The 72,089-nt window shown below is 39.0% G+C and overlaps 1 protein-coding gene and 1 long non-coding RNA gene across 4 annotated transcripts; one reads left to right on the forward strand and one right to left on the reverse strand.

Annotated features, from left to right (window-relative positions):
- Positions 1-3,037: 3,037 nt before the first annotated feature.
- Positions 3,038-21,418, reverse strand: LOC120609038 (uncharacterized). The gene is made up of 4 exons (XR_005654630.1): positions 21,369-21,418; positions 13,078-13,211; positions 12,122-12,192; positions 3,038-5,857 (listed from the first exon to the last, which is right to left on the reverse strand). It is a non-coding gene; the product is annotated as an uncharacterized LOC120609038 (long non-coding RNA).
- Positions 21,378-51,410, forward strand: FAM204A (family with sequence similarity 204 member A). Of its 3 annotated transcripts, none has more exons than XM_039871077.1 (8): positions 21,378-21,532; positions 27,341-27,603; positions 28,108-28,192; positions 28,328-28,358; positions 28,540-28,639; positions 38,750-38,839; positions 50,170-50,276; positions 50,566-51,410. In XM_039871077.1, exons 2-8 carry the CDS (start codon positions 27,370-27,372, stop codon positions 50,615-50,617), a joined length of 699 nt encoding a protein of 232 aa, XP_039727011.1. In that variant the 5' UTR covers positions 21,378-21,532; positions 27,341-27,369; the 3' UTR covers positions 50,618-51,410. The 3 variants fall into 3 exon arrangements, with proteins under 3 accessions (XP_039727011.1, XP_039727010.1, XP_039727012.1); XM_039871076.1 differs by having other exon boundaries at positions 21,385-21,532; positions 27,362-27,603; XM_039871078.1 differs by lacking the exon at positions 21,378-21,532 and adding an exon at positions 21,555-22,060 and having other exon boundaries at positions 27,362-27,603.
- Positions 51,411-72,089: the final 20,679 nt, after the last annotated feature.

Raw genomic sequence — 72,089 nt, forward strand, 5'->3', positions numbered from 1 at the left:
GCAGAAGAAGCATGTATACAAAATCCTAGAAGCTCCTAAAAAGGAGTGAAAATCTCTTTCTAGGGGAGGTAGGAAAGCTGCCTCACAGAAAGCAGCACTGAGACTCCCGGATGAAGAGGAGGAGTTACCAACCATAAGAGAACGGCATTCGAAGCAGAGGGAAGAGCAAATAAAAAGGCACGAAGGTGTGAAAAGGCAAAGATGTAGTCCAGGGAAGAGTGGCATGATGGGTAGTTGCCTGGGGCATAGATGCGTAGCGGACAAGCAGAGAATAGAATAAGGGTGAAAAGGGCAGCTGTACAAGATGGCAGGAGGGTCAGTGTAGAACAATAAAGTTCGGGGGGAACAATAAAAGTGCTCGACAATACAAAAACCTCCAGAAAAACAGTACTGGACTTGGCAGTCATTTTAGCCTTGTACTTACACCAGACTCTAAATTTTCTAATAGGTAGTTTATGCAAGAGAACACCAGGCTAATGATAGAAATCAAAAAGCAAAACACCAGGCTAATGATAGAAATCAAAAAGCAAAACTTTTCCTCTTGAAAAATATGCTTTAGTTTGTTTGCTGAAACACACTTATTTTTTCTTGAACTCATGGTTATTTTAATATTTGAAAATATTTACCGAAAAAAAAAAATCTAGAAAGGATTTAGGCCTTGATTATTAAGAATTGCCAGATTTCCACAATCCTGTTGGAAAATTAAAAGACTTCATGTATACAAATTTAATGAAACCACAATCCACATTTACAACCAAACACTTATAAATGAGACCAAATTTCACCTCCTGTGTTTCTTCTGGCTATAATCTTCCCAACTCTACTAAGAAGCTGCTGGGAAGTATGCCTATCATGAAAATTGCTCAATTTTCAAAATGATCTATGAATCATAATGGGAGTCTTGGTAGTTAAGTGTCTACAATAACATAAAAATACCTCCCAGCCCTTAAACAGGTGGTAGAAAGAAGTAAAAAATGACTCTTACAATGGTCTTTTTTCATCCATTTAAATCCCAGTATACCAGACAGAATCAGAAAAAAACAACAACAACAAACAAACAGAGCATGGCTATAATAAGATATATAAACTTATAATATAATAATATAATAAAATATAGGCCTAGTGCAGTTGAATCAGACTGCCTGGGTTAAAATCCTAGATCCGTCACTTACCAGCTGTGCAGTCTTGGGGAAGTTATTTAACCTCTCTGTATGTCACCTGCTGTACAAATGCATGCACCAATAGAACCTGCTAAATGGGGTTATTATGAGTGTTCTGAGTATCTCCTCTTTGCTCCTCCAGATGCTCCTCCAACCTTTCTTCTCTAGGCTTCTGCACCCTGGGACTTTGGCCCACAAGAGTGGCAACAATGAGCTCTCTGTCTTCTGGCTTTCTGTCCTGTTTGGCTAATGGGAGGCACCATAGAGAGAGCCGGAGGCAGGAGAGCCAGGTTGGGGTGTGTATTCCCCTTGCTCCCTCCCTGCCAGGTTGCCATGGCTGTCTCTCTGGGTACTTCCAATGACTCTCTCCCTTCGCCCCTGCAGGCGGTCCTATGGGTGGTAAAGGCTCCCTGCTGCCGTTAAGCAGGGTGTCGCCCCATCTCCGATTGCGTTTTCTAAATCCCACTTGCATCTTTGTAAATATTCCTTTTATTCTATTCGCTTCAATTTATCCAATTCGAGTGTGCCATCTGTTTCCTGCCAGAAGCCTAACTAATAGAATGATTCCTCTTTGTAAAACACTTAGAATAATAGCGGGCACATGGAAGCACTATATAAGTATTTGATAAATAAATAAAATAAATGAGATTTAGAAACTTTTTTCTGTAGTCGATTTAAACATATCTTTCTGTGTCCTCCCATGCAAAGCAAAAACCCTCAGAAACATTTTCCCAAATAAAACTGTGCTCTTTGGCAGACTTTATGTTTATGAAATAACCATCATTTTATTTCTAATCATGTTAGTAGTGCTTTGGTTTAAAAAATTCAAAGTAATATGTTATTAAAGTTGTTTTTCATTCAATACAAGCCTACTCCTATCCTAATCTTTATTCTTATGAGGAATTTATAACTAAATTCATTATTATCACATAGTTTTTCCCTTTTTTGTACCTCTTTGTTGTCCCTTCTCTATATACCTTTTATCACATGTACAATATTGCCTCCTTTGATGCTTTAAACAATTTGGAACGTAAACACATATTTTTAAATTCAACTGGTCAAATATAACAGTATTTCGCAGCTTCTAAAATTATAAATATCTGATGAAAACAATAGGCTCATTACCTCTTTGCATAAAGGACAAGATTTTGCACACAGAATTCCACCTTTCCCATCCTTCATTTGTAAATTTAAGGTTCTAAGACCCCCGCCACCCCTATTTTATTCTAAAATATTTATTTATTTTGTGTACTACTATTTTTTTAAAATCACTTAAGCCAGCAGAGCCTTTTAGTTCGAGCTCTTATTTAATTATTTCTGTATTGACAGGGCTTACCTCAGGTTCATCTTTGTGGTAGCATCTCCATTCAGTATTTTTAAATTCTAAGTCTTTTCTTAATATTCTGGAGTATGGCCTCAAGCAAGATGCAAAAAGAAAGAGTCCGACACTTTGTAGATCTGAGAGTACCCTTTCTTTTGCATTTATATATGGGTGACAACTTGACTAACTGTTCTAAGGTCCCAAAGTCTTTTCCCAAGGGTACTATAGATGTTGCTCCAGCAACTTGGGATAATTATAATAGTACAGAAATATAAAGATAGTCTGGTTTTTACCATTAAACAAAGTTGCTGGCTAGAAGACCATCATACAAAAATCAATAGTGCTTTTCTACTTCAGTAGCAACCATTTGAAAAAACAATTTTATTTTATTGTTCCAATTTTAGAATATGTGCTGCCAAAGTGAGCACTATAGTTTTATTTTACAAAGATACTATTCACAAGGCAACTTACATGTATAAGATATCTAGGAATAAATTTACCAAAAATTATGAAACTTTATAGAAATATATTACAGAAGAATGAAATCAACGGACAGGTCTACTACTCTCATGAATTGAAAGACTCAGTATTATAAAGATGTCAGTTCTTTTCTTCAAAATCTATATATTCAATGCAACTGGGGCAGTTGGTTATCCATGTGGAAAACAAGTGGATTTCTATCTCACACCATACAAAATAAAGTCAATGTGGATATAAGACTAAAATGTGAAAGCAAATTATTAATACTTTTAGAAGAAAGTAAAAGTACATATTTATTATCTAATAGTAGAGAAGCATTTTTCACCGTGATATCATCACGTGGCAGCATTTCTTAAATAAGATACAAAAAACACCAACCACATAGAAAAATGATCAATTTGACTACATAAAATGAAAGACTTCTGCTTATCAAAAGACCATTTGAAAGTGAAAAGACAAGACACAAGACTGGAAGAGGTCTGTGCAAAACATCTGACTGACAAAGATGAGTGTACTACTTAATATGAGAAAGACAAATAATCCAATAGGAAAATGAGCAAAAGACAGGTACGGACATTTCATAGAAAGGGAAGTATGAATGTCTAACAGTGAATAAAAAGATATTCAATCTCATTAGATTCAAGGAAGACTAAAATAAAATCACAGTAGGTACCGCTTTGTACCAAATGGATAGGTCGAAAAATTAAAAATTCCAAGACTATGAGGTATCAGTAAGGATGTTAAACAGTATAAACTCATATAATGATGGGTGAGAGTGTAAGCTGATAAAATTGCGTTAGACAGTCATTTGATGTTATCTAATCAGGCTGCATGTACCTTCCTACGATTCAGTTCTCCGGCAGTGGTTTTCAAATTGGACTCTGTATCAGAATCTCCTGGAAAGATTGCTGGCCCCATCTCCAGAGTTTCTAATTCAGTAGGTCTGTGGTGGGGTCCAAAGATTTGCACTGCTAACAAGATCCCAGATCAAACCGATGCCGTTGGTGTAGGACCACACTTTGAGGACCACTGTTCTGGAGAAACTCTTAAACACGTAAATATGATTTTTTGTACAAGAATGTTCATAGCAGCATTTGTGGGTAACAGCGAAAACAAAAAAACTGTAACAACCCAAATATTCTTGGAAGAGAGAATGAAAAAGTAAATGGAAATATGTTCATAAAATATTGTAGGGTGGTGAAAGTGAATGAACAGCAGCTATGTGCACCTCAACGAATATCAAAAAACAATATTGAGTAAAGACTATAAGTTGCAGGAGACAGCATTAAGTATAATGCAATTTATTTAGAGTTAAAAAGCATGCAAAATTAAACTGTATGCTTAACAATAAGTGTACTTATATTAAAAAGTCGAGGTAATGATAAAACTCAATATAGTGGTCTGTTGGGAGTGTATATAGAGAAATATATTCAGAGATGGTTAAATGGTAGAGTTTAAGAGTATTTGGTAAGGCTTATTCCTTAAATTAGGAGGAAAGTACGCAAATGTTTGCTATATTAATTTCAAGTTTTTCTTGATATATAAACTATTTCAAAATAAATTACAAATAACAATTACATAGTTTTAAAAGAAACTAAACTTTATATTTCTCTCAGTTATCTTTCATAGTTACAAAAGCTGATTTAAAATCCTTGTCTGTTAATTCAAGCCACTGAATTATCTCAGCGTCAGTCTCCATTGATTGCCTTTTGACTCACATTTTCTTTTGGTGACATCCAAGAAATTGTCAGTGATATATTGTAGAGCCTCTGGATTCTGTTGTGTTCCTCTGAAGAATACTGATTTTTTAAAAGCAGGCAGCTAACTTAATTGACCTCAGACTCTGAACTGTCTCCCTCGTAGTGAGCAGAACAGAAATTTTGGTCTAGTTCCTTTAGCCTGTGCTGGGCTGCTTGCTCACATGGCTGGGGTGCCAGCAATGACATGGGCAGAGTTTATATGCATTAACGCATTGCCCATGCCCTCTTTAACTCTCTCTTTCCAAGATTCCTCTTTTATTTTCTAATTACTGTAAGCACTTTGAACTCTGTCTCCCGGCGCTTCATGCCAGGAAGACTACAGGTTTTTTATACAGGTTTTAGTCACTCCTATTTGGCATGACTTGGGTCCTGCTTTACAGCAAAGAGCACTAATCATAGGAAACTTGCCCATTGTCATTCCCTTCTTCCAAATGGAGACTCCACTCCCGCATTTGCCTGTTCAGTTGTTCTTTAGTATCTTTGGACAGCTGCTTTTTATATTATGTTCAGAATTTATAGCTGTTACACGTAGGAGGATTACCTGAAGCCCATTCCATTTCTTTTTCGAGTTTGTTTGTATCTCATGTTTTTTTTTTTCTTCTTCTTCTTTATTATTTATCACTTTTCTCCTCCCAGGCCCCTGGGCAGCTATTCTGGTTCCCAGAATCTCCCTGAAACAGTTCCAACAGACCTTATCTTTCTAATCACAAAGGCCCAAATAAAGTCCAAGGGGCCAGATGGGATGAGGATGTTAATGACCTTGTCTTAGACCACACTTCAGCATGTTCTTCAAAGCAGCATAGTCTGATAGACCTGCAGCTATTTATTCAAGTCGGCAAATATTTACTGAGTGTCTACAAGGCGCAAGGCTTTGTTTTAGGCCTTTTGGATACATCGATAAACAAAGAAGTCAAATACCCCTGCCTTTGGGGAAGTAACATTATGAAGAAGGACAAAGGCAATGAACGATAGTCATAATAAATAAGCATTACAGTATGTTAGAAGGTGGTAATTGGCCACCTTCATTCTCATTCAGCAGTTTGGCTCTTTGGAATCACAATCATTCCAACATCTTCATTTAACTTCACCGACTTGTCTGAGTTGTGTTCCCAGAACTAAGAAATAGGCAGCGAGTCCTGAAGGGAAAAAACAAAACACTTGGTTGCAGTTGCTGCAGTGACTGAATGTCACCACTGGGTGGGAAAAAAAGGGAGGGAGCTAAACATTGCAAAGGGATAGACAGCAAAGGAAAAACTATTGTTCGATTAATGCAAAATTCAGCCTAATCTCAATTCTCCATGCGACCTCTCTTCCATTTTTAGTGCAAAGATCGCACAATCAGGTAATTTCATCAGAGTGGTTTTGTCCCCAGAAACTGAGAAAGTACCTTTGTGGGGAGGGGAACTGACCAAAATTTCATTGCTCACTACAGGAATTTTTGTGTGTGTGTTCATATATATGTATGTGTGTTTACATATATGCATTCTATTTTTGTTAAGACCTTTTTCATTTTTTCATAGATATATTATGTAATATATATGTGTATGTGTGTGTTCTACTTGCATTAGTATCTATTATATCTTTTTCATATTTATTATGTGTGTATCAGTATGTGTGTACATTATACATATATGTATGTGTGTATGCATGTGTGTGTGTGTGTGTGTGTGTATTACATTATATTGGGGGCCTTCAACAGCCACTTTCAAACCCCTTTTAAGGTATGGTGTTCCCTGCACAGTAATTTTACCTATATGTTCACCATCATCATCATCATCACTGCTCGCATTTAATAAGCTTACCAAGTTACAGTTACTGTGCTTGGTATTCTGGGGTATTTAATGCTCACAATAACCCTGCGAAGTAGATACTGCCATTACCCCGATTTTATAGGTAAGGAAACTGAGATGTATAGAGGTTAACTTGCCCAAGTTGGAACAAGGATTTAAACTCAGTTTTGACTGAGAAAGCCATTATTTTGAACCAGGATCAGCAAACTGTTTTTCTGTAAAGGGCCAGACAGTAAATATTTCCGGCTTTGTGGGCCATGAAGTCTCTGTTACATCTGCTCAACAGTGCTGTTGTAGTGTGAAATCAGCCAGAGACAACATGTAAATGATGGGTATGGCTCTCTTCCAATAAAACTTTATAAAAATAGGTGGTGGGCAGGATTTTGCACATGGGCCGCAGTTTACTTATCCCTACTCTTATCCACCAGGCTCCATGGCCTTTGTGATAACAGATTCAGATCAAAACTGAAAACTCTTATTCTTTTCCACTTCAAAACAGTGTTTATCTTTTGGTCCTTGGCTACTCTATGCCTCATTCCGTTAGTTCCTTATGAGAACAGGAAAACTTGACTTACGCTGCAGCTCTGAAATCTGTAATACTGGGTTTATAAGAACTGATCTCAGACACAAGGCGCTGCAGGCAGTCGTATAAAAAGAGAGTGTGTCACTGTCCACATGAGTGGCTGGATCTGTCTAAAGGAGACATGCAGATGAAAATTGTGAATGAGGCTTCTCCTATTTCTTTTACTTCCAAAACAGTACTCTAAATGATGTATCAATCAGAGCCAATGGGTGTATAAGTCGGAAATTCTGCTGTTTGGGGAAAGAGCATGCTTGGTGAATGTTAGCATGCATCAGGTGCAGTGCTAGGCATCTGATGTGTCTTATTTCACTCACAATACTCCTGTGTGGGTAAGTGTGGTATTTGTGGGGTGGAGGAGGAGAACTGATAGGGTTCAATATCTGGAGGGTTGCAGGCCCGAGCCTCTTTTGGGAATTTGGCAGGTCCAGAAATGAGATATCATTAGTATGTCCTATGATGACAAACTCAACTACTAAATTGATAGGCCATATGCTCTGATGCATAGGCTGGAGTATCAACTTATTCATTTATATGGAAGTACTCACACCTAATGGAGGAGAGAAGTTGGTTCAACAAGCATTTCTGGGACATCCAACGTGTGCTAAAGCCTAGGAACAAAGATCGGGAAGAGGACATGGCCTTTGCATGAAGGAACTTTCATGGTTACTGGTTACTGCCTGCCTCTGAGGGATATGAGGAGTGCAATGTGGAGATGGATCAGGGGCCAGCTAAAAGTAGGTTGTACCTCAATACGGACCTACCTATTGGGGAGCACTCATCCAGAGTCTACCTATGGGATAGAAAAGACACTAAATTCAACCATTAGCCTTGCTTCAGCTCTTTCTGAAACCTTGGACAATAATAACGATGGCTCATATATACTGAGCACTTACAATGTACCTAGAACTGTGTGCTAAGTACCTTACAGATACGGCCTCATGAATTAAATCTGAATTCCCAAGTGTGACAGTGTAGACCTCTGGTGATTCATCCTCTATATAAGATTCTAGTATTTTCTCTTCTACATATATCCTAATCTGCAGCCATATTGCATAGTACATTACATATTACATTACTTTTATTTCTAGCTTTAGCTTACTCAATCTCTTCCACCTGGAATGCCTTCTCCAACTCAGTCTATCATATTGCTGGCCATCCTTCTAAGCCCAGCTCACACGCTAATGCTTCCTTGAATATTTTTCTTGGCGGGGATCTCTCTAATGAATGCCTATAAAACTTTGCACCTCATTCGAAAGCACTTAAGTGCTTTAAAAGAAATCCATCTTAATGCTCTTAGTTCTGATTACAAAAATAAAACATTGTCATAGTAAATAACTCAAACAATAATGGCAATATTTTTGCAAACACATCACACTGCTCTCAAGATTTTAAGTTCCTTAGGGACAGGGACTGTGTTTTATTCATCTTTATATCCCTCAGGAATCTCCCCACTTTAGTTCCAGAATGTCTACCCCAGGCTTGGTTCACAGTGAGAACTGAGTATTTATTTGAACAAATAAATTATGCTTAGGACTTTTATAGCTAAATCTAGAGCTGATTTTCAAAACTAATGTGATATTTATGGTCATTGATGTTATTAACATGTCTTTATTCCTAATATAACACTTCTTTAACAATTTACTAATAAAATTGTTTTGTTGCTAGATTTATGAAATGCCCATACTTTCTTGGCATGTGGGACAAACCCATCTCTGATCAGGTGTTATTGCTAGAAATTCTAGTGATTCTATCTTAAGACCCTTTAGAGATGAATCATTTAATTCATGCTGAGAATATTTTAGTTCTTCAAGTTGTTCGCTTTTCAAAGTTCCTCCAGTATCTGCAAAAATTTGTTAGTTAAAATATTCCTGGGTTATAGGTCTTAACTTCATTGAAAATTGACTGCACATTTTTATCATTAAATCATGAGCATCACAGATGACTTTCACATTTCTGCTGAAGGCATGTTTCTTATTAGGCTAAAGCTTTTCAGGCTGTACAATTAATGGCTCATAGCACACTAGGGAACATTTATTAATTTTCATTTTACTTCTTTTTTGAAGGTTATGGGGGTTAAAGGTTCTAAGTTGGAGTTACTGAAATTTTAAAAGGTGTAAATAGGTAAATATTATGGTTCCTGGAAAAGTGAGACATTTTTCCCTTTAAGCATGTGATTAATATTACTAATAAAAATGTCATCAGCCTTCCCTGCCATGGTTATGCAGTTAGAAAGACACTCTGTGTGTGTGTGTGTGTGTGTGTGGTTTGCTTTCCATATCTAATGGGACATTTTGAGAGAATGCTTGATATAAGAAAATTACTTTTAAAAATAGATTCTTGATGCTTTGTTGGTCTTATACAAGTATTCTAAACAAAAAATAGTATCTCCTTACACATTTACTAAAGATTTTTCCTGACTACATTTGGTGGCTTATGTCAGTGTTTGAAATGCAGGGATTTGTTTTCTCTTGTCAGATCATGAGACATAAACACCATTCTTGTTGAAGGCTGAATTTTCAAAAAATAGGCCTCCTTCCTTTTTGTGGATAGATTACCTATTTTTACATTTTAATCTAGTTTTATTCATAAGCTAGTTTCCTAAGTAGTTATTTCCTTATGCTACTATTCATAATTCATTATGTTGGTCCTTTACAGTAAAATATTTAATTTTAGCATATATCAAGTAGTACTTTTTAAACAGTTCATTGAGATATAATTCACATACTACACAGTTCACCCATTTGAAGTGCACAATTCAATGGTTTTTAGTTTATTCACAGAACTGTGCAATCATCACCACAATCTAATTTTAAAACAATTTTGTCACCCCCCAAAGAAACCCCGTGCCCATTAGCAGTCACTTCCTATCCTCTCTGCCTATCCAACCCTAGGCAACCACTAATCTATTTTGTCTCCCTGACATAGTATTTTTAAAAAGATATTTTATTTAAATATGTTAGTGATTAACGACATTATTAAAGCTAATACATTTAATACAATACTCAGGTGATGGCATTTTTCTTTATCTTACTTTTATCTTTAAAAACAAAGCGTCTGTTTTGCCAGAGTTTCAAATCCGTTGGTAGATTTCAGTGATATTACGTTTGCCTGTGCTGACCTACTACTTGGTTATTACTATAAGAGTTCTATGTCTACATCTATACAAAAGCAGAAATATTGAGTTAGAAGAATGATGACTACTTAAACGGTTAGAATGAAGCACTCTCAGAGCAGACTATCTCAAGCAACTGTACTGTTTCTCCTTTTCGTTCTCCAGTTACTCCTGCCTTACCAATACATAAAGACACACACATACACACACGCGAACATGTGCATACATGCGAACATGTGCGTGCACGCACACACACAGTAGCCATGGTCACATATGGTGGAAGATGCGAGTAAGCAGACTTTACACAGGGACAACCAGAAGCAGCAGTACATATCCAGTAGTGATATATTCTTATGCACATTATAAAAATAACATGTTGTGTTTTTTGATTGCATATATGTATAGTTTATTCTAAATCATAGTGGGAGTCACAGAACATTCTCTAGTGGTTGGAAATGCTGAAGCAGAAAAGAGAAATGTATAAAATAGTATTCTAGGTCACTGCTTATTTATACTGATTTTATTCACAGATTATCAGAAAACCTGAAGGTCATTCATCTATTTACTCATTCATGCAACACCTATTTATTGATTAGAGACAATGTAAATGGCACAGGTCCCAAGTAAAGATGAACACCTAAAATTCAGCTTCCCTGAGAACTGTTGTCCAACCTCAGCACATGAAAGGATGGGCCATCTTCTCAGAGAAAGAGAGCTCAATGAATCATACATCTTTTCCTTTTTTGTGTGAAAAATTGCAGCCTATATTTTGCAGGAAAATTCAACATAATTGGTATATACCCATCTTTCTAGGTGAATTAGGCCTTAACTGACAGATAACCCATTTTGTTCTAAAATTCAACAAACTCTTGGAAAATCTTATTCCATACAATCTTTTGAATATGTCATTTGCCATTTATATTTGATGGCCTTAAGCAAAAAAAAAAAGTTATAAAAAGGTATTAATGCAAGTAGATAATAAAGCTGCATTCTATAAATCTATAGCAGCTTACAGTAATCATTAAAGCATGCAAAAGTCTTTCATCTATTCAAAAATATGCAGTGCACAGAATGTCTGCTAAGGTGCATGACAAGTCAGAGTTAAATATATATTAATAAATGAATTAGCTTCATAAATAATAGCCATAATGACATTTTAGGAGACAATAAGTCTGAGGATTGTCAGAAAACGGTTGATGTATGAGCTTCACGTCTCAGTGATTCTTCAAAATGAATAGGCTTTGTGAGATAGTTCAGACCCGCGACCAGCCTATTTCCTTGAATAATTTACTTGTTGTCAATTTGTACAGCCACATTACACATGCAAATTGTGCTGCCTGTGCAAACACCACTTGGAGATGATAAAAACAAATTTACGAAGGCTATAGAAGAAGGATTTATTTCACTTTCTCACCCAGGTCAAGCAATACATGTATCTGACGATTGTGTGTACCCAATTTTGTTGTAATTATATCAGCAAATTATTCCTTATAATCTTATTATTTTTAGCAGTCTCCTTGTGCTTGGGATAATTAGCTTTCTTCACTCAGTGTAAAAACAATTCAACTTGCCAGCCAGGCAGGGCATAGCTCCATTATCTGTTTTGGGTTTAAATTTATTCCCTATATTCTTGGACACTTTGTGTAAATTAAAAATTTCATAGTCCCTAATACTGTACACGCTGTTCATTCAGTGATGAATTAAGGCCCCTAAACCTCTCCGTTTGCTATTAGATATCTCACCCACTTTATATGTTAATCTGTGCTAATGAATTCCACAACCCCTAGCCACAGCGAGATGACTAAAATTATTACCACTTACAGAGATATGCCTTTTTCATTTAAAGTTCAATTCAAATTGCTCCCATAAACAGTCTGCCACACAAAGATACCTCCTATAAAGGAGAGTTACTTACCTATAAGGAGAGTTCTCTGAAAGTAGTATTATCTTGGGATGCACATTCCTAGGTCACATGCCCTCAGGTCTCTGGCATGGGGGGAGAGAATTCATAGCCCATAGGTAAGACTTCCTTTTCTTGGGGCACTTCATTAGCTCTGTGGCCTATATTCCTAAGGGTTATTTTTGCCACACCCCTTCACACAACCAATCCCTTCTCAGCAGAACAGGCCCCCATGTGAGATAGTAGGGCCGTATGACTACCAAGTGAGAGTTGAGGGACTGGTCACCGTAAAGGATTGCTGATGATCAAGTAGCACATTTTCTATCTTAAAAGAAGCTACCTATAAAGTAATATGTCCGATAACTGAGAAAAAAAATTAGGTTTTTTTTCCCACATTTAATATGAAATTTAAAATCGGTATTTACTTTTTATTTACCTAACATTTTTATTGTGGAAATAATACATTCTTATTGTGGAAAAATTAGAAAATAGAAACAAAAAGAATAAAAATCATACATATTCTTACCAATTACTTCCACCACCCAGTGATAGTCACTGCTAGCATCTAGTATCAATTTTTACAAACTAATTTTCTGCTTACATACTCTCTTAAGATGTCAACAAAATCACTAGTCTTATCATGTCCCTCTTTAACACATTCCAACCAGCGTTTTTAGGACAGGGTGCCTGCCCTATCTGCCCCTAACACTCCAACTTAACCAATTTTAAGAATGTTATTTGCTGTTTTCCTCTAGAGTTGAGTGATCCCCAGAGTTTCAGGTGCTGGGCCCTTTGCTCCTTCCTCTTCTCTTTCCTCAAGAGCACATTCAAGCAAGTTCTCACCCCACTTTAGCTCTAATGTTCTCTGTAATTCCCACCTTCCAAAATAACCTGTCATAAATAGCACAGCAAGGCACAAGGGTGTCAGGCACAGCCTGAAGGCTGGGTCCTTGTGCCAGACTTCTCCGTACCTTCTATACACGAGCGTCTCATTGGTATGGGTGCCATTTCACATCCATTACTGCCTCTGCACTTGACCTTCACAACCACCATGAAAGCAGAGCGGGTAATGAAAACATACAGGGTCCAAGGTTAAGTAACCCGCCTGGAAGAAAAAAAATTTGTACCTAAGTCTTTGTAACTCTTAGAACCAAGTGCTCTTCATTTTAATTCTTGCCCTTAATTGTCACTTATGACTTTGGAACTTAGGGCACTTCGTGTGTTTTCAGTATTTCTCCTTAAAAAGAGATCATTTTCAAAGACAAATCTTTGGAAATTTTTTTGGTTAGAAATTCAGAGCTTCATACATTATTTTATTTTGAGGTTCTTTAATTATTTATTACTTGAGAAGGCTATTTACATAAAGCAAATATTTTGCTTCAGGAGAGTTTATAATAGTCTACCTTTTATAGTATCTTCTGCTTAAAAGTCAAAACAACTTCTTGCAAATGAGATTTTTCAGTTTACAGTTAAGAAAATACCCACAGATTAACTTAATTCAATATGACATTTGGATGTAGCATTATTAGGACCCAACCTAAGCCCTTCCCCACTGTGTAATGCCATTGGTGACCCTGCTGCTTTTTTTGCTGCAGGGTCACTGATGGCATTACATACTCAAGTAGTTAGGATGGCATATGACATGTGACATATCGTCTTGGAGAAACATCAACCTAGAGGAACAATTTAATCTATCATTTTAAAATCTGAGATCATCACCTGTAATTAACCTGAGTTAATATTTGGCAGAGCCAGATGTACAGCTCTTAACATCTACTCTCACAGAAAGTCTGATATGTTCTTTGGTGAATAAAAACCAAATGTACTTTAATTCAGCTTCTGCTTTGGAACACAGTGTGTTCACCTAATTATCTCATTTTCAATTTATGATTTTCAAATGAGAATTTGGTCTAGCAAGACAAAACCTAGAAAAGCATGAAGTAGGTGAGGCTGGTTTTCTGTGCCTAAACCATTCTCCCTTCCTCCTCCCAACCTGGCCCTGTCTCTTGTTCCTGGGTGCCCTGTAGCCTCTTACTTCTCCTTCTCCTTGCTAAAGTCCCGGGTCCTGAAGCCAGTTGCTTATTTAGCCACAATGAAGTGTAGTTAGCTAATAGAGCTTCTTGTGTTTTCCTCCCAGGATTATCTTCATTTTCGACTGGGATAAAATTAGGTGAAAAAATACTTTGACACCAGGTAAACATTCCCAGGGAGCATCCAATTATGTGACTTAGTCCCAAATTTTAAGTAGTTAGGGATATTTTAGTTGTAGAATTGTTGAATGCCATGTGAAAAATCTAGGTTCCACTCCTGGTCCATGAGACAACTCATTCTAGTTTTTTTTTTTTTTTTTTTTGATAGTTCACTCATATACAAAACAAGGGTTAAAATTCTACGTATAAACTACGTCCTAATCTCTTGATGACCCTTGAACCATGCAAGTGAAGAACAGACTCCAAGCAGCCTAGCTAATACTAAAATAGCTGAACTTGGATTTGAGCTGCCACTTATCACAAGCCCAGTAACTTGGGCCCAGGCAATTAACTCCTGCTTTTTCTTTTTTAAAAAAGTGAATGTTCTTTGAAAGAATATAATAGAATCTAGAGTTTCTACAACATATCATTCATAATTTCTGGGATGAAAGCCAAAGTTTCTTGTCACATGAAAAGATACAGGAAAACATAAACTATTTGCAAGAGAAAAAAAAAAATCAATGGAGATTAACCCTGAAATGACCTTGATGTTGGAATCGAAAGATAAGGATTTTAAAATAGTTATTCTTAAATACTAAAAGAAAAATATAATGAATAACAACATAGGAAATCTCAGACAAGACATATAAACTATAAAAAGAACTCAATAGATGTTATAGAAATATAAAATACATAGAATAAAAATTTACCGCATGGCTTAACAACAGCATGGATATGAAAAAAAGAGAATCAGAGAACTTGAAGATACACCATTATAAACAATGTAGTCTGAAGAACAGAGGAAAAAATCGTAATAAATAATCAGAGCCCCAGGGTCCAGTAGACCAATATCAAAATGTCTACTATCTGAGGAATGGAATGAGAAAATGGGCCCCCTCAAAATTAGAAAAAATATGACTGAAAATTCTCCAAATTTGGTTGAAGACTCGAATTTTCTAGTTCAAGAAGTTCAGCAAGCTCCAAGAAAAATATATAAAATATAAGCTACATATCTAGAAACATTAGTCAAACTGCCAAAAATCAAAGATAAAGAGACAGTCTTGCTAGTAGCCAGAGAAAAATGAGACATTTCATATGGGGAACAATATTTGAGGAATTTCTAACATCTCATCAGAAACAACAGAGGCTAAAAGACAGTGGAATAGCAGCTTTAAAATAATAAAAGAAGAAAAACCATCAACCTAGAATTCTATATCCAGCAAAAATATCCTTTAAAAAAATGAAAATGAGTTCCACTGCCATCTAGGATGTAGAAAGCTGAAAATATCAGTGTTCATACTCTAAAAATAAGACAGTGCTATACGAAGGACATAATTATGACTTTCTTTGAATCTATCAGAACGCTAAATTCACGGGGATAACAAGCAGCTAAAAATCCAAAGAATGACAGACCCCATCAGGGAGAGATAACATGAGAGCCCTGGCTCGCCTGAGAAAAGCACAGAAAGGAGGAAGATATGGAAAATAACTAGAAAGATAGTAGATTTAAGTCTGACCATGTGACTGATTACATTAAATGTAAATACTCCTGATACAATAATTAAAAGACAGAGATTGACAAGATAAAAAAGCAAGACCCAAGTATGTATTGTTATGTTAAGAATAAAAAATGGGGGAAAATGTCATGCAAATACTAATTTAAAAAAACTAAAGTGGCTGTATTAATATTAAGCAAAGGAGACTTCATAACAAAGCATCAAGGATAATGATGGTTATTACATAATAATAGGGTCAGCTCACAAAAAAACTCATAAAATTCAAATACATGTGCACCTAAAACCAGCTTCAAATACCATAAGCAAACTGATATAAATGAAAGGAGAGGTAGACATATCCACAATAAAAATTGGAGATTTCAACATTCCTCTTCAGTAATCAATTGAACAAGTAGACAGAAAATCAGGAGAGAAATAGAAAACCTAAACAACACTATCCACCACTTGATCTAATTGATGTTTACGGAACAATCCATACAACAGCGGCAAAATCCACATTCTTTTCGAGTGCATGATCGAAATTTAAAAATTGTATTTCTATTGAATAGCATTAAACAGTTGGAAGTTGAAATTAAAAACAGTACCCTGTGCAATATAGCACAAAACCCATGAAATACTTAGGAAAAAATTTAAAATATGTGCATGACCTATGCTGAAAACCCTAAAATATTCGTGAGAGAAATTAAAGACCTAAAGAAATTAGGAGATCAACTGTTCATGGATTAAAAGACTCAATAATGTAAGATGTTGGTTCTCTCCAGACTGATGTATAGATTCAATATATTGCCAATTAAAATCTCAGCAGTATTTTTTTTTTGTAGAAATTGACAAAGTGATTTTAATTTGTATGAAAAAGCAAGCAAACTAGAACAGTCAAAACAATTTTGGTGGGAAAAAAGAAGGTGGCTGAAAGCCTCATACTATCTGATTTCAAAACTTACTACAAAGCCACTGTAATTAAGACAGTGTGTTATGTGAGAAAGGATATACACATAGACCAAAGGAACAGAACTAAGGGTTGAGAACATAGACTTAACATATTTGGTTAATCAGATTTTCAACAAAGGTGCAAATGCAATTTAAGGAATGAAAGAGTTTCAACAAATTGCCCAAAAATAAACCTTGACTTATACTTTGCATGATACATACTTAACTCAGAAAGAATCAGAGATCTAAAATCTGTGGCTTTGAAGGAGCTCACAATGTATTGGTCAGCATAGACTGATCCATGACAATTAATTGTACTTCAGTAGCTATGTGTCAACTATTATGAAGGTATGCAGAAGAAAGGCATGAACTGTATGAATCAGGAAGGGTTTAACTCAGGAGGTAATATTTGATCTAGGTTTTAAAGGATGAAAAGAAGTTCAAAGGTTTAAAAGAAAAAGGTATTCCAGGCAAAGGAAAGAAAGAGCATGTGCTAAATTCTGTCTAGCTTGCTCTTCCATGCTTAGGATCCATAGTTTGTATTTACATCATGGACCTCAAAATTTTAGTACTTATGGTATAAATGCATAAATGTATCATAACCATATTACATGTCTTAGATTACACACTTCTTGAAGAGCCAGTTCATACATGTCATGTGCATTCTCCTTTAACCTTAACAAAGTGCTGAGAATTGGGCACATGGTAAGGACCGCAAAAATGTTGACATATTAATCTGATAATCTATCAGTGTTTATGTACTCCTTAGTTTATACTGTCTATGTGCTCTGATAGAACTTTATTTATGGACACTAAAGTTTAGATTTCATATAATTTTCACATGTAATAAATTATTGTTCTTTAGATTTTTTAAAGAGACTTTTTCTTTAGAGCAGTTTTAGATTCGCAGCAAAATAGATGGTTTTTCTATACACTCACTGCTCCCGCATATGCATAGCCCCCCCCTTATCAATATCTCCCACCAAGGTAGTCTGGAACTCACATTGACACATCACAGTCACCTGAAGTCCATAGTTTACCTTAGGGGGTGTATATTCTACGAGCTTAGACAAATGTGCAATGGCATGACTCTTATCATTGTGGTTACCATGCAGAGTATTTCCACTGCCCCCAAAATCCTCTGTGTTCTACCTGTTCAATCCCTCCCCCCACACACACATACACTCTCCTTAGTTTTAATGTGTCAAGGAAGGAAATTAATATTTATTGACAAGTAGTCAATAAATGCCAGGGTCTGTGTTAAAAACTTTACATGTATTCCTTTAAAGAGATTAATCAGGCTTTGGGCTGTTTGGAAGATGAAGGTATTAGGAAAAGGGAGACTGACATAGACTTCAAGTATCAAAGCAGGAATGATTTAAGAGGTTTCCTCTGATGGGATTTGATCACTCACTAGGTCCTGAGGGGACTGGAGAGGGAAGATACATTTTGCTCCTGAAGCCTCTCTTTCTCTGAGCTCCCACTGGGCAGTAATAATGTCTATACTTTATTGACTGTACTGTGCTGGGAACTTTATCTTAAAAGGGACAGTGAGTGACAGTGGAAAGAGCATGAGCTTTAGGGTCCAGGGAAACTTCTCCACCCAGATCTGCTTGTTACTAGCTGTGTGAAGTTAGACAAGTTTCTTAAACTCCTGAAGCCTTAATTTCCTTATCTGTAAAATGGGTACAATAATAACTATTTCATAAGATTATATGATATTAGATGCAAAATACCTAGCATATAGGAAAGTTCAGTAAGCTTTCCTCTCATGTTCTCTTTCTCTTCCAATGTACAGCCTATTGGACCAGAAGATTTTGAAAGCACTAGACATGGCCAATTAAAAAAATTGTGTTTCTTTGGCAACATCCTGTATTACAGAAATGTTGTTTCCTCATATGTTCACTCTTGCCGATGTCATTGCGTTAGTTGTTCAGCATACGCCTGGAAGACTACAATCGTTTATAGATGCATTGGTTTGCAAATTTAAAAACAAATCCTGATAGAGAAATTGTCACACAATTCCTAAAATTCAAAACTCTTTTGTTTCTATTCTTTCGTGTAAGTCACTAGACTACTTTTTCTTCAATGCAGAAAATAAGAGATTTTGTACAGATGGAAATTAATTATTCTATTTCTCAGTTTCAGCAAGAAACAGATTTATTATATGTTCAACAAGGTCATATTCACTTTTTCCAACTGAAAATATTTAAAGGAATTCACATTTGGGGAAATTTTCATCAATCAGAGATTTAGCAGCCACCAAAAAGAACTCCACAATTAATCTTTTATAACATGAGTGTGACTGGTAATCTGTACACTGAGAAAAAAATTACAAAATATAAGGGAAAGCTATTCATAAACTATAATATTTCTTGGCAAAGAAAAACTGCTTTCTGATTTTTGTGATATGTTTGATAATTTAAATGAAACTTACATGTTTGAAATTAGTGCCAGATGCAACACAATTCAAGCTCAATTCAATAGTTGCATCACATTCACTATGATTTAGTAAAAGGTATTCAATAATTCTGTTTCATAAAAATCTCACAAATACAAGTATTTCATTCACAAAATGCATGTTTTGGCAGATTTCCAGGGCAGGAATTTGCTAAAGGGAAGGTAAATTTATTGATTAAAATAAATCAAATGACTGACATTTCCCCTAGAAAACTGGCAAAACAATAATATTCAGAGAGTGAAAGTCTCACAACCAGAGTCAAGGAAAAGTCTGAGCTATTTACATTTATTATAGGAATCCAATAATGTCATAGAGTAAATAATCAGATATTGGAGAATTCTCAACATTGAGAAAATTTTAAAATACATATTTTGGAGTAAGGACTTACCAAAAACTTTGATGTGAAACCTGGTGTTTGTAAATCTTTGGAGTACTTATATAGTTTTTTTCGAACATTTGTGTGTACTAAAAAATGAGTGTTCTTTGATGGAATACACATAGAAACAGTCTAGAGAGTTCTTAAATGGGTCAACATTACTTCCCTCCTGCTCTATGTTTCAGTTCTTCCCCGCTCTGCACTCTTTCCCCATTCTGGTCATACTCCCACCATAAGCATTTTCATGGACTGATGTTTGTGTATCCCTAAAATTCATGTTGAAACCCTATTCCCCAGTGTGGCTGTATTTGGAGATGGAGACTCTAGGAATCAATTAAGGTTACATGAGCTCATAAGGGTGGGGCCCTGATAGCATTAATCTCCTCCTAAGAAAGTGCACTCTCTTGCTCTCTCGCTCCCTCTCCCCTCCTTTCTCCCTCTCTCCTTTTTTCTCCCCTTCTGTCTCCCTCTTTCTCCTTTATAAACATCCATGTAACAAAGAAGAGATCATGTGAGTACACAGAAAGATGGTTGCTGCCTTACAAGCCAAGAGAAGAGGCCTCAGAAAGAAACCTATTTTGCTGGTATCTTGATCTTGGACTTCCCACTCTAGAACCGTGAGCAATTTCTGTTGCTTAAGGAGCCCAGTCTGTGGTATTCTCCCAAGGCAGCCCAAGCTGACTAATACAGCAATTAAGAGGCCCAATTCCACAGCTACAACAGCACTTTCATACACACGCTTTAACTGCTTAACTTTTTAAGGATTTGGATTCAGAGAAAACTTCATTGAAAAACTGGGCATATTTGGCCAGGAGAGTTTCATACTGATCTTTGAGTCGCTCAGCTCTGCTTCTATTCTAGAATCAGAGAATGTGAGCATGTTAAAAGGGCTAGTCACCCCAACTTGTCAATTTAGGTTTTACTATGATTCTGGGATTACAGAAAACTATTCCATAAACTTGGCACACCTTCTGGAAGACATTGGGAGTGAGGCAGTGGATAGTTAAGTATCAAGGTTAAAGATGTGTCTATACTAAATCGTGTATGGTATTGAGTGCCATGAAAAAGTTTTATACATTTTTATAATGTTTCAAAGAAAGGCATTATCGATAATGTTAATAACAACAAATAGCTAAGACTGAAAATTACTGTGCGCCAGGTAATAGGTTAAAGGCTTTATGTGTATTTTCTTATATAATCGTTATGACACTAGAAAATAGGAAATACTCATTATTATTATTACAGAATGCTATTTTAGAAAATGGAAGCCTTTCTAAAATAGCTCCACTCTCATCATGATCACGTTATTCTCTTATTCATAGCACTTTTTTTTCTTTGTTGTTTTTTCCTTGCTTATTTTCTATGCTTTCCCCAAGCCCCTCCTCAGGGCCTAAAATACTGGCTGCCACGGAAAAGGAGTTCAATAAACAGGCTTTTGGCCAAGGCCACACAGCTGGCCAGTGAAGCGGCTTGGACGATAACCAGATGGGAAGCTCCACGAGAACAGGAGTCGGACCGTTTTCTGCTAAACAGAACCGGGCCGGATGCCTGCTTAATAAATATGTGCAGAAAGAAAAAAAGGAAGGGAGGGAGGAAAAGATGAACGAATGGAAACGTTTCCAGAAGGGCCTAGAGAGCTTCTGTAGCGATTCTGCCTCCCCGTAGAACGAACTCAGGTCAAGGTCTAGGTCAGCACCGGCGTATGGCAGGGAATGGAGAAACAACAAAGCCTTAAGAAACGACCAGAAGAAAGGCGAAAACGGTGAGAGAAAACAAGTAGGAAGAAACGAACCACTTTTCTTCAGCCAATTTAAAAGCAGAGCTGAGCGCGGCCGGTTGTCATGACGACTCAGCGGCCAGAACGGACCCACCCCATTGGCTGAGATGCGAGAGCCAATGAGAAGGCGCGATGTTGGTAGGTCTTAAGATGGCTGCCGGGCGACCCGTTTCTAACCGGTGAGTAGGGCTGATTGCGGGGCAGGCTCCCCTCAGGCTGGGGCTCCGACGTGAGGGGTCAGGGAAGGCCGGTGCGGGGAGCCGGGGAGCCATTGTGGGCGGCCTCACAGACTTTGAACCGAGCCGCCCCGCCGCGGGCCAACAAAGGCCCCGGCCCCCGGGAGTGTCGGCCGGGCCGGCCTCGGGTTTGTTCCGAAGGGGCGTCGCCGCGTCTGCCCCAGCTTGTGGGTGGGCGAGAGGTTCTCCTGCCCACCCTGGCCAAAGTGCGGGGCTTGCAGAGGCTTTCGATCAGGGAAACTTTACAATTTGTTTACAATTGCCGTGTCCCGGGAAAGAGCTGCAGTTCATGGGAATGTCAGCAGGTTAGACATCCTGCACCGGAACCTTCGGCGCTTAATTCTTTGCCCGGGACGGGATGCCTCCCGTTTGGGAATCGGAGTGTGACACTGCTGCCAGAGAGTCCGGGTTGTGTAACGAAGCAGGAAAGCTGTACCTTTCTAGAGACACATTTTTGCAGTCTTGAACGTCGTAAGTATTCTCACAGCGGCTTCCGGTTTAAAATGATCCTGGACATGTTATTGGTTAACTGTAAATCTTTCTTGGACCTGAGACAGTGTTTTCCAGGCCTTGACTAACTAAACAGATACTCTGTTTAATTAAAACATACACACATGCAAAATCCTGCTAAATACGTAAATAGTCTATCTGGATAATCGGATTGGTTGGTCTGTGATTCAGTTGTACTTTCTCTGCCTTTTTGAGAAGAGGGAACACGTCTATTTCATGAAAGTAAGTAGAATATTTACAATAATGTTGATTCATGTTAAAAGTGTTTTAGTTAAAACTAATTCCAAGTCACAGAAACTGATTATCGTAAATTATTTAACACGATCTTCAGATTGATGAATATTATACAAGTAGGATTAAATTCATATCAGAAAGGGTTCAAAGTTCTGTGATTATTTCTAATTGAATCCCAAATATGGGAAATAAGATAGCTTCAGTTGGTGAAAATGGAATCGAAATTCTGGAATATTAGAGACAAGACACTTGTATTCATTAAACTGCTCAGATTATATTTTTTAGGTTTTAATTATGAGCAGCTGCCTGGTTGTCCAGAAAATGTGACAATGTTACCTAAATGTAACTTTCATATATACCATTCAGTATAGCATCTTAGATCACTTTCTGCACTTAAAAATTTTAGTGAGAAAAGTTTTTTCTTAAATTTTAACAAGTCTAGGATTATAGGTCAGTCATTCTTCAGACTTACTTTCAAATCTTTGTATCCAAGAATATATTGCTACTTAAAACTCTGTCCTCAGAGTTTATGATTTGAAGCCATAGCATTCCATTTTTGTAAAATAAGTGGATCACAGTGCATTAAGCAAGTCAGTTACCTTATTTGTCAAAGGTTGGTTGTGAGATTAATGGTAAGTCAGTGGCTGTCACATTGTTTGTTTACCATGTATAGCGAATGACCTGCTTTGTTTCCTTTTTCTGGTTCTGTTTCTTCTGTCACAACTGGGGTTTCCTTTCCTTTCTCCAGAGCATCTTTCAGGTGTCCTGTGCGAAGTGCAGAGTCTAACTGAAAACTAGCAATCTTGGCTGTTAACAGCTAGGTTGGGGAGAGAACCTTATCTACCAGGGTATTGGGGTTTAATTGCATCTGACTGGGAGAGAATGGAGTGTTAAGCAAAGAATGAGGTGACTGTGGGTTTGGGCACATACAATATAAAGATCCATAAGGAGACATTTTAGAGCTGCAAGACATCTCTGAGATCATCTGGTCAGACCTTCATTTTATAGCTTAAGAATGGAGGCCCAGAAAAAAATGCAGTGGCTTGTCCACAATTATGTTGCTCAGGGCTAGAAACCTGTCCTCTGACCTTCAAAACCATGTTTTTTTCCTGCTATACCAGCCGTTCCCAATCCTTTCACAACCTAAAACCTTTTTTTATTATAATTTGATATCTCCATGGGTGCCATATTTTGAAATATTGTGTCTACTAAAGTATATTCATTAGTTCTTTTAAAAATAAAAATCAGGTCTATAGCTACCAGTCAGAGCCTCTGATCAACGAATATGTGGTGAATAATGCTTCATTGAATTTAAGTCTCCTCACCTAAAGGTGAACAATATTGAGGGGAAAAAATATGTTGGGCTTTTCGAATATGGAAATAAGCTTAGAGAACTCCATTTACTATCTTCGTAAAACTTTGTAAACACCTTCAATTAGGAATTGCTGAACTGTGTCATTCGTCATGCATTGCAATCTGACCAAGTGTGCTAAATAAATAGTGACTGTGGTTGGTTTTCAAGGGCAAAAGAAAATCCAGCCATTCAAACTAGAATGATACGTAAATGTTTTCAGTTCATAGTAAATTGTGTCAGCCCAGGACTAAAGATGTGTTCTGTGTAGTATACACAGAATTTTTTAAAAGAATAATTGTGGAATGGGAAAAAAAAATCTTAACTTTAGAAGTAGAGAGTTATGAAATGAAGAAGGTGATATTCAAAACCGTAGAGAAGAAAGGGATGCTGAATCATTATCTCCTTTGGGGCTAAAATGATTAAATTAAAATTGAGTTACAGGCTAAAAATGAAGGTTATGTATTAATACATGGGCTGTTGTGTAGAACTGGCTAGAAACTACACTAAAAAAAACAGGTTTCTAGTTCTCTGGTATATCACATCTCTTGAGAATGGCTGAGTAATTTTCACATATAAAGCATAATATGGAGTGATCTGCTTTAAAACAAAGGAATATACTCTGAAAGGTGTGGGGTGAGAGAGACTTCAAAGAAATAGAAAATCATCCTCCAGAGTAGCCCAACATTGTTCCATTTGGTACCATAGTACAATTGGAAATGTGTGACTGTGGATAGGAAGACAGTGTCTTCAAACATGAGCCCAAATCATGTCACAAAGCAGCCACTCCATAGTAGCTGATTTACAGTCAAGCTGCTGCTGCTCATGTGGACAGCTTCACTTGGCCACCTCCTCAGTTACTTATCTGTGTTTATCAGTGGCCACTGAGTTACACTTGTATTTTTTTTTTTACAGTTACAGGAGAATGGCACATTACTTTAAAGATGTTCTGGAATTGAGTTCTGAAACATACTTTTTTTGAATTTTGCCTTATTTTATGAATTTGGACATGGAGTCCACTTTTAAAAAGTTATTTTAATTTTTCTTTTTTCTGTGGCCACACACAAGAAATTGTACCAGCCAATGCCACACTGAAGACAATTCTTATTAATTAATTAATTAATTGATTGATTGATTTACTTATATTAGTTTCAGGTATACAGTACATTGGGTAGACATTTATAGTTTATGAAATTGAAACCAGATCTTAATGCCACATCAGCAAAAGCTAAAAGCAGATTATTTTGAGAAAGTCCAATAAGTGTTCAAAGATAGATCACTGCTTGAGGGCTGATGAACGGCATGCCCTCTCCAGGGCAACTGAGGGACACATTTGGGTGCCCACAGCACAGACACTCCCGCTTTCCCCCGTAGAGGTGCTGAAATGGTGGTCCAGTGGAAGCACTGTACCTGAGAGGAATGTGCCTTCCTGAGCAGCCACAATTGAAGTATGGGCCGAGTGGTACTTGGCTGCTGATGGACAGAAGCTTGTCATGTGTATAGAAGGTCGGGTCCATGAGGTTAGGTATTTTTGCCTGATTTGTATACTGCTGATCTAATCTCTTAAAATGTGCCTGGCACAGTGGGCATGCAGAAAATGCTGTGGACAGAGAAAAGAAACTGTCCAGTTATGCTAAGAAACTAAATCTGATATTTGTCACCATCCTTAAGTCCTGAAATAGATAATGAGCCTAAAGGTATGTTATACACCAGAGTCAAAGTCATGTTGGAGCTTAAGTTTGCTCCCCTCCCCTTGCTCCTGAGGATAGTAGAAGTATTTTTATTAATAGTATCTCATCTGTTTTTCAATATTGGCATATTTAACATGATGTCCTTTTTGCCAACAAAGTATCTCAAGATGACCTGCATTCCGACTTTTAAAATCCTCAGACCAGGTTTAGGAATGGATGCAGGTTTTATGGGGCTTGGAGTTTTTATAATTTTTGATCTCTTTAAAAAAAAAAAAAAAAACAAATTCTAAATAGAAAATTAGGTATTGTGTTTTGGAAGGACCTGTTCAAATGAGGAGCCTTGAAGCTTAAGCTCCATTATCTTCCTGGTAATTTGCTTCGGGGTTTGTTGCTCTATTCAGAAAACCAGACACCAGCATTTTTTATAGAAACTTTATGTGAGACTGTGGAAATTCACTGAACAATTTGCATCAATTGTTAAGTGAATACATTTCAAACATTAGAAACTACCTTACGAATGCTGCCAGCCATAGTAGAGATTATAAAAATATACATGGCCACAAAAATAATAACAGTGAAAAGAACTTAGCAATTATTGAGCCCCTAAAACCTCCCAAACTCTGTGTTGAGTGTTTTCATGCCTTATTTAATCAGAATAACCCCCATATGATTATAATTATCCCCATATTACAGATGGAAAACTGAGGGTCAGAGAGGTTAAAAATGATTCCCACATACCACTAGTATATGGTAGAGTCAGGATTACGTTGGAGCAGTTAGATGTCAGAATCCTTCCTCCTGAAATGCTAAGAGAATATTTTGGTTTCAGAGAGCTAACAACTGGTACAAAGCAGCAGGAATCGGTACAAAGATCTGATCCTTTGGACCTGAGAGAAGGTCCTTAAATTTACCAGGAATCCATTATTGAGAGTTATGGGAAAGCCCATGATACCTTTGTCTCAGAGACAATGGGGTGGTTTTCTTACTGGGCTAGTCAAAACAGGGGCAGAGAACTCAGCAAAAATTTCCATCTTTCCATTGTATTCCTTCACATGGATAATAAATCATGAGCAGTGCAGCCAGCTTCTCTGTTTTAGGCATCTTTTGAACATACTGGTTTGGGCTCAATATTTATGCTAAAATAGATTGTGCCATGGAGATTAATAATGAAAATGTACTCAGTTATCATAGTTTTAGCAAATGACAACTCTAATTTTTAAAAATAATTTTTGTTAAACTTAAGAGTAGTTAATGGTTCTCTCTACCAGTGGGCAGTATAGCTGATACTAAATGTTATTCCGAATTTTAACATTAGTTTCCCAAATATAGTATTGTTATTCAAAAGAGCTATATATTTTTGTTAAAATGTTAGGATTATATTCCATTTAGTATTATTTTAGCAAACAGTATAAAATTTTAAACTAGGACATCTTTTTCTTCTTTTTATTGAGGGGAGAGGGGCATCCTTTTTACCACTATACTTTCCTCAAACTGTACAGCTTTAAAATTTTCTTTTCAATAATTGTTTTCCTGCTCCTTAGATAGTAAGTCCCTTGAAAGTTTTATACATTCAAGCACAGTTGAAACATCCTATTTTGTTTTCTTCTCTAATTATTATAGCTTGAAATATAGTATTGTAATTCTTAAATTGCCTGCATTGTATACTGTTAGCCTCTTAACATTCTTGAACAATGAATGCATTTACTGGATTTTCTTCTTCTTAGGCAAAATTATGCATATAATAGAGAATCAAGGTCCTATTTAAGTCATTCATCTGTAGGTCTGTCTGGTAACAAACTTGCTTAAACTACTTTACACTTTTTTAATTTATAAAGGCAAAGAGTTTAATTATTTTAACATAGATTTTTTAAGTTTAGTTGGACTGTTCCCAAACCATTGGTATAATTATTAGACTCCTGGGGTATCTTTTAATGGTTTTAAAATTCTTTGCATGTCTATTTTAAGTGTAAATTCATCCTTCTTTAGAAGAAAAGATGTGGAGTGGGCTGCTACCTCCTGGCCTAAATGAAAGTGATGTTGAGTTGAATTCTGAAGATGAAGACATATTGGAGAACAATGGACTTGACTTAAAGGAAGATAAAGAAGATGGGACCATTACAAAAACAGAGCTCTCAGATTTCCCTAAAGATGGACCAAAAACTGAAGCAGAGTCAAATTTAAATGCGTATGAAGAGTGTCCTTCTGGAATTCCCTTACATATGTGGAATGTAGGTTTTCTCCAATGTGTTCTTTTTAAAGCCTGTTGTTTGTACATGCTCCTGTGCCTCTGTGCCGTGTAAGAATGTATATGTTCTTGGAAGGTGATAGGTAGGAAAAATTGGCTCAGAATTCTTTTATTAATCTGTAGGTCTGTGGTCAATCTATTGGCCACTCAGAGACTTGCTTGCTTTCTTTCTTTCTTTTTTTTTTTTAATAAAAGAGGAAAACATTTAGTAAGATTAACTACGTTGCTTGTCCTGACACAGGAGAAGTTTTTATCTTAATTTTAGCTTTTTTTTAATCTCTACGAGTCCTTGAATTTTATTCTCAGATTATTAGATTGACTTATTTAGAAATAAAGACCTCAGGTTGTGAAAGAGTCTTGAACAGCATCTCAAGAACTGAACTATTTTCATTAAATTTATATATTTATAAATGCTAGAATATTTTTTTATTAACATGTTGAGTGTATGCTTTGCCTCAAAATATATTTGCTTTTTTTTTTTGTATAGAAATTTCAAGAATTGCATAAAAAACATTCTGAACAGAAAATCTCATCTTCAAGATTCAGGAAAAAAAGAAAACGCTCTAAAAAAGGTGTTTTGTTTTCATTCATGTTAATTGTCAATAGTGCTAATGTTAAACTGTGACTAATTGAGCTCAATAATTTTTAATAAACATAATTTTGAAATAACCAAATACTTAGGTATAAACACTGTGAATTCTTTCCAGGTAAATTGAAGAATGAAGAAGAATCTCATAGGTAGGTAGAATTAAAAATATTTGTCTATTTTAAACAGTATTGTAGAATTTGTACAAATAATTGAACTACTTACCTCTGAAACCTACCAAAGAACTGGTTGTTATAATTGTAGTAAGCAATTAAAAACAGTAAAAATAAAGATGAGTATATTTTGTATAAAATTTTGTCTGTCTGCTTGTAGTGAACAGACTTCAAGTCAAACACAGTGGAAGGAACTTACTCAGTATTTTGGAGTCAATGATAGGTTTGAACCCCCTGTTAAAAAGAAAAACATTGACAAGGTAAGATTTTTTTTTTTTATTGCATATTACCCAGTAGGAAGTGTTTGTAATTAGCCTTGCCTAAGGCATTTCTCCTCATTCATTGATTCAGTGAAAAAGTTTGGCCTACCATGTGCCAAACAAGATGCTATATAAACAAATATACAGTAAATACAAATCGTTGAGAAAAACTGTTAAGGAAACGAGCTAAGTATTGTCAGAAAATTCATGGAGGCCCCACGTTAGCTTGTGTGGTCAGGGAAGGGCTTTCTTAGAAGATGCCATTGCATCAAGACTGGAAGGATGGGAAGGAACCATCTATATAAAGAATGCTAGTGAGATAATAACCTGGGTAAAGGCCCTGGGGGAGAAAGAGTCATCGTGGGACATTTGAGTCACTAAGAAGGTTCCCCAGGCTGGAGTGTAGTCAGCGAGGAGGAGGGTGGCCCAGGAGAAGATTGGCTAGGCAGGCGGGCAGGGGCCAAACTTTAGGGGCGTAGTAAGGAGTTGGGTTTTAGTCACAGTGCAGTTGAGAGACCTTCGAGGGTTTTAAGTTAAGGAAGTGACATGATCTAAATTAAGTTCAAAAGACTACTATTACATGGAGAACAGACTGTGGGGTAAGACTGTGGGGACTGTAGATGGGAAGAGAACAGTTAGGAGACTCTTCCAGACATGAAGAAATGGCAGCTTGAACCAGAATGGTGCTGCTGAAGATGGAGAAAAGTGGAAGGATTTGAGGTACACTGTAGAAATGAAACTGATGGCATTTGCCTCTGGATTGCTTCGGAGGTGGTGGGGCGTAGTGGGGCAGGAGGAGGGAAAGAGCCATTCAGAGTTTTACCTTAAGCAGTGATGTGAATAGTGATGTTGGCTACACAGATGGGAAAGCTTGGGAGGGGAGATTTAGAGTAGGGCCTTTCCGGAGTTAGTTTGGATCATGGGTGCTGTTGGCAAGCAGGGGTAGAACAGACTGCTGGTAAAACGAGGCAGGGGCTTGGAGGAGAGCCTGAGCTTGAGAAACATATTTGAGAGTCGTCAGTGTGTAGATGATAGTAATTCTGAGTCGAGGCTCGAATGAATGAGCGACTTACATATTCACATAGGTGAGTATGGACAGACTCCAGGAGAATGAAATTGACCCCTGAATGGAAGGTCTAGAGGCACAGGGGCCTGCCTGGTTGAAGACCAAGTATATTGTACCTTGCTGGTGTGGACTGATGCCCACTTCATCGGTCATTGCTGTAGACTGCTGTGTATACATAGAGACCATTGCCATTTTCTGATTAATCAGTATTTCTCATGAAAAACTTCTGATTTTGAAGCCATCGTTGGGTGGCGTTGCGTCGTGCAGGGCATGTGCATTAAGGAACCGACACAACAGAATTTTGCATGTGAACCTTTTCATTCCAACTTTGCCAAGTATCCTTGTCATTTAATGTCTAGAACACTGGGGAACTGGAACCAGGATCACTTTCTGCCATGACTAAATTACTGTTACTGAGCAATCTCTTTTTTACAAATTTGTAAAAAAGAGGTGCAGAAATACTAAGTTTCTTAAAAAGGTGCAGAAATACTAAGTTTCTTAAAAAGAAAGATTACTGGTAGAGTCGAAACTAAAACCCGGTCTTTATTACACCATTCTCAGTTCCCCAGCTTCACTGCAGAAGAGGCTGGTTGGCATTGTAAAGTGTAATTGCCATGCACTTGACCCTTTTGACTCTGGTGGTCTGGGAGGAGGAGTCATGCTCTTAACTGGACCAAACCTGTTCTAAAGCGTCAGGGGGACGGTGGTGCTGACAGCAGTGTCCATAGGCCAGCTCTGTCATACCTGCTTTAGAGTCCTAACCTCTGACCAGATTGTTCTTTTGAGGGAAGAAATGGTTAAATGTTGGTTCTCATAGGGAAATATTTTTTAAAGTTTTACTTGCGAATTAGATGCTCTTTGATCTTCAGTTCTTTACACTATTTGTTAGGTTTTTTCCTAATCGTGTTGACTTGAGTGTCTAAATTGTTTCTTAGTGAAGTTAAAGCTATGAAATTAAATTTTTAGCTATTCTTAAATAGAAATTTTGAGAGTATTTCTACAGTCTGTTTTAGAATTTTTTTATTACTCTACATACATGAAACTGTACCTTCGTGATACTGGTCGGATATGGGTCACTTATGCATTGTCTAAAATTTGTAATTTGTATAGATTAACTTTAATAAAGGATACTAGGATTCCTTGTGCAAAAGTTTTAGACAGCTCAGTTTTAGGAACTAGTGTTCTGTTTCACATTATGCATTAGATGTAGTCTAGAAAAATATTACAAGTCAAACACCCTTTTGAAAATGAGATTTCTGTTTAAGGGAAGACTGCTATAAATTTTTTTGTAATCACCCATTGATCTATTTTAGGATTTTCTTAAGGGTAGACATTCTACTATACGAATGACATCTGACTAAGAAAGTTATGACAATCTTTTTAACAAGGAAACTGATGCTGGGCAGGCTTATATATGCCCAGAATTTTGCCACCACTAAATATTCTATAAATTTAAGCATAAAAGAAAAGGATGTATTCAGTGAAGCAGAATTATTTCGCTTTCTCTTCGTAGTTCAGCATAATTGCATGCCAGCGGGTTCACACTCATTCTTTGGTTTGGGATCACTGTTTCACACGCACCCCTTTTGCTGTCATGCTAGTCCCTACTGTAAATCCAGCAGAGTAAGTAGACATTAAAGAAGGTCCATAGTGGAGGCGCCAAGCTAAGAATAAATGTAAGTCCAGCAGATGATAGCTGCCACCCAGAAAATCTAGAGCAGATAATGGACAAACGAGCATAGATTTCTGGTTCAGTATTTCCCTGGAGCAGAGACTGGTCTCTTACCCTCAGAGGGCTCTTTTATTCTATATTCACTTGCCCCCAAGAGTGGTAAAACAAGACAGTCTTGCAGTGTCTCTCTTTTTTTTTTTTTTAACTTTTTCTTTTTTGGAACACTGCCAAGCTAAAACTCGATCACGGATGTGTATTTACAACACTGCTGTCACCTGTTCCCACAACAATGCAGGGAGGCTTATATTTTTAAATGTAATCTTTCTAATATCCAAAGCTGTTTTAAAGTGTTCTTTGTCTTAAATATAACTATAATTGTGTTTCTGGCAGCAGTTCTGAGACAATAATAATTCTGTAATCATGACATTAGTTTTTTTGAGTCTATGTGGGAATTTCTGTAGAATAAATTTCACTCAAATTCATTATAAATGTCTCAAATATTCTTTAGTTGGATCACTTTGATTACTCAGCAGTCACTGAAGTAGTTTTATGTATACTTAATGGATACTTTTTGGCATGAAAAACCAAGATACTTTTATTTTTAGAGTAGTTGCTCAATGTCTTCGATGACTTTTTTTTTAGTTGTCTGTGAAAAGAATTTGCTATTGTATAGTATAGCTTTTTTCAAACGTATTTTTTTAGCACAATGCTTTTTCCAACCAGAATCTTAATGGAACTACAGTGTACAGATCAGATCAAAGTCTGGCTGCTGTGAGGGTCAGGGAGGAGGGTAGGATTGTGGAAGGTGTGGGAGTGGGGGTAGGGTCATAGTGGTACCATGATTTTTCCCTGGTACCAATTACAAAGCATTCTCTTTTGATCCCTGTGTGACTCCTATGGGATAAGTTAGAAGGGCTAGTATTTTTCTCAATATAGATGAGTAAACAAGCTCAGCATGATTTGTCCAAGAAGAAAACAAACAGAACAGGTGAGAAGTAAAATGAAACTTTAACCCAGGTCATTTGGTCCCAAATCTAGATTTTTATGAAGTAAAGCCCGGTAAGTTTTTATTTACCGGACTCAGATAATTTAAGTGGATAGGCTAGATATACATATAAAGGTAACAACATTAATTCTTAGCACCACACCCCTCTACCGCCGTTTTCTTTATGGAGAGATTACCTAATATTTTTTTTTCTAGATATTTAGGTCTAATCATAGCACAGTAAACTTCAGTGGATAATTCACTTGTATTAAGCTTTAAAAATTGAATATATTACATAGCCAAGTAAATAAATATTTAGTGGCAAATTTCTGTGGAACTATATTGTGGTGCAGTTTGACGTAAAGAGCTTTCATTGCATGTTGAAAGGTAGTCCGCGTGTGCACGTATGGGTGGTTGATCTTAATGTTGAACCTAATGTTCACATACTTTTAGATACTCGTAGTATTGCCTCCCTGGCAGCTGCAGCAACATGGTTAATTAGAGGTTACTTATTCCCTCATGGAAACAAGGTAGAGGTTGGCCATAGATCATTTTCACCTGTAGCCAAATCGTTATTCCCTAAGTTTGTATTAAGATATACCTTAAGCTAAATTCTGATTCCTGCCAAGAGGCATCTTTTTTTTTTTTATTAAAAATTATTAGGGTGTCATTGATCAACAAAATCCAATGTTTCAAGTGTACAGTTCAGCAGTATGTCATACATATATTGCATTGTGTGTTCACTGCCCATAGTTAGATTTCTTTCTGTCACCTGCCAAAAGGCATCTTAAAAGCACACTGGGCCCTGAGGAGTGTCCTGTGCCTCCTGCCACTCCTGTGGTATGAAATACATGCTGGATGATTCCAGTGAAGGTTACTCTTAGGTCCAACTTAAAGCATTTTCAAAGCCTTAATACTCATCTTATTTATGAGACTACTTGCTGACTCAAAGCTGAATTCCTGGGTCTTGTGCTTGGGTCTAAGCCCTTGAAGAACTATGATGAGGTCTGTAGCTGTATAGAGCTAAGCCTTCTCTTTGTTTCAGTGGTGTCCTAATATTTAGATATAATAATATGAACAACTTATTTATTGAGTGACTACTATATTTTAAAAACTTTGCCAAGTATTTTACATATTTTTTTTTGACCCTTATAACCTTGCAAAGAATATGGTATTCTCATTTTATAGGTGGCATAATTATAAGCTGTAGAGGTTAGGCACTCACCCAGGGTCTCTTGGCTAGTAAGTAGAGGAGCCGGAATAGGAACCCAGATCTGACCTCACCAGCCATGCTCTTTGTAAACTGCAATTAACTTATGGTGTTAAGGCAATGGAATTGTTTTACCTGAGGTTGGTTTTGTACTAATGTAGGCATTTGGAATGTTAATGTCTTCTTATAGAAGCAGGAAGATTAAGTATACACATGGAACCAGAAATTTTTCAGAGCCTAAAGGTACTATTATATTTTACTTAAGTAAATTGCCAAAAAAGAAAGAAAAGGGAGGGTAAAAATATAAAGTTACATCCAGCGAAACTTGGTTGAAATTTAAAAAAAAAAAAAAAAATTTTTTTTAAAGACCTATAAACAAAGTTGAACATACAAGTGGAATTCTAGGATTTTATTTTTAGGAGAGAGTTTGGTCATCCAAGCCAATACTCGCATTTTCTTTGAGGACACTGACATTTTGGAATTAAGTACCTCATTTACCCAGAGCTGTGACCACATTTTCTGACTTTTAGTCCAGTGCTCTTTCTCCTGTATTATGCCATCTCTCTTAGAGGCTGCTCCGAATGGCTGGGGAGTGGGAAGTTGGTTGATGATGAAGAGATAAATTTATAAGAGATGATTTATTTTTAAGTGAAAATCATGCTTTATAAGCTCAGCAGTTCATATAAGTTTCTAGAAAAGGGGAATATTCTTGTTTTCCTCTTTGGGACATTAACTTGCAGTGTGTGGCTCCATGGTAGCCAAAGGGAAGGAAGTTAGCAAGTTAATGCGGCAAAAGGACTTGCTAAGCAGACCCCTGGTTTATTCATGGGCACTGGTGGAAAAACTAGGGTGTATTCCTTTTTGCTCACTGACATATGATTATTCTAGGTTCTAGCGTAAGGAAATGCAGCGCCCAGATCTTATGTAATCTCAGGAAACCTGGGTAATTGGAGGGAGACAGAGTTGCCTCCTGTGTGAGAAACTGGGCTAGAAGCTGGGACACACCAAGCCAGTAACACATGTGTTGTCCTTAGTGCAGAACCCAGGAGGGGAGACAGACGCACAACTCACTGTAGCGTATCAGATCAGCAGTGTTGAGGAGAGACGTGAAGTACAGGGACAGCACAGAGGAGCAGCTGGGTCCTGGGCATCGGGAGGGGTGTGGCAGGGTCAGTGGGTATTTAGGGATGAGGGCACCTGCATAGATAGAGAAGGTAACATTTGACTTGAGAATTACCAGGACGACCAGAGATTTTCAAATGGAAACACATCAGAGGCACAGGGAACGTTCAGAATGGTAGATGTGGCCCGAGATTAGGGAGTGCAGCATTGCCCAAGATGGGGCTGAGAATGGATTTGGGGGCCCTCGTGAAGGGATTTGGATGCTCTTGAAAAGGAGTAAAGAAATGATTTTGTTGTTTTAGACTGGGTAATGACATGGTATCTGTTTTAGAAAGATGGACTACCAATAATAACGAGGCCCTGAAGAAGCACAGAAGGGATAAATGAGAAATAGTACAAAAAGAGAGTTAAAATAAGAGCACAGGATTGGAGGCATTGATGGTAACTGAGGATTCCATGAGGGGTGACTAAGTGGGTGGTCAGCGCTGAAGGAGAAGCAGGGCAGGAAGCGATGGGCTTGTTTTTAGACATAATAAAAATTGAAGTCCCTGCCTTCAACCTGAAAATAACTAGCAAGTAGCTAGAGATGTAGATCTTGGTACAGATGAGAAGTCAGATGTTTTGAATTATTTAGAGATACAAAGCAGCTTATAAAAATCAGTTGAAGCCCTGGGATTGAGTTACTGGGCGATTGAAGAGTAAGAAGAAAAGGGGGTCAATCTCCGAATCTGGAGGACTGCTGTAATTAAGGGGCAACAAGAGGAGATGAGGGGCTTCAAAGGAGATTGGAGATAGATGTTTGAGGAGACAGTTTTAAGAATCTGGGTTTAGTTAACAAAAGATCAAATAGGAGGAGGACGGATGGTGTCACCCATGATTGTAGAGGGAGCAGTTTCAGAACGGTGAGGACAAAAGGAATAGAAGATCGAAAGGGAGGGGACATGAGAGCAACCGATAGAGTGTTTAGAAGAGAGATGAGTTTGAGGAAAGAGGGCCGAGTCATCCCATCTCGCCCCTGGTCCAGAACGAGGAGGACGAGCTCGTTTGTAGAGTGAGAGAAAGATGACGAAAAGAAAATTTAAAGAGCAGAGTTCTAGATAGCATGTAAGCAGGTGGCATTGCGATGAGCACAGGTAGTGGGGTTAGACTTGGCAAGGGAGCTGAGTCTTGGAGGCGAATGGAAACAGGATGGAGGAGCAGAATAAATGCAGATAACTCCTTTTGAGGTAGATGAGAAGAAGAGTGTAGAAAGGACATACATGTCCTTGGTTCTTTTCTTACCTCCCTTCTCCCACCTCTGCCTCCCATGAAGTAGGGGGCGGAGTTATAATCTGCTGAAAAGGAAGGCGGTAGGGTTGAGGGTATTTGGGAAAATGGAAAAGAAATGTAAGTTTCTTAGAGGAACGTGAAAACTTTCAAGGGCAGAATTGAGAACCCACCCAGCTGAGTTTGAAAAACAGCTTTTGGCGAAGCCAGTGAATTGAGTGATTTTCTGTGGCATTGCTGAGGCACAGATCTTAAAGTAGTAGAAAGAAATGGTTGGGAATAGCCAAAACGTGGTAAGGTGTTGAAGGAAGTTGAAGATATTGCTTAGGTTGGCGGTTCTCAGACTTTATCATGCTTAGATCGTTGGGCTTCACCCTCAGAGTTTCTGATTCAGAAAACTTGCATTTCTAACAAGTTCCCAGGTAATGCCGATGATGCTTTTGGTCCAGACTCAGACTTGGAGAGCTGCTGCTTAGAGTCTAGTTAGAAAGGGTTAATCATGGTTGCAGGCCAGAGAGGCAGGAAAAGAGAATGCAGGAAGGGACTGAAGGGCAGTGAGAATGAGTGGTGGTGCCAGAGTGTGGGGTTCTGAATGAAGACGAGGCAGGCAGGTTTGCTAGCTGCAGAGATGTGAGATAAGTGGAAGGACAGACACTTGTGCTTGAGAGAATTCCAGATTGGAGCTTTCAGGTGATCTCTGTTACATGGCCTAGAGCAAGCCAACTCAAATTATTGGTCTTCCAAGAGATAATGAACTCATACCCGAATGTAACTCAGGGGACTGTTTCCTTCTTTGAGAAAGTCTTGTTGTCCTCCGTTACCTCTCCTTCCCTAAAAAAAAAGTCAGCTAAATAAAACTTGCATAGTCATGTCGTTGATTTGCATCTGGCATAAGCTCCATTCATGCAGTGGCACTATTTGCAGACCAGAACTGGTGCCCAGACCACACTTGGAGTGGCACTGTCCTAAGATGTAGCCTACTGAGGGAGGTTGGAGTTAGAAGTCCCTGAACATGAAGAATGTGGAAAAGTGCGTCCAGGGTGTTTAAGACCAGCTGGAGAGGTGTTCTGCAGACATCCAAGAAAAGGAAATTTCTGGACACTGGTAGATGATTGCAGGACTAGAGTGTGAAAAGGATAGTAGTGCCACAAGGCCTAGGGTCAGAGACTCCAAGGAGCACTTGAAAGAAGCTTTCAAGCTTTCCGTAATTTTTTTAGGCAAATTATGTGTGAATATTTTCTTTTTAATTTAGAAGTATAAACTTTATTCAGTTTTTGCCACAAGTAGTCAATCTAAGGGGAAAAAACCTCATATTTACCTGTGATAGAATTATAAATTAAATTCTAGGGGAAAGTTTGTGATCTGGAAATGAACAGCTTCTCTTAGACTGAAGTAATAATACTTTTTTTTAACATTTGTTTCTCAGTTACAGTTGATGTACAATCTTGTAGTAATGTCAGGTGTACAACATAGTGATTAGACATTTACGTAACTTAGGAACTGATCACCCCAGTAAGTCTGGTCCCATCAGACGCCATACACAGTTATAACAGTATCGTCGACTGTATTCCGTATGCTGTACTTTACATCTCATGACTATTTTTGTAACTGGCAATTTGTACTTCTTAATTCCTTCACCTTTTTCACCCATTCCTCCACAACCCCCTTTCCATCTGGCGACCATGAGTTTATTCTGTGTCTATGAGTTTGTTTCTGTTTTGAATGCGTGGCTATTTTTAAAATCTCACTTCAACAGTACATAAGAACAACACTTCGCTTAGTTGATGGGTATGTTCAAGCAACACAGTGATGGAAGAAGCATTCCCAGAACTTCTTTTATTAGATCAGAGAGGAGAAGTTGGTTAACTGAAAATGTTAAAGGATACACTAGATAAGCCACGGTTAGGATAAAATCTTGTAAGATGCATATATTAGACCATTTTAAAAATTTTGTATTTTCTGTAGTAATTATTTCCACAAGCTGAAACTCAATTATTTACGCCTCATCATCTTTCCATAAATATATATGATGAGTCTTATGTGTTTGGTAATCCCATGAAAATTTTAGTTATGATTTCCTAAATTATCTTCAAGTATAAACATGTCTATAAGAAAATAAAATCATTCTTATATATAATTTTCTTCCCATGTTTAATATCCAACTTAATACCATAGTCAAAAAGGAGAGGCTGTTGAATGAAGTCTCAAGCTACAGGAATAGGCAGTAGAGAAAAGAGGCAGAGGAAAATTGCGATTGAGAATACAGACTCTGGGCAAACCTTGATTCATATCATGACCTTACCACTTACAGAAACTGTGACCTTGGTCAAGTTAGTCTAAGCCTCTGTTTCCTTACCTTCAAAACAGGATAACAGTATTATTTTATAGAGTTGTCGTAAGGATGAAATGAGCTTTTTATAGTACTGAGCCAGGGGTCTATCACATAATAAGCATGTCATAATTTCTAGCTATTATCAATGTTATTTATTATTGTTATTAAGAGAAAGGATAGGCCTTGGAGTCACAAAAATCTGGATTTGTATCTCCTTTTTTTTAGTTCAAGAAGTTACATGACCTCGAATAAACCATTTAATGTCTCTGAGTGGCCTTCTCCTTGTCAGTAAATGAGAGTGGTACCAGCCACCACATGGGGTCATCATGAGAATCAGGTGGTTTGAGTACATAATATATTTGGTATAGTCCAGAGCCAGAGTTGTGGCTAGCAAATGTTTATTATTATGGCCTTTCTTTCTTGCCTTTAAGTTTTCCATTTTTTTTCTTCCTTCAAGTCGGGCCTTGAAAAGAGCATAGACCAGGCAGTGGAAGAGTGGAATATTGAGAAGGCTGAGGAACTCAGCAACCAGCTAGCTACCCGAGAGGTAAGTGATGGCACATTTTCTCTATTTCCAAATTTTCTAAAATGAATGTACATTCTTTTTATAATCATAAATTCAGTATTCAGGTATTTGACCTAAGATTTTTCTTTCCATCCATTTTCTTCCCTCTTATTCTTCCATTTATTTCGAAATGCTAGGTTTTATTTTTGTCCTAAATGTTTTTAAATTATTTTAAAACTCGTGGTAGAAATAATCCATGATTGATATGCAACCCTAGGTTTCACCGAGTTCAGAGAGCATTTTGGCAGTTGTGATTAAAAGGCTAGCTTTCTTTTTCTGTTTGCATCTTTAACTCAGTTTAACTCTCCCTGACGGCTCTGCACATCCTAGTGTCACATCTCAACATTTCCCTAACCCTTGCTCCCCCAGATGCTTTCTTCCTATTCTGCACATTTCCCTCAGCCCTAAAGAATCTCCAGTCTTGGCAATTTTTACCTATAGTCTATAGTATCAAGTTAGTAGCTATGTTAAATATTCCTTTTCCAAGTATACAAGGCTTCCAGAAGGTTCTGATTTGTACCTTCTGAGGAGAATATTCCTCTAATTGGGAATCACTGCTAGGTGTCGCTAGGCAGTCACACATAGAGTTCACGTTGGCATATGTTTTGTTGTTGTTGTTGTTTTGTGATTCTTTTTTATTCTCTCTAGGGTGAAAGCTCTACTATAGCTTTCATTTTTAGCATCACTCTACTTGCATTTCATTCCTAAGTTATAACTACTCCATGGTGTCTGATTACATACAAAATATCTTTAGTCCTCTGTGTAAACCGTTGGCCATGTGTACTATTCTTTCCTACTCACCTGCAGGTGAAGGTTTTTTCTAAGACTAGGATAAAATCACTATTTCAATAAATTCTTCTATGGAAATACTGTTACACTCTTTCATCATCAGATGTCGGAAGAAACAAGTCTAGAAGTGAAGCTTAGGGATTCAGAAATTATGTTATTTTTCCTTCAGCTGAAATGATGTACTGGGAGGAGATGAGTCACCAGTGGCCTCGTGTCCACCAGTGGTTGCGTAGTGACTCTCACCTTGTCTGCCTCACTCGTCTTCTCTCGTGAGCTTTCCTTTCTCTGTCCTTCGAAGCTGCTTGTGAGAATGTACAGATGTAGTGCCTTTGAGGCCTCAGATGTGTGTTTCCTTTGAGGAGATTAGTTTTCTGTTTTGTGTTTTGCTTTGTCATACTGCTGTTTTAGAAATGGGAATTGTATAATACTGACTAGGTCTTTTCCATTTTAAGGGTTCTTATTTTCTGTCACACTTTATGACAAATGAGATTGCTTTAAAAATACATATTTTCAGCCCTTGTAAGGATAGCAAACATTTCTTGTGTTCTTTTTACTTCCATACAAATGTAATGTTTTGTTCTAGTACAATAAATTAAATTTATTTAGTGTGGAGTTAAAGAATTCTGATTAAAAGGAAAACAATAATTTGGGTTCTATTCTTGTCTTTGTATAAGTGGAAAAACATCTGGAAAGTTTTTGCTGTTCAGACAGACATTGGAAAGATACTGATGCCATGTTAATTAAGCATCCATGAAGACTAACTAAAGTAATCAAGATGGAATTCTTGAATAAATAGTTTAGTTTGAGATTGAATTTTTCATATTTATCCCTTTGGTGCCAGTCACTGTGGAAATGAGAGATGGGATTTTGAGAAGTAACTAATTGTGAGTTTGGGGCAGAAACTCTTTATGAATTAAATGTACATATGCATGGTAGGTGTCCTTTTGGAAATCAGGTATATTGGTTTTTAATCAGTACTGGTTTTTTTTTTTTTTTTTTTTAAGAAGCAGTGACTGGGACCAGCTGATAAAGCCTTTGCTCAGAGGCACAGATCCCAGAGTTCTTAAAGCTTTTTCTAACCATAATAAGTGAAACTAATTTTTGATGTTTAACATTTATAAGCCTGTGAAACCAATAGGGCAGCATTAGTATTGAGAAAAATGAAGCCAAAAGTAGAATCATGTTCTAGGATAGGCCTTGAAAACAGTTCCTCAAAAAAAGAGGTATGCCAAAATAGGGTGTCAGTACACTATCGTGACACAGCAGGTACACATGTTTCCAGAACCATATTCCTTTAAATTAACAATGACATTAAAGATGTATGTAAGCTGGTTTGAGTTGGGGGTGGCTCTCGTTCACATGTTTGAAGCCTGGATTGTATTCTCATCTTTGGTTTTGCCATGTGGTAATGTGGTTGCTTTGGGACTGTCCCTCCTGTTGATTGAAGAAATACTTTTTTGTTGTTAATAATCTTGGAGGAGAGAAAAGTGAAAAAATATACTTGGATTTGTGTCATGCTGATGAAACTGTTAAAAGGTTTTTTAAAAAATATTATTTACACACACATAAGTACTCGAGCATATTTGTGGCTTGTTAAATAACCTCAGTCCTGAACTGGAAGTACATTCCATTCATTGATAGTGATCCTTCGAAAATGCCATCCTCTGGTACTGGCCTTTTCTAACACATTATCTTCGTTATGATCCAGATCATACCAATTTATGGAAATTAGTAAAAACTAGTATTTTAAAATTAAGTGCTAAAGCTTAGATTTAATTAAGTAGTCAGCACTTAGATTGAAGCTCACATTTTGGAAAGAGAATTCTTCTCTAGGCATCTTCATGTTAGTCTGCTGTAGATAAATACCAGCTTTGGCAGCAGACAGTGAATTTCTGCCAATAAGTGAGTCCCACCTATGTTAACTGTATACATCATTCTGGTTGAATTCAGTTATGCCTGCGCGGTGTCAGGGCTGAAACAAATGGGAAAAAGAAGTTGCCTCTGAATTTTATTTGAGCTTTGTATAGCTCATGCCCTAAAAGATTAATTTTTTTATAAGTGACTCAAATCGGATGATCTTTGACAACATCAACTAAACTTAATTCCTTGAGAACATCAGTACTTCATGTTGTAACATTATAATCATTTTGTGTAACCTAGAAAGAGCAGTCATAGTAATTTTTACAATTTGCAAGGTATTAATAGTCACACCCGAGGTATTTTAGTTTATAATCGGCTGCCATCTTTGCTAAGGCCCAAAACCTTCAGTTTGGAGTAATGATATAAAATGTTTTTATATTTTAAAGCTCTTTGTTCGAGTTCATGAATGCAGGTCGAAGGCAATGACTTCCACCTTTAGTGCTGCTGAGCATAGTATTTATTTAGAAACTATCAAGGTATCACAAGTATAAGTGATAAAATAGTATCCCATTTTAATATTAATCTTTTTATCGTATAAATATTACATTGGGAGTATAAATTAAACCAAGAATTTTAATTGTATTAAATTTATTAAATACAATGTAAGTTTTTTTGCATTTATATGCAAAAAAATCTTGAAATAGTACTTAATATTTAAATAACAAAGGTAGGAATGGCCTATTTAAAAAAAAAAGAAAAACCAGTGTTGGAATTGGTCAAGTTATAGTCTTTCCTAGCTAACTAAAGTGTTGTCTAAAATTGGGCACCTTATTTATTTGTAGTATAAACTGTTTTTAGAGCAATTTTCTAGAACATCTGAAGAGGTGTATATACATTTGAAGAGATAGTTTCTGCATTTTATGTTAACATCTGAGAACACCCTTTCTGAGAAATGCTTCGGGTGTTAGCAGTGCTTATTCTCCTTTCACAGTTTTTCCAGTATGGTTTATTGTTAGTCTTTAGTTTCCTTGAGAGGATTCTGGCTACAGTTTACCCTTTTTATTTTGGTTGTTAGTTTTATGTTGACGTACATGCTGGTTGTCTTCATGGAATAAGAGTTTGAAGTACTTCCTCTCCAAAACCTTTCCAAAAAATACAATTTTATCAGGTTTTCCTTTCAAAGTATCTGGAGCATTATCACAACTAGAGTTCATAATTGAAACATTTGTTTAAATTTTTGAAATAGCGGTGCTATTTCAAAATTGGTAAGTTTAAAATTGCTTCTCATCAGTGCTGCTTTCAAAGCTCTAATATTTTAGGAAAGGTGCTTGCAACACATACAGAAAAAAGCTGAATTGAAAGACTTGTTATAGTGAATGAAGTCTTGTGGTTTTAAACTCTTTTTTTTCTGTAATCCAGAGAGCAGAATTATTTTTCTATTTTCGCAAATACTTTCTTTGGGTAGAAATACCTTACCCATGTTTTCAAGGTGAAATGATTCATTCAGATACGAAGCTGTACGTAGATTCCAATTAGCTATTACAAGAATTTTTCCTTGGAACCTGTGACCTTATGCAGGATGGCAGGTACTTTTCATTTTCTTAATTTTTGTGATTTCTAGCCACTGAAGATTGGGTAAACAAAGTAAAAATGCATTAAATATTACTCATTTTTATATATTAAGAATTTTAAATGAAATATTTCCATTTCAACATTTTATTTTATAGAGAAGAGATTACTTTGTTAATATAGTACCAGGGGTGTAGACAAAGAATACATTTTTTCATACATAGTCTCTAATGTCTGCAAAGTCTCTGGCAAAATACATTTTGTGTTCTTTGAAATTTTACCACTCTGCCTTCTGTCCTTTACTTTTTCTTTATTTTTTTTTTCTTTCCAGTTAGACAGTAGCATTTAGGATCATTTTCTTTGTAGTAAATTTCACTGATTAGCAATGGGAAGGAATATAGGACACTGGGGAGAGAAACGCCCTCACTCAACAGGCTCTTGCTACTCAGCTGCTTGACCAGCTACCTGGACAAGTTGGGCATCTCTGCCACCTGAGGGGTAGGTGGTCTGTTAAGGATCATCTCTCGCTGACTCATTCTCATTAACTTTGGTCACTTCTTAGTGCTTTTTTAATTTAAATGTTCCTCTGTGTATTTTGTTGTTTGCGCATAGTCCGGGGGTCTTTTAAATGGTGATTTTAATTCGTTGAAGCCTTGTTCTCTTTAGTTCTTAGAATTCATTTATTTCATATAGACGAACAATTAGCACAATGCCTGCATGGAAAATAAGCTATGCTATCCAGGTAAGGGAAGGCCTCATGATATTTCTTTACAGCGAGGTTCAGGATAATGTTCGTTCCTATAAAAAATTATGTGCAGCCTTGAAATTGGAGCATTTTAACATGAGAAAAATAAAAATGGTACCGAGTGATGGGTTTTTCTCTCGGGTCATTTGGTGTGCTTACTTAGATCTCATTTCGTTGAGCATGTTTCCTTTTAACCTTTGGGGCATGAGTGGATGATCACCTAGAATGCTGTTCCTTATGCTTTCTTTTAATTATGTTTATCTGTGCTTTTAACAAACCTTAAAAAAAGATTTCAGATGTTACAAGTCTAATTAAAGAGACAGACAAAGCACAGTTTATACTGTAGATTTTTTCTGCAGTTCAATTAATCAGCATGTTTTCTCTTTTAATTAAAACCATTTTAGTAAATTAAAGCCCACAGCAAAACACATATATAATTTGTTTGTAATTAGCTCTTAATTGGTGGTAGTTGAAGCTTAGCACCCTTGGTTTCTTTCTTCATGATTGCCATTTTATTAGCAGCCAGTCATTAATTAATCTTTTTCTAATTAGCTTATAAAACTGTTGATGGCACATTATTGTAAATGTGATTTTAAGTTCAAAGCTTGTTAATAAGCTTTCTTACTTAGAAGAACAGAGATAAAGAAATTGCTGAAAACAGTACTACAGTTCTTTTAAAAAAAACTGTCTTTCTTATGGGGACTGTGTAAAGCATCTAACAGCTTATGGTTAATTTTTTAATGCTTTTTTCCCCCTTATGAATGGAATAAGTTGCTTGAATATAAATGCCTATCCAGGAGTAATTTCAACAGTATAACATCTTTTCTCCCTCCTTTGGAGTACTATAATCTGCATATAATTTGAAGCCTTAATAGTCATCATTAAAAACAGGTGTTATATAAACTATTGCTCTATGGAATCAAAATTGATTATATGAATCAAAGTATGTCTTCTCATACCTCATAGACCAAATACATTTTGTTAAATACATTGCAAGGTGAATCATATATATATATACACGATATATATTTGTGTATAATAAGTAGATCTTTATGATGTGCTTTAGAAGCAGGATTTATTGGGTTATATTTTGAAATAAAAACCATTTGGGTTTAACTGATAGGACGTTGTAGGTATAAAAATAAACAGATGTTTGTGCAGTTTTACATCAGGGATATGTGTAGTACACAAACATGCAAACCTATGCATGCACATTTTAGGCTGTTTTCTGTAATAGAAAATGATTTGATGTAAATGACTGGATATGGCATAGCTTGTTTGCTGTCATGAGCTTGAGCATCTCAGGAATGACCATGGAGAAAAAGGTAGCAGTCCAGATGTAGACATCCTGAATTTACCAAAGCACATACCATATTAAATTGTGGTTTGAGTGAAACACATTAGCCACATCATATGCTTTATTGAAATAAATTACCAGTTTTATAAAACTCTTTTACCGCATGGTGTTCTGAGCAAAGTTTTTGAAGTTAGAAAAAATAAAGCATTATTAGTCATTGGAAATGCTTTCTTTTCTTATTTGCTTTTTGAACTTGGCATGTTATTTCAACTTTGGCTATTTCTTTGCTTGTTTTTAAGAAGGCATTTTATGATGCCATGGAAGAGACACTAGAAAGGGATAGCTGACAAGGAAAAAATTAAAAATTGGATAAAAAGTAAATGAATAATGTCATATTACCAAAAAGATGAGAGGCTAATTTGTGCCGACTTTTTGCTAATTTTGTTCAAGCCTCAAAATGAGGAGCTGTCACCCGTTCTGTGTAGCACTGATGACAGTGCCAATGATCCATGAAATAAGCTGCCGCTGGCTTTGTTCTGATAAGAATGAACAAATCTGCACAATGTTCGGCTCCCAGAATCTCATTTTCATACTTGCATGCAGGCTAAAAGAAATAAGCTGTTTGCAGGCTTGATTAATCAGACATTGGAGGGGTTTTTGTCTCTTTGATCTCTTTCGTCTCCTAGGTAACTTGCTTGACATTAATGTTGAGCTTGAGTAAAGACAATCAGGAATTGTCGACCAAACTGATATAAAAATTAAAGACCTTAACACTTTAAGTACTCCAGTAATGGTTCCGCTTTACTTCAGAAAACATCTGTTTTCATTTAATTAAAGAACAAAAGAGAATGGCATAAATATTTTTCATAGAGACCTATTATTCCATAAAAAGTTAAAGTATGATAATTGGTATTTTTAAATAAGTGCCTTGAAAGTATTCGAAAGGGAGGAAAACTTCATAAATCTGTTACAAGCTAGTAATTTTGAGATGAGTAAAATATTTTATGAAATGGAGAAGTTACAGTTGGACTAGATTAAGCTGTTTGAATGAGATGAGCAAATGATTATCAGCAAACTTTAGAATGGCAAGGTTTAGCCAGAAAAACTAACTTGATTTTAAAAGTTTGTCTTTTAAAAATCTCTACTATGTTACAAGATGTGCCATTATATCTGTTTTACAACCCAGTATGATTTACACATGCTAAACCTGTAAAATTGAAAGGAATTAAAAAAATGTCGCTGAGCATTTGCTTGAGGTTATGCAGACGCTTTTACAAATCTTCCAAGTGGCTGTAAAGATGAATGCCTCAAGGGTCCAGCCAGGGCCCTGCTTTTCCAACCAGCTAAAGCCCTTATCTTAAATCCAAGCAAAGTACCATTAATCTTTTTGAAAGACCTTTTATGGCTTTTAATATATCCCAAATTAGAACATTTTACACCCTTGGTTCCTGAAATATGGTGATAAAAAGCCTTTAGAGCTTAATTTTCCTTACCGCTTGCTCTGACCAATTTGCAGTTCTTTGTGATAATGTTTAGACACCTTAATTAAAATGCAGCAAAATATTGGATGTTCTATATGGAAAATGCTGATACTTTGGTTACACATACAAGAAATTCTGTATATGTTTTTATTCATTTAAAAAAATTTCTTCCCGCATTGTGTTGCTATAGTTATCTGATGACCCGAAACAGTTTTTAAATATAAAACCATTGACCAAGCTTTTGTGATGTTTACTTGGGCATGAAGATGCATTTTTCTTTTTACGGAAGTGAAGAGGGATTCCTGTTGGCCTGTATTATTTGTTTGTAATACTGAAACGTAGCACGATATTCTTTTATCTTCTGGAACTCGGGTTAATCATCTTGCCTGGGAAAATGTGTTTCCTCTCACCTGGCTCTTCCATAGAAGTATTACCCTTTCACATCTCCAAATATGTCCACTTTTTTAATTCTCCACAGGAATAAGTGAAACACATTTATTTTAAGCATGCGAAGGACACAAAATTGATAACGACTTTTCATCATTATTACAAGCTTAAAAGATTCTTTCTATAAAATACAGAGACCAGGTTTCTTTAATGTTTAGTAATTGAACAATGTGCCTTTTAACCTAACCTAAGGCAAAATACAGATAGAAGATATACCTTTTACATGGACAGGTCTGTTTGAAAGTGTTGCCTGTGCACCCAGTTATTTAGTACAAAAAATGATGGAACCCTCTCATGAATAACACATGGTTCATACATTATAATGAATTATTTTTAATAAATTTATACTGTGTCTTATGGAACGTATGCTCTCAATCTTTACTGTGTTGGGGATTGTGCCGGAATTGGCCTTAACATTACTAAAAAACTAAGCTTTTACATTCATAGAGTATGTGACCTTGTTGAGATGAAGAGCCCATTTCAATGATCAAATGGACCACGTGTCCACACACGAGATGCTCTTTGACCTGTCTCTCCCAAATCCAGAGAACCCATGCTGGGACATTTCAGTGAGCTAGAAATGTAAGATACGTCTTCATTTACAATAGTTTTAGAAAATAACTTTGTTACATAGTTAATAGGACATGGCAAATATGTTTCAGGTCATTTTTGTTTCATACTCGAAGCGTAGGCTCAATTTAAAAACGAGATAAACTAGCTGGAGTGGTACTTTTGTTGGGGAGCTGACTTGGCAAAATTTGCATGTGATACATAATATATAGATGTGATACATAATATATAGGAATATCGTTAAGTAGGAAAATACAGAATTTTTTGTTTTACCTTTTGGAATTGAAGTCAGGGAAGAGACCAAATATCCTACATGAATGTGGAGAGACCTAGCGTACAACTTAAACACAGGTAGCAAGCTGTGTTTTATGATAGTACACAGTATTAGGGTGCACTTAACGCCCTAGTATCGCACGGTACCCCATGTCTCCAGCCGCCTGGCAGTTAGGTGGAACTGTGCTTGTACTTCTGACCAGAGGGCCGTGGGCAGGAATGATGTGTGTCACTCCTGGACTAAGGCTTTTAGAAGCCAATGTGGAGACCCTCCAGCCATCTCTTCCTCCGCCACAGTGAACTTGGAAGCCACACGTTGAGATGCTGTCACCATGAGGTGGCGGAGACCCCTGCCAGTCCACAGCTGACTTTAAGTGAAACAAGAAGTAAAAGTTCAGCCAAAGAGATCTGGGGATCGGTTTGATACCGCAGTTTTGGCTAGCCTATCCTGGCAGGTCCTAACCTGATTTTTTATGCTAATGACAACGGAGAGTTTTTCAGTGGCTAGGAAATCCATCCTACTGACACATTATACCACAGCATCCTTCTGGAGATGATTTTCTCTTTGGATGATGATGCTACAGCCCTTTGTGTCCTAGATCTTTTTTAGTTGACAGATGAACTTTTCTCTGCTAAAAAACTGGAAATGAAAAGAGAACCAAGAGAACAAGTCTTAAAGCAGTGAAATGTCACTGGCCACCCTTTCTCCCCAGCCCCACAATTTGAAAATGAGCCCTTTTGTTCAGTGCTCTGTCTCTGGTGCCTGGAACACACCTGTCAATATTATGCATTTGTGCTCATATAATATTTGTCGAATGAATGTTATCCTCGTGACAAAAGACAATGACAGTAGTAGGGCTGCTGACACTGGTTTGGGTTTTGAGGAGACACTGATCGGTCTGCTTTCTCGAGTGGGCTCTCCAGTCACAATGGGTCATCCTTTCTTCAGTGGCTTTCCCGTTGGTGTTGACCGGCTCAGCACCTTGGTTTGACTGTCAGGTTCTTTCATTCTTTATATGTCCTCTTTCCTGGACTGAAAAATTAGGGCTGTTTTTGCTCTTATTTAGAAATCCCAGTCAGTGCTTGATTACTACTCATTTGTTTCATCTGAAAGGAAACTGTTCTCCAAGATAAGCTGGAGAAATGGGCAGCCATCCTCACTTTCCTAACCCGGCTCCTCTCCTCACATGTGGGCTCTTAACCCCCTGCCATGTGACGCTCTTGGCAAACAGATCCCTAAAACCTGGGCTTTGACACGTTGACTTTAAGTGGCGTCCAGGTCCTTTCTTCTCTTCCACAAGCCTGCCATCCACTGGTTTGCATGAGGTTGAGTGCAAGGACAGAAAAAGTAAGAAACACTAGAAAAGAGATTTTCAGCCTTTGTTGTTTAACCTGGGTTCTTAACAGATGTTAAATTCAGAGCCCGCTAAAACCCGATTACCACTGTCCTGGAGACAGGTGCTGAGGAACAGCTCTGCAGCCAGAGAGGTGGGTGGGTAAAGCAAGGTGTGCGAGTGCAGGTTACGGCATAGAAGCTGAAGGGCTGGAGAGACAGAAACGGAGACTGTCGGGGTGAGTTAGAGGAGACTGGAAGTGGAGAGGAGGAAGCTTAGTTGGGTTGGACCTTGTAGGGCTGGCTGATGGGTGTGAGGAGGAGCTCACGTGAACAGAGGGACCAGCGGAGGGGAGGCAGGTCCTCTGGCCCTGGTGCCCAGCCTTTTCGCCTCTTAGCACTCCTTGCATTCTTTCTTTGTCAGTGAATTAAAAGCTGTTGCCCATCATACAAAGTGCGTTTACAAAGTCGTAATTAGCTTTCCCATGTTTTATTAATCACATCTCCGACTGCCAATCAGAGCTTCTGATCGGCCTGAGATAACTGGTGTGACCGTACTGATCTGCTGTAATTCTAGCCCAGAGCAAAGAAACTTGATGTCTCTGTCAGTCTGTGCAGTCTTATCGGGGTGAATTCCTGTTGGGCACACCGAAATGAAATAGCGCGCAGATCTTTATCGCAACCTTTGGGGCCCTCGAGGGTCCTCAGTTTGGGAAGGGTTTCCATCCGGGAGACTGGAACGGGTAGGCTCAGGGACCTGGGAGGGTAAGGGAACATGGGTCACATCTGCGTAGCCCCTATGCTTTGATCGTACAAGGGGCCTAAGCATAAGAGTTTCTCATTTCTAGACATAGCTTTCTTACCCACAGATTCTCAAGTGTGTGTGTTCTCGTGTTAGTGGGAATTTATTTTCTCTTTTTTCCTCTTTTTCTCCTTTCTCATTCTTAGCTTGGTGTAAAAATTGCCAAAGCAATTGCCTGCCACAACTTTGTAAAAGCCAAAAAGGAAGCTGAAAATTCACAGGTCGCTCGAAAAAAGAAGAAACTTGCATGGGGGTAAGTTTAAGACTTTTGGTAGTAATTCTTCTAATTTCATAGAAACTACAGAAATCCTGTGATATTTTATGAATCCAGCTTGTGTGTAATTGTTATTCCTTTTATGCTTTGTATCTGTGCTGAATGTCAGATTGTAAATAAGGAGACATTTCTTCATCCTGTTTGATGTTTATCTTTTAATCAATGGAGTATGTGAAAAAGTTTTAATTTTTCTTTGGCATTTAGTAAATATATTACTTTAGTAAAGTATTTTAGAAATAAATTGAGGTTTTTATGTTTTTTATTTTAGATTTGAAGCAAAGAAAAGATGGGAAACTAAAAGCAACATGGGATATATGTAACTTGCCAGACTTCTTCAAGACATTGTGTCATTACTTGAGTTCCCACTTGAGTCTTCAATTGCTCAATTTCGTGAAAAGATTTTCCTGCTTGTGTTAATAATATATGTTAGGAAATTGACAGAAGTAGAAAAAAGATGCATAAAATTTGGGAGTTGATTATCAGATCTTTTCAATCTTTTCTAACAAGTTCATCCTATTGAAGTGAATGGAATTGAGTATTCTGTTATTTGTACAAGGAATCTGAGCATATGTAGAGGGGAAAAAATAGAATTTTATTTATTTCTATAGACCTGCAGTATAAAATCAATTTTACTTTTCATCCATTTGGTGTAGCATAGCCAATGAGCTCCTTGTACTTTCTTATCTGTACTTAGTATAACTGTACTTATTCTGGAATTGTGTTTTTAAGATTGGCATTTGTTTATAATGGATTAGTCATAAGTGCAAGAAAGTCTCAATTGCTGTTGTCTTTACAGATAACTTTATCTTAATGTTATAAAAGTAATTATTGGTTCTTTATTGGAAGCAGTAGAGTTGATACTTCACAGTCTCAAAATAAAAGCGATTGATTAATTTTTATGTACCTTCAGATAAAACCTTATAATTTTTAAAAAAAGACAGAATGTAGTGTTTGGAGGATGATTTAAATTCAGCTCTGCCTGGAACTGTCTTCCTAAATATTTCTTTCAGCCATATCATTTTTTAAAATTTTGAGATGATTCTTAGAAAAGAAAATGATATTATATTAGAATGTTGTTAACTCAAGACAATATAACTTCGAACCTTCTAAGAACATGGTCTGATTGTTTTTGTTCCTCTTTCCCATACTCCTTAAAAGATTGAATGAATTAATGAAGCTAAAGAGAGGATTGGTGCCATGGGACTTCATTGTCATTGGATGTGTGTGTCACGCAACTAACTAGAGAGGTTTTGAGAAATCACATAACCAGCCAGTCAGAGGACCATAGCTGTATATTTTCGGTTTTTAGGAGGCCTTTGGTGTCTTTACCTCCCTGCTTGGTGCTCAAAGAGGTAAAGAACTGCTTACTGTGGTTTTCATCAGTTTACCTTCATTCTTCTACCTTTATCAGAGGTTTTCCAGCTACCTGGTGTGAATTTTCTGTGGTTTGATAATATAAAGTCAGGAACATAGAAAATGAGTCATGATTATAATTCTGTTATTTTGTTGCTTTTAGGCTTACAATGCTAACAAAACTTTACTAATTTATGGTGGCATATTTGATATTTTACCTATGTTCTGGAATAAGTGAGTAGCTAAGTTGCTATTTTAGAGAACAAAAATTATATCTTGCTTCCACTTAGGTGAGAAAAGCCAATATAGAGAAGGCAAGATTTTAGGAGATTGTTTATCTGCTATAGAATTCATCATGAAAAGGTCCCCAGACTAAATATTGGAAAATCTTATATTTCGTGATTTACTGTCCCCTGTTGTGTTTTGTAGATACAGTTTACCGCTTACCTGCAACATCTCATTTTAAAATCCTAATGTGCGAATGCAAACTTACAGGGACCTTTCTTCTAAAAAATCCACCACACAATTCAGTGGTTTTGTCTGAAACATTAGAAGTATTATCTTTGAGCAGGCAAGTAATACAGAATTCTCACATGGACCCCAAGGCAGCCTCTGCCTTGTTTTTCTTTCCCGAATCCACTTTAGAGCATTTAGTGACCCCTGCAGGCATGCCTCACTGCTTGGCTCATGCTGAGGTCTTGCCAGAGCAACCACCTTTAGGTCTGGCTGTTTTGCGAGCCTCTGACCCAAAGTCCAGCCATGGAGGCCGTTGTTCAGCTGCTCCAGTGCCCGAATGGCCCATGCTGCCCTGCTGTCCGGTGTAGGCGGGAGCATTTTAACTGAGGAGAAGGCATTATGGCCGAATGAAGTGTAGCAGGGGACGCACGGTAAGGGGAGCCATGTCTCATTAGATCCCCACTCATTGGGGACCTGGGCTGTGAAAAGTTCTGAAACATGGCACAGGAAAAGGTGGTGGCAGAGAGGATTTGAACAGAGGAAGGGACTGGTTGTCTTGGTTTTCCCCTGCTGGCATGTCGTTTGGAACCAGTTTTATCAGCCTTAATTTGAATTAGACATTTTACTTGTTAAAGCAATAAAATGGGAACATTATTCTTAGAGTGCCCATGTTGCCTAAAAAGTGTAGTCATTTGTCCTCTCCCTCTGCTCACAGCATTAGAATCGGACATAACTTCAGTTCCTGGAGCTTTAACGTGGCGTTTACTACCCCCAGAATGCCCAAATTAGAATAGTGATGTCAGTGTCAGTTACTGTTAACTGAGATTAACATGTTTCAAGCCATCAGTGTGGCATTAATGTATCTGATTTATTAAGTACTTCAGGCTAGTACAACTTAGTAAAGAACGGTAATTGTGCGCTTCGCAGCACTGGTTCGGGGAAGTGGAGTTGGTCGTGCATTCTTGTGTGGGAGCCCTCAGGATGTTTCTGATTTTCAACAGAACATTCTATTTCTTTCACCAAAAGGAGAGTTTGAGTATGTAATCTCAGGTTTGCTATAATTAGTTCTGATGACAGAGTTAAATACCTTGGCCAAAACTATAAATCAGTAGTTAAACAGGTTTCTGCAACTGGTCATAAATCTCAAACTCCATATTTTACACACTCTTATTTTTTTTAGAGAGACAGCTAAGGGAGGGGCAGGCCAAGGACAGGAGTAGAATGTTACCTGAACTTCGAGTAACAGCTTAGCACCTCACATTTAAAATCTCCTGATTTCCCTGATGCTTTTTGTCCAGAATGTTATCTTTTAAATATTTTAATAACTTAGCTTATTATTTTTAACTTAGCTTATTATTAACTCTAAGACAAATTCGAATCCTTAAAATATGAAGATTAATTTTCAAACTATCCAAATTTCTATGTGTTAGGTAAAGATACCGCTTTTTAAAAAAATGTATGTCCTGCTAAACTATAAAAAATATTGTATCATGTTGATACTTAAATAAGATCCCAATTGTGTATTATTTTTTTAAGAAATAACGTTTAGGAAAACAAGGTAATGTTATGTCAGACTCCATTTTGGAAAAATAACATAATGAAACCTACTAGTCAAATTCAGAACCAACTGAAACAATTCAAGTTTTTCCATGTTGGCAGAAGTTGCTTTTATTTTTAGTATCTGGCAGAGCAATAAATGCTTTTCGTGTCAGTTTAATATTTTTTCAAGCCAACTAACTGTTTATTCATTGGCTTAAAATTTACACTCTGCTAAAGTCTTAGCTCTGACTTTCATGAAACAAATAGTAATATTTGGACAAAATATGTACACGAAAATCTTTTTCCAAAACCAAATGTAGATTGGTATTTGTGGCATCAGTGCCTTCTAACGTGGTGATGGATCGGAAAGTACTTTTGAAAAGCCTGAGGCGCTATAAGCCCAGGACTTCGCATTTCAAGGAATTACTTTGTATTGTGAAGTAATCAGAGCACCTTCTAGGTTCAGATTTAAATCAGTGAGAGACCTTCTGCTGGAAAGTAGAACCTGTGTTCACGTAAATTTCAATGAACTGTCTAAAGGTTATTTTGTTCCTATAGATCTAGCCTTGACCTCTGTGCCTTGCTGAGACAAGGAGACCCATTTTCCACGTTCGAGGTTGGGGTGCTCTGTAGATTGTGGTAAAATGAGCAAAACTGCCTTCTTTAGTCTTTATTATTTTATCCTCCCCCCACACGACCCACCTTGGTGGTGTAGCTGTAACCTACACAGACTGACTGGGGAAGGGCGTCTGGACTCCAGGCGAGGTCACGGCAGGCAGCATGACTGCCACGAGGAGACTGCGAAAGGGGCCAAACCAGTGTGCTCATGTAGAAGTGAGGTACGTGCTCTGGTGAGTGTTCTGGAGATGTGTGTTCATTTCGCTAGAATTTCTTCAGATCCGGTGGTGGTGTCAGATTAGCTTCCCACCACACTGGCTTTTGTGATCATCATCCCTGGAACGTAACTACAGGCTTTTGGTGGGACAGTCCATTAATTGCCGTGCAGTATGCTGCGTTTTTAGATGTGCTTGTAAAATCAAGAATTAGCTGAGGGATAATTATATTTTTATTAGTATTAGTAATCTCTTTTTTAGATTTAAGTAGAAAAAGCCTGCAATTTTTAAATTAGGTATATGCGTCTTATATTCAGACCAGGTTTCTTAAGGAAGCACAGAAAAGGATTGAAAGGGGGAGGGAGAGGGTACCTGAGAGAAGCCCCCACTCCTGGGTTCTCCAGTGCCAAGTTTCTTGCTGTGCCAGGCTCCCGGCTCAGTGGCATCCTCCTAGAAGCCCCAGCCACCTCCCCTGGGGCCCGTGAGCTGCCTCTTGCTGAATTGCTGCAGGGGGCCTGCTGTGTGACAGGTATGGAATGAGGTAATCTTTTCCCACCTCTAATTTCTAAAGGGTGTGTCTGTCCAGTTATTACTTGTTCATTGAACTTAAAGGTTTAGAAACCAGCAGCTGGAGTACAAGCTGTAATTATTGATGTCTGTTTCACATTCATCTGCAAGTCCTGGCATTTGATCAAGAAGTTAATGTGTCACTTCTGCAGGCCGAATGTGTCTCAGCTAATAATATTTTATTGTTTGATGGATAATGCACAGTTATGACTACCCAGAATAAAAACTGTTTTCATTTGTAATGTGAGTGATACTGGGAGAAGTATTTATGAATGTCACAGGAATAGCGAAACAATGAAGCCTTGCATGTTTTCGAATTACTTTCTACATTATATTTGAGAAACATTTACTAAATACCTACTCCATGTCAGACACTAAGGAAACTTGTGGATGCAGTGATGAATGGGCATGGTCTGATGGGAAATAAGTGTGAATCATGTTGGGATAGCTTGATTTTTAGGTGGGCTGTTAGAAAAGCAGTGACTTTCTTTGCTAAAAGCAAAGAAATAATCCTACATGTAATAAAGGAAGTAACCTAGACTTAAACATTTTGCTTGCATGGGTTTACCTTCACTCCAGGATGCGTTTTTCCTAGGTAGGTGTCTGGCTGCAGTTGCTAGTGCCTTGCAGCTGATCCACATGTGCTCACCTCACAGTGAGGGCGACTGACACCCGGTCTGACACCCGGTCTGACACCCGGACTCCCACCTTATTTCTTAGGCTCACTGCAGAGGCGAGGGTCATCGAAGGGGTGAGACTCAGGAATGAATGCAACTGTTTTGCACAATACTTGGTAATTTTAAGCTACAGTTGATCTCAGACTGTATCAACATGTCCCTTATGTTAGAATGACCATGTCACAGTGCCTTCCCATGTTAGGGTCGCGTTAACTACTATGGGAAATATGCCCTCCTCCCCCCCCCCAGCCCTCCGCATAACGACTATAATGACTCAAACAGTGGACGTTTACTACTTGTCATGGGATGAAGGACGATGTTCTTGGCAACAGGGTGCTCTGCTCCCTTCAGTCACTGAGACCCAGCTGACAGCCGCTTTCACCTTCTTTCTTTGGTAGCCCTGGGCGTCACCAGCTGGTCAGCTGGAAGGGAAAGGCATGTGGATGAGCGCTCATGGTGAATTGTAGGCCTGGCCTAGAAGTGGAAGACATTACTTCTGCTTGCTTTGCACTGGCTAGAACTTCATTACTTCACCGCACCTGACTGCGAGGGAGGCTGGGAAATACTGGCTGTGTTTCCAGGAAGAACAGGAAATAAATTTTAGGAAATAGCTAGCATTGCCTGCTATGTTGCCTCAGTCTCACGTGACCTTGAAGTAATAACTGGGTATTACTGAGGCATGATGTTGACTAGCACACAACGCTGTTCATGATTTGATGTAGGTATTTTTCCTTGGATGTGTTGACAGAGCTGATCAAAACAGCTAAGAAATGTGCATGGTAGAGGTCCAAGAATCTGCAGTGTATGATAAGCGCTGAAATAGAATTATATGCTCAGTGAGGCTCAAATGGGAAGGTAGTTGTCACCTGCGGAAAGTCAGACAAGGCTTCGTGGCAGAGGTGCTGCTTCGTGTAAGTCATAAAGGAGAATCGGGACTTCCTGGGAGACCTGTTGAAGCAAGAGTGTCCCAGGCAGAGGAGCAGCATGACACTGGAGGCAGCAGGGAGCGTCGCAGTGGAGTGTTCGGGGCAGCAGGACGATGACGAGAAGGTGGCTGGAACCCACTTGCACACAGCTTTACGAGACGTGCTGGGGAGTTTGGACTGGGGACAGTGACGTGCCCACTGGCATGTGAGGAAGGGCGGGCGGAAAGGCAAAGCACGACAGCCTGGTTGGGTTATCTCGCCTGGGGAAGGACCAATGAGAACTAAGCCAAGGCTGTGAGAGTGGAGAGGGGAGCGTGAGTCTGGAGGTGTTCGGGTGGGAGGTCTGACAGGACTTGGTGACTGTTCACACGAGGGCCAGGGAGGGTGTGGGGAGGGCGCCGACAGATGGCGAAGTGGGGTGTGGACAGTAGAGGGCAGGTAACGTGGGTCATGTTTGCTAATTTAGTCGTATTTGGTCATGTCAAATCAGACATTTAGTGATGCCGTATTAGCAACATGGGGCATATTAAGACATTCCATGTCCAGGTACCTGTGGAATTAACTTCCGGACACTGTACATAGAGATCTGGAGGTTGGAAGGGAGGGTTGTTGTAGAAGACAGGTGGAGGAGAGGGGTTTTAAAGGTGGTATGTCAACAGCAGCAAATTCTGTTGAGCCGTCAAGCAGGGTAACAGTCGGAAGACAGGTGAAAAGAGTTAGCATCAGAGGGCCCTGGTCATCTTGGCCGAATGGAAGATTTAAGTTATGATCACAATAGATGGTGTCTTAGGTCAGGTTTCCTAGGAGCAATGTCTCAGATGACTTGTGAAATGATTTATAGAGTCGTACACTTCTGGAAAACCCTGTAAGAGGGGGAGTGAAGCCAGCGAAGGAGCCTAGCAAGGCAAAGTCTTGGCTCTGTGAACCCGCCTTGCAGCAAAGGGGCCAGCCTCTTCGAGCCTCATCTCGGTCAGACTGTTGGCCGGGGGTTCCCCCTGGGCGGAAGGGCACCGCGTCCCTGGGTAAGGCGGCCTCCTTCAGTGGAGAGCGGTTCTCCAGAAAGGGGGCAGCTGTGAACGGTCAGCAGCTGAAACAGCAGCTGGAGGATAGTACGCCGACCTATGCTCCGTGAAAGGGGGACACGGGCAGTGCGGATGTGTGCAGGCACGGCGCAGGCACGGTGCAGGCACGGCGCAGGCACGGCGCAGGCTTGGCGCAGGCTTTTGGGCCCAGAGCTGTCCGGGGAAGTTATTTGGATGAGCAGTGTCGGGCACTGGACTTGAAGTCGGAAGGGCTGAAGTAATCCACGCCTTGCTTGATGTCATGATGAAATGAGAAATAGATATGGCTGATAGTGCTAGACGAAAGCCTGCTGGATTTGAAATCATAAGTTTTAAGGCAATTGATTCCAAGAATAAATGGAACCTTTTGATAACCCTCCCTGTGATAGTATGAAAACTAATGATCTGTTTACAGATTTTGAAAAAACTCACGGGCACCTACAACTGCATACAGCAGATGTTGAACAAGGGTTTGGATGCTAGAAAAGGGGTAAAAATTAAAACCACCTACTACCGTAGGATATATGCTTAAGTATGTAGATAAGTAAATACATATATCTACATCTATACTTAAATGTAGATAGAAACAGAGAGAGGAATAGCTTCCAAAAGAAGTTCCATAGAACCTCATCTCGTTAAGAAAAGCAGGCTTCTGTGGTCGAAAAACTCTGCATGTTATCACCATGGGACGTTGACTGCACGTCATCAGCACATCAAGGGCTCTGAGAAGTCAGTAAACAAACTCGTTTCTGTTCATCACAATGCTTCTCAAATTTGTTTAACAGTAGGATCATTTTTATTTTTTTCAACCTACCATTTATTAACAATCCACATACTTAGTCACAACACTCTGGGAAACACAAATTTAACTGTACAATACCTGAACACATGGTCTGGAATGGTTTTGTTCTAAGCTTTTCAGGCGATTCTCCTTCGGCTAGCCTGGCTCAGAATTACAGGCCAACATTTTACGTGGATGATGGGCGGATGGGTGGATGGGTGGATGGGGTGGATGAGTGGGTGGATATATATACCTGGTCCTTCCAGTTAAACCATTTGAGGTCTCGTCTTGATGTCCTCATTCAGTATTCATGACTGAGTGAGAATATAAGCCTTGTAACTGTTACTGTTCTACTGAAGAATTACACTTTGATAAGTCAGTGTTGCATATGCTCTTGCCTTAAAGAGACACCTTGATTCTACATACATCATAGAAGAGTTTACAGGTTGAAAAGCTAAATGCTTTCATTACACTTCTCGTACAACGCTCTTGAAAGCATCCCTCTCAGGAAACCAATACACATCACACACGTTGAACCAATACGTGTTTTGTAGATGAAGAAACAGATGCTGGGAGAATAAAGAGAGAACTCTGAAGCGATATATTTTGCATAAAGAGGATTAGAACCCAGGCCAGGCCTTTGTTCTTTCTCCCTATTCCTGGAGTTCTCAAAGTGTGATCCAGGCACTACCTGGAGGCAGAAGAATCACTTGTGAAAAATGTAAACTTCGGTTTTCCTCTCTGGGGAGGGGCCTGGGACTCTGCAATTTAATAAGGTCCTCTGATTGATGCATACTAATGTTGAAGCATCATCGTCTGGGAGCAGCATCTCCTTTCTACATGGGGATGCTGGAAAGGGAAGGAGAGAAACAAGCCAGCAAAACACGCACGCCTTATCACAAGCCATAGGGAGGGAGGTGTTCCATGTAGAATAAATATTGAGTCTAATTCCATTAATATAAATGCTCAGGTCCCCAAACAGGCTGGCTCTACTCAGTCAACCACTTTCATTTAAAAAAAAAAAAACAGAAAAGAAAGGTTCCGTGTCAAAGAACTCAATTGGAATCCTCGTTCGGTATTTGCTTCCTTGCCAGCAGTGCTCAAAAATGAAAAAGAGAGAAAATCCAGTCCATGTGCATGAAAGTTCCATTCCCCATGGCAGAGGGCTTAATTAAAGTCCTCAGATGTTTCTCTGTACCTTGGAAGGCATTTTTATGAAATTCATGTATTACCAGAAGTGGCTCCAGCTCCAATAATTCTTGAGGTCAAAAGCTTTGTAAGTAGCACAGCTCCAGCCTAGGGGTCATAGGGAGCACTTGAGGGTGGCACGAAAGCATTCTCCAAAGTTGAAGGCAGGTAACAATCTGCAAGGAATGGACTTGCCCCATTTTCCTTCCTCATTGTTTCAATACATGCTGAGGGTTTGCTCTGGGACAGGTACTTGTTTAAGTGCTGAGGATACGGCACTGAACAGAAATCTTCACAGCTCTATCATCTCCATTGCTTCAGAACTAAAATACAGAGAAATTTAGGAATCTGCTCGAGGTTCTACAATTCCTACTGGCAGTGAGAGGTCTCCATTCACATGTAACTTGAGGCTTAATATGATATAATTTGAAGTTTATGTGGTTGTGAAGATTTTATTAATGTATATAAACTTCTAGCGCATAATGAGTTCAACCAATGTTATTCAGTCTCCTAAGCTGCAACACCATGATTTAATGGACCATTCCTTTTACATGGCTTTCCCTGGGGCCTTTCACAATGACTGGTACACAGTAGGTGTTTAATAAAAATTTTGACTGCATGAACAAAAGCACCTACTAATTAGTTCTTATTTCCTTCATTGATTCTTTAGAGACATTTCTGCTCTACTGTGTCCTCAGTATATTTTTCTGAAACCAAAAGATTCTTGATAAGCTCCTTGTTTCCTGATCTCTCTCTCTGCCACTGGCTTTTAACCTTCTGAAGGCTACAGACAGATCCTCTGTCTGAAAAGATACACATGTGAGCCTACATACCACATTTTGACATGATTCCAGCGATTCACACACCCGGTAAACCCTTCCCATCCAGTGGACCCTGCTTAAATGCTTCCTTTCTAGAGAACACAGCCCACTAAGATATGAAGGCCAGGAAATCACGTTGCACCTATCTGTTCCAAATCAGCAAGCTATGTGGACAATTGACAACACAGTGGCTATTTGTCCCTCTAGCCAAGGCCACACAAGACCTACTTCCAATCTACTTGTGATTTAGGGGTAGCAAAAGATAACACTATTTAGATATTTTGGGTTCCTTACATTTGACTTGTGGTTTTTTGAGATAAGCTAGTGGAAATGTTATTTGTAAAAATAGGTTCATTCAGTCTTACTGCTCATGTGTATAATCCTGAAAACACACTTTCTATAAGCATATTTCTCCTCCCCCTCTGTTCTCTAGTTGTGAGAAAACCCAGTGGTTAAAGTATTACCAAGCTTTTCTGGGTCCCTAGGGAACTGAGCAGTCAAGACCCTTCTGGAAGCAGAAAGGAGGATAAGACAACAGAAGACCTAAAACTAAATCGTGTCAAGTGCTTCGCTTGACCTCAAAAAATACTTAACCAGGGTTGGTAACTGATTGACAGGGGAACTCAAAGGAAGAAATGGGGACCGTATGAAAGCACCTAAGTGGAACTGCCCAAAGGAAGATCCTGAAAAGATTTTCCGAGAAGATGAATGTGTAGGTAGGCATTAGAGTATTCAAGAATTAGGCACTGAGTTTTCTCCATTTGGTAGCTAAAAAAAGAATGATCCGCTGCTCAAGACAAAGAAGAAAATGATTTGGACCCAGAGGGAACTGTCACTCACACATACACTGTCCAGGGGGCTATAGAAGGATTATAGCCGCCATTTTGGCTTCGCTAGAGTGAAGCAGCAAAACAATGTCTAGTGGTTGCTAGGCAACCATTAGACCATCGCTGCCCTTTTCCATTAAACATTATCTGCCTCCTTAGATTGTTTTAATTTATTTTTTAAACAGGAAAGGTAACGCAACAAAGAATTATCTGTGCGACCTAACAATAAAAATGCATTTGGGGTGAAGGCTTTAGCAAAGGTTAGATCACTCTTGGGTGGGATGTTAAAGATAGTTGACTGAAACCTCGTCTCTGAAATATTTCATCACTTGACCTCGTGTTTCTTCATGCCAAAAATAATAACGCTGAAGAGATAATGATAACCTCTGGACATTATAAAACTTGAGGCTGGGATTTCTACATCGATCCAGCTTGAATAATATTCTCAGCGCTCTGCTATGACCTACCCCAAGCTAGATCTTGTTCTAAAGCAAGTTTCTCTCTCAGCAAAGAATGGTTGTCAGAGGTGGGGAAATGGCATTCTGGCTTCTGATAGCTTTGCAGGCGGCTAAAAGCATGTGGTTTACAGACCTGAGCATAGCACATGGGAATCACACCTGTTTAAGGAACACTTTCTGGGACATAAAAATGGAGAGTACTTGGAAGGAGAAAATATGAGTCTTTATTCAGAAACCCATTTGCATTCAAGTTTTAGAGATACGTTTATGACTTTTACAACAAGAGGACGAGGAGGTACCCAGCAAGAGGGTGTAAAGTCAGGATTAGGACAGAGTTACTGCTAGTCTGTGATGTATCATGCACTCACCGTGCTTTTAAAAATCCCAGTGGGATTGCTGTCTGGCTTAAGGACCTGTTTAGGAAGAGATTCGGGGAAGAAAGATGGATCGATTCCATGGACTGGGGAATCAAACACTTAAAGCCACACGTATAAAGTTAGCTCTCTCACCTCCACACGCCCCAGGATACAGGGATGGAAGTGGGCATATGACCTGGGAGAAGGAAATATGCAAGTAACTGGGTCCCAAGCCCGGTTCTCCTGCTCACTAGTTATATAACCTTGGGCAACTTTTCCGTGTTCATTATCTATAATTGAGGGTAAGAATGAGTACTTTGTCAGGGCTTATGATAATCGAACAATATAATGAACGGTAAGTCGTGGTTAACATTATTACCATGACTTTATTGTTGCTATTACCACCACCTCCAATACTAGTACTGTTCCAGTATGTGCCAGAGATTGTACAATCCCAGACAAATTATGTTACGGGTATCGATAAACCGATTCTGGTTTATATGGAGAGGCAAAACCCCAGCCAACACAACGTTGAAGGGAGAACAGAATTGGAAGACTGATGCTACCCCACTTCAAGATTTACTATAAAGCGTAGTAGTAGTAGTGGTATTGGTGAAAAAAGAGACAAATAGATCAATGGAACAGAATAGAGAGCCCAGAAATAAAGCCCCATCAAAATAGTTATCTGGTCTTTGAAAGGAGCAAAAGTAGCCTTGTCAACAAATGGTGCTGGAACAACTAGACATCACGAGCAAAAAAAAAGAAAAAAAATCTAGATATAGACCTTATACCTTTCACAAAAATTAACTAAAAATGGATCATAGACCCAAATGTAAAATGCAAAACTATAAATTCCTGGAAGATAACAAAAGAAAACCTAGGTGACCTTGGGTATGGTGAAGCCTTTTCAGTACAACACCAGGCATCATCCATGAAAGAATAATTGATAGTATAATAGTATAATGATGGATATATGTCATTATATACTTGTCCAAATCCATAGAATGCACAACACCAACAGTGAACCGTTATGTAAACTGCGGACTCGGGGTGATTATGATGTGTCATCAATTGTAACACATGTTACAACTGGCAGGGGGGATGTCGATAACAGGGGAGGCTGTACACCTGTGGGGGTAGGAGGTATATGGGGACTCTCCGTACCTTCCTCTCAGTTTTGTTGTAAACCTTAAACTGCTCTAAAAATATAAAGCATTTATTTTAAAAAAAAATAAAGGAAAAGAAAAGAATGCAGCTTTGTCTCTTGCAGTCACTTCCCCTCTTGTAACTTAGAGCCAGTGCAGGAGAAAGACTTCCTTTATCCAAGAGTCACCCAGATAGATAAAAAGTAGACCTGGGGTAAATGGTATAAGGGAGTTACCAGTTCCAGGAGGGACTGTACTAAGGTGACCAGAGACATCCCTGAGGACATGAGAATGGAGCTCAGCTCTGAAAAGGCAGAGGGAACCATAACAAGAGAGGGTGGGAGAGTGCTCTCTGCACAGAGGAAATAGCCTCTGCTTAGCACCCTTGGAGGCTGGAGATGGGGTTGGGGGTCAATAAGAGAAATCTAGGAGGGGAGAGATGGGGAAAAGAGAAGACATATTTGCTAGACACCTACTATGTGCAAAGCTGGCTAAGCACCTATCATGTGCTATTTTAGACACTTAAAAATATATCATTTATTTGATGCTCGCAATAAGTCTGTGAGGTAGGTATTTTTACCCCAGTTTTACAGATAGGTGAACTGAGATGTTACGGAGAAAGGGACCAAGAGAGTTCAGTAAGTTACAGAACCACTGGGAATGGGGAGGTGGGATCAGCCCGCAGCCCGTTTGGAGTCCAAGTTCATGCTTTCTCCGCCACATTGCAGATGTGTTCAATCTGTGTGACCAAAGCAGGCTAGAGTCCTCCAAGTCAGAGTCCAAACGCCCAAGAGTTGATGTAAAACAAGCACGCTCAATTGGCAGTGTTCAGAAAACACCGTAAGCGAAGGGGCTTCCCCCCAACCCCCTTGTGAGATTTATACACTATTTCGTTGCCTATAATAGTGGGGTAAAAACAGATCCCAACCACACCAGCACCCTTAATCATGGACTGTACCATAAGTCACCTTAAGGTTAAGCTTTTGGGAATCATGGATTCCTTTAATAATCTGAAAAAATGTTATGGACCCCCTTTTTAGAAAGATGCACATAAATGTATATATAATATAAGGGCAATCCAGAAGGTCTCGGAGTTTGGGGAGGAGTTGATCTAAGAAATTCAGGTAAGAACCCTGGACTAGACACTAGATTCTAATGACAATCTAGTTGTGTGTGTGCATGTGTGTGTATATAATTATACATGCAGTGGCGACCCAAACCAGGGAGAAGTAAAAATTAGAAGTTAACCATATTCTTCCTGAATCTATCTGATATAGAGATAGCAGCCAGGCTTAGAGCTCTTTGCACGTCCATCTCCCTGTGGACTACAGCCTCCTTGAAGGTAAGCCCTCCTGCGGCGTTTTGCACAGGGCCTCCCAGCTTGCAGGGGCTTTGGGAAGTCCTTGTTGATGGGTTAACCAGCCTGCCTGTGGTTCTCCAACCCCTTAGCCAGCCTTCTGTTTAACCAATGGCAGATTACACTGTATTAACCGAGAGGTTGTGACGTCATGACCTGGATTCTGGTCCTGCACCGCTGCTAATTACAGCACTTCATGTTGGTCAAATCACGTCTCTTCTCTGGGCCTCATTCATTTATTTCAGCTGTGCCTTCCGATGCACCAGGGGCTGAGCTGGGAAGTCACCAGGGTTACAAGATGAATGACTCAAGGTCTCCGATCTCGTTTGCTCTGAGTCTTACAGGAAGTCTTGAATATTTAAAAAACAAACAAACAAAATGAACAGGGGTGACATTTAAATTGTTTAACAGCCAGAGAGGCACCAACCACTCGACTTAACACTGGGGCATCCCAGCTGAGTACAGCCCCTCACAGAAGTGTGACACCAAAGACCATTGCCACCGTGTAGACGTATGCAAGACTCAGTGGTGACAGGAAAAGGAGCTCAAGCTCTCATTTTCCACGTAGGTAAAACAAGAGATTAGATTAGAGCACAGGTCAGCCAATTACAGCCTGCCAGCTGTTTTGTAAACAAAGTTTTATTGAAGCACAGCCACACTCTTGTCATATTGTCTGTATCTGCTTTTGTGCTACAACGGTGGAGTTGGGCAGTTGAAACCAGGACTGTATGACCCACAAAACCTACAACATGTACCATCTGGTCCTTTACAGAAGTTTAGTAGATAACCTCTAATTTTCTTTCTATCATGAAACCTCCATGCCTTCCTGATCAGGTGGAACACACAATTTGCACAAAATGTGGTTTTCTTTGAAATGCTCAGCAAAAAATCTGTGTGGCCCTGAGCGTGCTATTCTCGGGGGCAGTGATGAATGGAGACCAACCAAGTCCTTGGGATACAGAAATGTGTTCAGAATACAGAATGTCCTTTGGGGAAACTATTTTTAGTCTGTACAAAAAGTTCTGCTCATTACCATAATGAAGCCCATGAGGGAGCTGCTCATGTGTATCAGTTGGTGAACGTGTACTTGCAATTCGAAACGATGACGTTTCCAGGAAGTCACAGTGGACACATGCACAGTCGTGCAAGAGCTGATCCACATCCAGACTGAGGGATCTATCTGGTGTGGTTGGACATCATCGACCTTGCATAATATTTCCTTGCGAGACTAGGAGAAAGTGAGAATTGGTAGCTTGGAACTGGGCTGGCTCCCCGAAAGGCTCTGATGATAGCAGGCTTGAGCAGTTTCCCAGAGAATTGAGTGAAGCCTTGAGCAAATAGAGAGATTGGTGGGACTAGGCTGGGCTGCTTTACACTCAGGTCTTGACTTTTCTCCTTGACAACCTTCCTCCTCTCAGACCATTTCTTTTTAGTTTTTTACCCTTGAATTCTTAAATGCAGACTCCAAGTCAAGAGATCTCTTGTTTATCTTGGAACCACAAAGGGTGATTGCATTACTGACCCCAGTTCTTCGCCACTCCTCATAGTCATCCTTTCCCGGTGACTTTGTAGCTCTTCCATTATCTCCATGAGCAGAAAGCTACTTGAATTTGGGCTTGGCCATGTGACTTGTTTTGGTTAATGATATACAGGTGAAATGATAGTATGCCAGCTGTGATCCTAAGTTCGTGTTTCCACTTGTCGTTTGGTACATTTACCATCGCTGAAAAAAAAACATGCCCACGTTAGGGATGAGAGGTCAAAGATGGTAGTCAAAGAAGGAAGAGAGACATATGGAGTAGAGCTGCCCCAACCAACAGACCTGCAGTGAGAGCTGCTGAGATGCCCTCAGCAGAGCCCTCGGTGGAGCCCAGCCTAGATCTGCTGAGTCTCAGCAGAATCACAGACGTGAGCATTAATCAATCATTGAGATTTTAAGCCACTGAGATTTGGGTGGTTTGTTACACAGCAGAGCTAACTGATACCAACCTCCTATAAGCTCTGGAAGAAAGTGTCTCTCAGAAAGCAAAAAATAGTTCAATGAAGGGGCCAGGGAAAATCTACTTGCTATGTTTGGAAGCGAACAGCAAACGTGGATATAACCCTTCTTTATTCCTGGTTTAGAAAAGAGGCAGAGAAGGAGGAAAGAAAGGGAAAGAGGGGAAGAAAGAAAAAAAGGAAGGAAAGGAGAGAGAATATGACTGAAGGAAAGAAAGATGGGTCTATAGCTTAACAAACAGGAAGAACATAGCCTAAGGTGCAGAATAGATTGTTGTTTTGAAAAACATTTACTCAAAGAAACAGAAAAGCTTTTAGATAGTTTCTGCTTAATATCTGTAAAAAAAAAAAAAATCAAGAAAACATGAACTTTCAAGAATAAGAAACCAAGTGTAAGATAAGACGCAGTATTAACAATAAGTACTCTCTTGGATCATTTACTTTGGGTCACTCGCCAGCTGCCATCTGGTGAGGACACTCAAACAGCCCTATGGAGAGAGCCACTTGGGAAGGCACGGAGACCTCCTGGAAACAGCCAGCATTACTTTGCCAGCCGGGTTAGTGAGCCCCCTTGCAGGCGGTGCCCCCAGTCTTTTAGAGATGGCTATGTGAAGAGAGTTTGAGGTCGAAGGTGCAATGACTTTTATGGCCTACCCTCAGAGGTCATCCTTCATCATTTCCTCAGTGTCCTGATTGCACAGTCAACCCGATTCAATGTGGAAGAAGCTATAAAGAATACCAAAGCCAGGAGAGGAGAACCATTGGTGTCCATCTTGGAGGATGGCCACTGCTTTCAGAGTATGAGATACTTGCCTCGTGGAAGAATTTTTCCAGTAAGCAATAGTTGCCCACATTTATCCTGTACTTGCTATGTTGCAGACATGTTGAAAGTGCTGTACATGTATTAACTCATTTAATCTTTCCAACAACCCGATGACGTAAGTAGTAGTATCCTTATTTTATAGACGAGGAAACTGAGGTACTAAGAGTTTAAGTCACCTGTCCAACGTCATTCACTTAGTATGTAGAAAACCCAGGATCGCAACTCAGGCGGTCTGACTTCAGAAGCCACGCTTGTAAGCACTGTGCTCTCCTGCCCCTTAGACATACTACATTCTGCCACTACGACTTGGTTTGCAGTTGTTTTGTGGGAGTGGGCTAAAAAAAAAATCAAGAATAAGAGGGAGCCAGGAAGGCAGGGTGGGCTTGTTTGCTACTGCGCTAAGAATAGCGACTCCAGATCCCAGAAGCTCCTGCTCCGCTGGAAAGATCACGATCTACACAATGACCCTCTCTGCACATTATGCCAGTGACAACAGGCTCTCTGTTCTCATCACGGCACAGGAACATTCTCAGGATGCCTTCCGATGGTGTGTATATGCCCCAACCAAGCTACCTAAGCATCTCCATACCTCCCTGGAAAAGAATATAATTAACTGTGCCCTTTAAATAAACTTTCCAAGCCAGTCTATTAACAGTTATCTGCTCTCTGCTGCCAAGGAGTGCAGGCAAGTGGGGAGCATCTCACTTGCCTCTGTTTGAAGAGCGTCAGGCATTAAATTATAAATGAAAATCTAACCAGCTCAAGATATCCTTCCCTGTATGTTTGACCCCAGGAGAAAGCAACTGGATTTCCCAGAAACAACCTGTGACTGCCCCTGTGGCTCCCAACACGGAGGTGGCCTGGGGTAGACCTGTTGTAGGTTGAGACGCAGTTGAGGTTCTGCATGAGGCCACTTGTGAGGTCTCCTTCTGGGGCCTCAGTCAGGTGTTGGTGTCTCGGAAGATGCTGCATTGCCAACCTTTGAGGAGGGAAAACAACAGAGTTTGTCACAAAGAAACATAAAGTATGACTTGGAACAGGACGGCAGGTACGGAGAGGACAGAGAATGGACACACTGCCCTTTTTGCTGCTATAACCTCATAATCCTTCTTTTCTTTTTTACTTTTTGGCTCAGGAGATGAATTAACATGTGGCTCACAGCTGACTCTTGCAGTGACTTCAGAAAACGATGGGAAGACAAAGAACACCTGGGCACCTTTATACCACTCTGTGTAGAGAGGATGGAGCCAGACGGATTCTCTCCTCCACCCCCTTTACTTAGACAACAAGGCTTCACTCGCTTTCTAATAGGAAGAGGGGTGGGGGGGGACACTGGGATTATGTGTTCAGGGACAGGACACAGTATGTATGAGCACGTAGGCTCTGGGTAGCCACTGAAGGTGAGCGAGCATGGCTACTGGGGCGCACCTCCCTCTTCCAAAAGCCCTTGGCTTGTGGTCCAATCAAGGACTCCTTGAAGGTCGTAGTCACAAGAAATACTCATATAGCACTTACACAGAGCCGGACATTCTTCTAAGTGTAGCAATCTTCTAAGGCAGGTTTACTATGATTCCCATTATACAGACAAGGAAAGTGAGACACAGATTAACCCGCCCAGGTTTATCCAGGTGTAACTGGCAGAGCCAGGCGATCTGGCTCCAGAGCCCATGTTCATTACCACCATTCTCTCTTGCTTCTCAGAGCAGGAGGATTCTTGAGCCCATCTGACCTAGCACTTCTGAAATGTCACTCACTACTAAGCCACCTTCATAATCTTTGCAACATCTGTGTCCCAGCTCTAATGTTATTTACTTAACATTTTTCTCTTAATAATTTCTTATATTTAAACATTAAAGACGAATCTTGATATTCCTACTAAAGATGAAAGATCAGCATCATTCGCTATAAATAGAAAGAAAATATAAGAATAAATTCAGTGAAAATAGTGTTACTAGATTTTAGCTAGGTACTGCCCTCAGCGCCTGAGCAGAGGGGTGAAAACAGAAAAGAGAGTCACCCTCACAGGACTTGCCTCTAATGTGCTGTGTTCTCTCAGGGGCTCTGAAACCACCTCGCCCGCCCGTTGCGCACACTCTGAGAAAGGTGGGTTAGGACAGTCCTTTCCTCTAAGCACCGAAGAAACGGGCTCAGAGAGGGAACTGCTGTGCCTGGTAGCTGAGCCAAGACCCCCAGACCCCCAAGGCCTGAGCACAGTGGCCCTCCACACCCATTTCTAGGCATATTTTCACACATTGCACACTTATGATGTTAACTTCTAAGTTAATGCTTGTAATTTACATTTTGATTGTGGCTCTGCCACCTAAGGTTGTCCTCCAGTTCACATGTTTCCGGAGTAATTCCAAACCTCTGTTGTCCCAGCTGTCACTGTCCATTCTGGACACGTGTGAACTTAGAGACAAACCCCTAGACCTAATGGGGTCTGCCTGTCATTGTGGAGTGGGTCACTGAACTTCTTTCCATCTGCCGACCCATCTCTAAGTGGAGGCTGATCGCACTTTCTCTGTGTACTTCGGAGGGTTGTTAGCATCAAGTGATGTAATGGGTTTGAACATGCTCTGCTGGAAAACACTGCTCTAAACATGCGTGCTCGTGTTCACTCCTTATCTGGCATCCACAAGTGATGAGAACCATGAAGGAAGGGAAAAGGCATTTGAATAGACAATACCTCAAAGTTGACTCATGCATGTGTGGGACATCTACTTATCTTGCTGCACAGTGTGCCAGGTGCAAGCTGGAGACCGAAGAACATAGATGTGAGACCATGTGGCCCCCGACTTAAAGAGATCCGCAGTATAAAAGACCAATAAATGCACGATGTATTAAAGTCACGGGATTTTTCATGGCACAGACGCTCACCCTGGGCATCGGCAGTCTTCTTTAGACCCAAGTCTAACAGGTTTGGTCGTCTGTTTTCCAAAATCACCTGACTTCAGAACTAATAGATGAGAAGGAGGCAGAGGCTATTTCTGGGGCCAAGGAAAATGGACTTGATCAAGAAGAGGGGCTGACTTGGAGGAAAGAGATAAGAAAATGAAGAGTCAGGCATTTGTGCACTGAAGCCTTGATGCAGGACGGGGCAAATTCCCCCGACAGGGTGGGGGCGGGGTGCGGAGGCCAAGCCCTGCATTGAGAGAAGAAGAGCGTTCTTGGGTGGGGAGTGTAGAAAGAATTCAACACTCACGCCAAAGTGAGAGTCAAAAGGAACGTTTCTACGAGAAGGGAAACGAGAAGGTTTCTAGACAGAGCGTGGTCTCCTCTCAGAGGCAGAGCGAGAGAGCTTAAGGGAGACCCAGAGGGACAGAGACAGTAGAGACGGGGACAGTGAGAGAGACAGAGTCAAGGCACTGACAGTAAATGCAGTGAGAGGGACCCCCAGTGTTCGGGGGGTTCAGTTTACGTATCATTCTTTAGTTCCTGTGACTTACAGTTGAAAGACTTTAGTTACCTTTTTCCTTTGATATGGACATACAGTGAGGGAGGAGAAGAGTAGGTAGCATGACAAGGTAAGAATATGTAGCATGAAAGGCCTGCTGGCAGTTCCCAGCCTTCAATTCACAGGTTCCCTATGGTTTCAGCCATAGGGAACAAACGATTCTATTTGTGTAGGGCAGCCACTTAAAGACTCGGTCTTTCCTGTTTCCCCTTCACGGTGTGGGGAAATGAGTTGTTAGTAATCCCAGCAGAAATCTTCCTTTGTTCTGCAGGTGTCTGTAGCCTGGCTGCTGAGCTGATGAGTATATCGCAGTCTCTGAGTAGCTTGATTTAACACTTTAGTTCTCTCGCCTACATTCGTCTGAGGTCTCGTGGAGGAGCACACAACCTCATAACTATTATAGACCCCCGAAGCTTGCCGTGTTGTACAACAGAGTAATGAATAACCAATATCCATAATGACCTCCTGCTTCAAGGGCTTTATATTTGCTGTTCCTTCTGCCTGGAACACACTTGCCCAGATCTCTGCTGCTTCAGGTTTCTGCTCAAATGTCCCCAACCTCAGTGAGGCTCACTCTGCCACCCTGTTCTCAATTATATCCCATCCCAGCTCTTGGAACATTTCCTTCATTTTTTTTTTCATGGTACTTATCACCTTCGGACATACTATTTGTCATCTGTCTATCCATCTCTCTCTATATCACCTGTCATCTATCTATCTCTCCATTATCTATCTATCATTTTCAATGGCTTTTGTTGGACTTCTGCCTCTGGAATATAAGTTCCATGAGTGCAAGGGTGTTTTTTCCCACCCCCTGACAGAGCCAGCGGCCCGAGCATGTAGTAGGTGCTCAATAAATGTGTTGGTTGACTTCCGACTCTGAGTCATTAAGGAAAGTTTAAATTGTAGTTAACATATTTTTTAAATAGAGCGTTTGATAGATGCTTTCATCCTCATCATTTGTCACACGATAGCGTGTCAGTATGCATGTCACTTCCATTCCTGGACAGTGGACCCAGTCTCGCTCATCTTTACCTCCAGCACCAAGCCAGGGTTGGCAGGTGAAAACCACAGCCCTTCTCTAGCCCGGCCTCCTCGCGTGAACTTCCTCGAGGACGTCCCATGAAAGAGCTTCTACAGAGAAAGAGGTTTCCTTTTTTTACCATGTGCGC

Source organism: Pteropus medius, unplaced genomic scaffold, assembly GCF_902729225.1.
Source record: "Pteropus medius unplaced genomic scaffold, Ma_sr-lr_union100, whole genome shotgun sequence".
Classification (NCBI taxonomy): Eukaryota; Metazoa; Chordata; class Mammalia; order Chiroptera; family Pteropodidae; genus Pteropus; species Pteropus medius.

Bases quoted from the DNA above. Each gene is read 5' to 3' on its own strand.
- FAM204A (XM_039871077.1), top strand. From the start codon at position 27,370: ATGTGGAGTGGGCTGCTACCTCCTGGCCTAAATGAAAGTGATGTTGAG. The intron at 38,840-50,169 runs GTAAGTGATGGC...TCTCATTCTTAG, and splicing joins ACCAGCTAGCTACCCGAGAG to CTTGGTGTAAAAATTGCCAA. The intron at 50,277-50,565 runs GTAAGTTTAAGA...TTTTTATTTTAG, and splicing joins AAGAAGAAACTTGCATGGGG to ATTTGAAGCAAAGAAAAGAT.